This window comes from Hemitrygon akajei, chromosome 16 (genome assembly GCF_048418815.1).
Source record: "Hemitrygon akajei chromosome 16, sHemAka1.3, whole genome shotgun sequence".
NCBI lineage: Eukaryota > Metazoa > Chordata > Chondrichthyes > Myliobatiformes > Dasyatidae > Hemitrygon > Hemitrygon akajei.
Window position 1 is genome coordinate 82,908,865 of NC_133139.1, and position 72,089 is coordinate 82,980,953.

The window sequence follows — 72,089 nt, forward strand, 5'->3', positions numbered from 1 at the left end:
TTGGCATGTCCCTAGAGTGAGGGGTTTAGATGGGATGGAGTTTGTTGGGTGTGTTCAAGAAGGTTTCCTGACATAAGATGTAGATAAGCCTACAAGAGGAGAGGCTGTACTTGATCTGGTATTGGGAAACGAACCTGGTCAGGTGCCAGATCTCTCAATGGAAGAGCATTTTGGAGATAGTGATCACAATTCTATCTCCTTTATAATAGCATTGGTGAGGGATAGGAACAGACAAGATAGGAAAGCATTTTATTGGAGTAGGGGGAAATATGAGGCTATCAGACAGGAACTTGGAAGCATTAATTGGGAACAGAAGTGCACAGAAGAAATATGGCAAATGTTCAGGGGATATTTGTGTGGAGTTCTGCTTGGGTATATTCCAATGAAACCGGGAAAGGATGGTAGGGTACAGGAACTGTGGTGTACAAAGGCTGTTATAAATCTAGTCAAGAAGAAAAGAGCTTATGAAAGGTTAAAAAAAAACTAGGTAAGGATAGAGATCTAGAAAATTATAAGGCTAGCAGGAAGGAGCTTAAAAAAAGAGATTAGAGTCAAAATAGGCCATGAGAATGCCTTGGTGGACAGGATTAAGGAAAACCCCAAGGCATTCTACAAATACGTAAAGAGCAAGAGGATAAGATGTGAGAGAATAGGATCAATCAAGTGTGACAGTGGAAAAGTGTGTATGGAACAGAGGAAATAACAGATGTACTTAATCAGTATTTTGCTTCACTACAGTAAAGGATCTTGGCAATTGTAGGGATGACTTATAGCAGACTGAAAAGCTTGAGCATGTAGATATTAAGAAAGAGGATGTGCTGGAGGTTTTGGAAGGCATCAAGTTGAATAAGTCACCAGGACTGGACGGGATGTACCCCAGGCTACTGTGGGAGGAGAGGCAGGAGATTGCTGAGCCTCTGGCAATAATCTTAGCATCATCAATGGGGACAGGAGAGGTTTTGGAGGTTTGAGGGGTTGCGGATGTTGTTATATTATTCAAGAAAGGGAGTAGAGATGGCCCAGGAAATTATCGACCAGTGAGTCTTACCTCAGTGGTTGGTAAGTTGATGGAGAAGATCCTATATTTCTAACTCTTGACATTCAGGCTGTATCTGTGGGAAGGGAACTTGAGCTAACATTTATGTCAAAGACTCTGTCAGAAATAGGAAGGAATCAAAAGCAGTCATCAGAGAAATATATACAATATAGAAACATAGGAAACCTACAGCGCAATACAGGCCCTTTGGCCCACAACACTGTGCCGAACATGTCCTTACCTTAGAAATTACCTAGGGTCACCCATAGCCCTCTATTTTTCGGAGCTCCATGTACCTGTCCAGGAGTCTCTTATACGATAGGGTCTTTTCTGCCTCCACCACTGTCACCCGCAGCCCATTCCATGCACTCACCACTCTCTGTATAAAAAAAACTTACCCCTGACATCTCCTTTGTACCTACTCCCCAGCACCTTAAAATGGTGCCCTGTTGTGCTAGCCATATACATCCTGAAATTCTTTTTCTTCACAAACATCCCTGAAAACAGAGAAATGCCCTGAAGAATGAGTCATAATTAAATGTTAGAATCCCAAAGAACCCCTCCAACTTCCCTCTCCCGTGCATAAGCAGCAACAAAGCAACAGCCCCCCCACGTAAAAAGCATTGCCCCCCCCCCCCCACTGAGCACTCAAGCATGCAGCAAAGTATCAAACAAGACACCGACTTGCAGTACCCCAAAGACTACTCATTCACCTGGTAATTTGACATACCACAGGCTCTCCCTCTCTCTCACTGATAAGGGAAAAAGAGGTGCCCCCATTTCACAGAGAGAGGGCAGACATAACAAGACAACTTGCTTATTCACAGTGTTAGAAGTCTGTTGTGTCACATTTTCCGAGCTCTGTGCCCAAAGGACTCGGGTCTCTGGGCACACAGCCAGCAGCCAGCTGGCTACTTTCGATCTTTGAGGAACTTGGCGATGTACTGTAAGGGCAGAAATGGGGACCCTGAATCACACCTGGGGCTTAATAGAGAAGATGGTCAAGAACAGACAGAGGTGGAGAACCTGCATTACTGTACTAACTGCCAGTGGAGTAACAGGTAGTTAGTAAGTAAGTTGTGAGAGGGGATATAAAAACAGGATTACCAGGAGATACACCATAAATAAGATTATCTAGCCAATGAGTGAATGGAGCTATAAGGGGAGAAAGGTGGGGGTGGGGTGGAGCCCATCTAAGCCAATATCATAGATTCTCAAAGGCTTTAGAACTGGCATTCCCTTGGATATGATAGCAGAAACAATTTTACTGAACGTATTTTATCACTCTCAAATCTCACAAATACACTTGCCAGATCGGGAGCTGCGAGATGTTTGCTGCTGATACACTGTCTTGAGCAGTTGACAAGAAAGAAGAGATTGACCAAGAGGATAATGTAGATATACAGGCCTATATTGACATGATTGTTGCCTCCCTTTCAGTATCTCCTGATAGAACAGAGCAGATGTAAAAAATGAATATATTGATCAAAATTCTCAGAAAGACACAAATATTAATGCATCAAATGCAAGCAGTACACCCGTGGAAACAAATAGCAAACTAAAAAGGGCCATTACGCTACCTCAGAGACTGATTGAAAGTTTTCGGTGGATAAGGGACTGGAGATGTTCATAACAATTGAAGTGGAAAATTCAAAAGAAAAAGCACAGAAAGGGGACCAGCTACAGAATGTATATATCTTTGTTGGAAAGAATTATTGTTTCTTGTAAGTTTATGAGGACATAGCATTCTGTTCTGTTTTACTTTAAAGGGGGAGGGTGTGTTATTATGTGTATGTAATAAAGAACCAAGCATTGGCTGATTCAATGACTGCATCACACAAGTGTTCAAAAAATGGCCAGCACGTGATGTCCTGTGCTTTGGCCCCCTCCATGCCAGATGGTAATACACCCAGTCAGAATACTCCCCACGGTAGAGATTTGCTAGAGTCGTTGGTGGCAAACTAATTCTCCTCAAACTCCAAATGAAATACAACCACTGGTCTACCTTCTTCATAATTGCATCACTATTTTGGACCCAGGATAGATCTGAGATGTCAACACCCAGGAACTTGAAGCTACTCACCCTTTCCACTACTGTCCGCTCGATGAGGACCAGTGTAGTTCCTTCAACTTCCCCTTCCTGAAGTCCTTAATCAATTTTTTTGTCTTACCAGGGTTGAGAGCAAAGTTGTTGCGACACCATTTGACCAGTCAATCGATCTCATTCTGCAACTTACTTGCTTAAAAAGAATTCTCTTTCCCCTCTTCTCCGTACTCCTCAGTGTCTTAGTATGTATTTGACTCCAACATTATATCCCTATAGTTCTTCAAAATGTTAAAGCTTTTACAGTACTGTATACACTCAATGGGCACTTTATACGGTACCTCCTGTATCTAATAAAGTGGCCACTGAGTGCATATTCATGGTTTTTTGCTGCTATAGCCCATCCATTTCAAGGTTCGATGTATTTTGCATTCAGATGCTCTTGAGTTACTGTCACCTTCCTGTCAGCTTGAACCAGTCTGGCCATCCTCCTCTGATCTCTCTCATTAACAACGCATTTCCATCCACAGAACTGCCATTCACTGGACTTTTTTGCCTTTTGCACCATTCCCTTAAACTCTACAGACTGTTGTGCGTGAAAATCCCAGGTGATCAGCAGCTTTTGAGAAACTCAACCCACCCTGTCTGGCACCAACAATTATTCCATTTATTAATTATTCAATTATTCCAACAATTAGTCACTCAGATCACATTTCTTCCCTATTCTGATGTTTGGTCTGAACAACAACTGAACCTCTTGACCATGTCTGCTTGCTTGTATTCATTGAGTTGATGCCACTTGATTGGCTGATGAGCTATTTGCATGAACGAGCAGGTGTGCAGGTGACTATGTAACTTTCAGGACAGCCATAGATAAAGATAGCTATGGTCCTTGCAGGATAGTTTTGTAGGGCAAATTATAAGGGCATTTATTAGGCAGTAGCTAAGGAGAGTTAATTGGGAACATCCTTTTTTCTGGCAAGTGCACATCAGACATGTTGAGGGTATTTAAAGATCAATTACACAGAGCATAGGAAAGGTATGTTCCTGTTAGAAAGAAGAATGGAAATGGAAAGACGAGATAACCTTGGATGTCCAGAGAAGTGATGAATTAGGTTAAGAAGAAAAAGGAAAAGTATATAAAACTTCAGAAGTTAGGATCAAATAAAGCACATGAGGAGTATAAAGAAATCAGAAAAGAACTAAAGAGGGGAATTAGGAAGCCAGGAGGGGCTGTGAAAAGTCCTTGGTAAGTAGGATTAAGGTGAATCCCAAGGCATTCTATACATACATTAAGAGTAAAACGATAACTAGGGAGAGGGTGAGACCATTCAAGGATAAAGAAGGTAACATTTGCTTGGATGCGGAGAATGTGAGTGAGGTACTTAGTATTAACCATTCCATGTTTACCAAGGAAAAGGATATGGATGACCAGGAGGAGTGTTGAGTGTATAAATATATTAGGGCATTTAGAGGTCAAGGAGGAGGAAGTGTTGGGCCTCCTAAAGAGTATTAAGGTGGATAAACCCCAGGGCCTGATGGGATTTATCACAGGTTATTGAAGGAGGCAAGTGACAAGATTGCTGGAGCTTTGTCCTCTCTAGTCATTGGCGAGGTCCAAGAGGACTGGCGAGTGGTTAATGTTGTTCCTCGATTTATGAAGGGAACAGGGGAAAATCCTGGGAACGACAAATCAGTGAGTCTCATATCAGTTGTAAGGGAATTGCTGGAGATATTTCTTATGGATAGGATATATGAGCATTTCGAAACCCATGACCTAATTAGGGAGAACTAACATGGCTTTGTGCAGGGCAGATCGTGTCTTACCAACTTGATAAGAGTTTTTTTTGATAAGATGTTGAGAGAGATTAATGAATGTAGGGCAGTTGATGTTGTCTACATGGATTTTAGTAAGGCATTTGTGAAGTCCCTCGTGGAAGGCTAATCCAGAAGATTAAGATGCAAGGGGTTTATGACAAAATGGCTGTTTGGATTCAGAACTAGCTTGTGCATAGAAAACAGAGGGTAGTGGTTGAAGGGACTTATTCTAGATGAAGGTCTGTAATTAGTGGTGTTCTGCAGCAATCTGTACTGGGACCCTTGCTGTTTGTGATGTATATAAATGACCTGGATGAAAATGCAGATGGGTGAGTTAGTAAGTTTGCAGATGACATCAAGATTGGTGGAGTTGTAGGTAGTGTGGAAGACTGGCAAAGAATACAGCTCGATATAGACCAGTTGCAGATATGGGCAGAGAAATGGCAGATGGAGTTTAACCCAGATACACGTGAGATGTTGTACCTTGGTAGAGCAAATGCAAGGGGACAGTACACTGTTAGGGACAAGATCCATAACAGAGTTGCTGAGCAGAGAGATCTTGGGATCTAAGTTCATAGTTCCTTAAAAGTGGTTAGGAAGGCTTATGGAATGCTTGCTTTTATTTGTCAAGGCATTGAGTTCATAAGTCAAGAGGTTATGTTGCAACTTTATAAAACTCTGGTTATGCCAATCTGGAATATAGCATTCAATTCTGGTCACTCCACTATGGGAAGAATGTTGAGACTTTGGAGAGGATACGGAAAGGGTTTACCAGAATGCTGCCTGATTTAGAGGGCATGTGTTATCGTGAGAAGTGGATAAACTTGGGTTGTTTTCTTTGGAGCGGCAAAGGCTGAGGGAAGATCTGAACAATACACACAAAATGCTGGAGGTACTCAGCAGGTCAGACAGCACCTATGGAAAGGAATAAACAGTCTACATTCCAGGCCAGAATAAGAAGGTGGAGGAAGGGAAAGTAGACGGCTGGGAGATGAGAAATGAAGTGAGAAGCTGGGATGTGATAGGTGGAAAAGGTAAAGGGCTGAAGAAGAAGGAATCTGATTGGAGAGGGGAGTGTACCATAGGAGAAAGGGCAGGAGGAAGGGCAACAGAGGGAGGAGATGGGCAGGAGAGTAGAAGAAAAGGTGTAAAAGGAAATACAGAATGGGGAATGGAAAAAAGAGAAAAGCAGGAGGGGGAGAGTTTACTGGAAGTTAGAGAAATCAAGGCAGCATCTGCAGAGGAAAAGGGATAATTGTTGTTTCAGGCCAAGACTGTGCACTAGGACTGAGAGGTTAAAAGAGAGTAGCTACTACAATGAGGGGAGGGGTCAAGCTGGACCTGGTGGATCCAGGTGAGGAAGGTGGATGAAGTCAGGTGGGAGGGAGAGGTGGAGAAAATGAGTGACTCTGGGAGGCAACTGGTGGAGGCAATAGAGGATTGCAGATTATGGAGATCCCCCACCTGGTTCCATCTTCCCATGAACCCTCCTCTCCCTCCTCAAAGGAATTTGCTCTCCTCATGCAGGATTCCCTACAGATTAACTTGCAGGTTGAGTCAGTGGTGAGGAAGGCAAATGCAATATTAGCATTCATTTCGAGAGGACTAGAATATAAAAGCAAGGACGTAATGCTGATGCTTTAGAAGGCATTGCTCAGACCGCACAGAGTTTTGTGAGCAGTTTTGGACCTCATATCCAAGAAAGGATGTGTTGATATTGCAGAAGATCCAGAGGAGGTTCCCAAGAATAATCCTGCGAGTGAAAGGGTTAACGTGTGAGGAGCACTTGATGGCTTTGTGTCTGTACTCGCTGGAGTTTAGAAGAATGGAGGGGTTTCTCATTGAAACCTATTGAATATTGAAAGGTGTGGTAGCAGGGACGTGCAGAGGATGTTCCTATAGTGGAGGAATCTAGGACCAGAGGGCACAGCCTCAGAATAGAGGGAAGTCCCTTTAAAACAGAGATGAGGCGGGATTTTCCCCAGCAAGCACCTAAAATACACAGGGAATTGATGGAAGACTTCCACTTCTGGTGGGGCGATAGGTCCTGCTAATTCCAGACTAGTTTCAGGCATCTACACTCTGGTACACAAACTATTTTGAAGTCTGAAAATATCCTAGGCTTATTATCAGGTCTGTACATCTGCTTCCTGCTTCTGCACAGTAACAAAAGTTAATTATTTAACTAGTTAAACTCCCCTCAATACATGAAGCCTTTTTCCCCTCAAAAAATAATAAGCAATCAACGTTATTTTCTTATCTCACTAATTTCTACAGACGTACCATGGATTCTAACTGGCTGCATCACCACCTGGTATGGGGAGTGGGTGGGGTACTCGTGTACAGGATCAAAATAAGCTGCAGAAAGTTGTGAATTCAGTCAGCTCCATCATGGGCACTAGCCTGCTTGGCATCCAGGACATCTTCAAGGAGTGATATCATTCATCATTAAGGACCCCCATCTCCCAGGTCTTGCTTTGTTCTCATTGCTACCATCGGGGAGGAGTTACAGGAACCTAAAGCCACACACTGAATGATTAAGGAACAGCTTCTCCTCTGCCATCCGATTTCTGAATGGGCATTGAAACTATGGACACTACCTCACTAATTTTTTTTTTGCACTATTTATTTAATTTAATTCACAGTTTTTATTATTATGCACTGCTGCCGTAAAAACAACAAATTTCAGGACGTATGCTGGTGATATTAAACCTGATTCTGATTTTGATTCTTATAAAGTCCAGGAAATTAAAAAATCTAGATACTGAATTATTTGTGCATTATATTGCCCTGGTTCACAACTTTACTGGATTTCCTTTGGAATATGCCTAAACATGCCAACATTTCTCGTAATAGGACCCGTTCCTGATGAGTAACACATATCAAACTAGTTCAGACAAGATAACTCAGAATTTGACATATAGCAAACCACAGAACAAAAATGATTTTACTGATAATGACATCCCGCTACACTTCACGCCCTCACTTCCCCAGTCGTCCTTTCAGCGTTCATGGCCAGCTATGTAGTTACTCTCCTAAGGGACTCCAACAACAATGCCTGCAATATAACGAAAACACTATAAATTACAATAAGAAACATATATAAATTAAATCAGTGCAAAAAGAGTGTGGTAGTGTACATGGATTCATTGGCCATTCAAAAACCCAGTGGCAGACGTGAAGAAGCTGTTCCTGCAAAGTTGAGTGCGTGTCTTCAGGCTCCTGAACCTCCTCGTTGATGGTAGCGATGAGGGCACGTCCTGGGTGATGCAGATCCTAAATGATGGATGCCATTTTTTTGAGGGATTGCTTATAAAGGTGCCCTTGATGGTGGGGAGACTGGTGTCCATGATGGAGATGGCAACTTTCTGCAGCTTTTCCCGATTCCGCGCAGTAACCCCTCCATACCAGATGGTGATACAACCAGTTGGAATGCTCTCCGTGATACTTCTGTAGATTTGCAAGAGGCATACCAAATCTCCTCAAGATGGGGTGTATTAATTATAAAGAGAAGGTGGACAGAATTGGATTATTTTCTCTTGAGTGACAGAGGCCAAAGGATGGTCTTACAGTCAGATATATTTATGGGAGGCATAGATATCATAGATCAGCAGTCTTTCTTCTAGGAGGGAGATGCCAAATGCTAGAAGGCAGAGTTTTAAGGCAGAGGAGTGGAGTTTAAAGAAGATTTGCAAATAAAGCTACTGGAGAGGTGGTAAAAGTAGATATGAGAACAATATTTAAGAGATATTTAGTTAGATAGCTGGCTGGTGGTGTAATGGCATCCACACCGGACTTCGAGGTGAGTGGTCCCAAGTTCGAATCTGGCTGGTTCCTTGCACTCTTTCCTTCTGTGCTGGGTGGAGAGACGAGCTAGCAACTTGGCCTTGTAAAAAACAGGCAAATGCTAAAGAAATGGCAGGGCTGCTGCCCAATGCACCACAAGGTGCAGAGAGGAACAAAAATTTAGCTAGATTTACCCCCCAGGAGGTCCATAACCTTGTTGTAGGTTTTGCAGGCTTACGTGCCTCAATGACCCGGAGAGCTATGTTGGCTGGAGTAGGGGCCTTGTGCTTTGGCTATATGTAGGGTCACTCATGCCAAACAGGTCAAAGGGTAGAGGCCAGACTAACAGTGGTCCAGTTTTGGGGGTTCAGCTCAGAGCTAACAACCCTAAATGGTCAACAAAAACTAACACAAACGGCAATGAAGGTTCCTTCTATATCTGAGTGTGATGGTAGGGACAGAGGAGATGGAGGACCTTCATCGCCAGTGGCGTAACAGGCAGTAAGTAAGTAGTTAGATGTAGGAATAGACAAGAAACAAGGGGGTATTTATTATGCCTAGGCAGAAAGGACTAGTTTTGATTGGCATTATTGTCAGTACAAACATGATGGGCCGAAGGTCCTAAATCGGACCTGTTTCTGATTTTCTAATCGGAAATAAGATCAATGTGCTTAAATATTACTAGATAAGGATAATGAATTTTTAAAAAATTGCTGCAAAAAACACTCTTCCGGCTCACAGGCATAAAAGAGACTGAATAGAAAGGCAAAGGAATCAGTCAAAAAATTGAAAGAGCCAGTTATTGGCATAATATTGTCAGTCTTTTTTGGGAGAAAATGTGGAAGTGGGAAATTTAGAAAGGGCACCTAGTCCTGCTGACAATGAGAGCACAACAAAGACAAAATCTGACCCAAATTTGATGTTTTCAGCAAGAGTTTCGGGTTAGTACAGGAAAGTGACACCGTGTGAAAGTTCAGCCATGATGTTAGTTAATGGTTCTTATAAAGAGGAACTTCCACAAATTCATCTTCTAGCTTCTCATTAAATACTGTGCAATCATGTGAAGTACAATAAGTTTCTGGTTGCAAAATAACAGTAACTAGTCATCAGAAAGTGATTATATGGTGCACCTCGGGGATGTGCACTTAGCCAGCTACTCTAGTCTCTCCACGCCCATGACTGTGTGGCTAGACATAGCTCAAAAGCCCATCTATAAATTTGCTGTTGATATCATAATTTGCAGAATCTCAGATGGTGACAAGAGGATGTACAGGATATACCAGATGGTTGAGTGGTGTCCCAGCAACTGCCTTGCACTCAATGTCAGTAAGACCAACAAATTGATTATGGACTTCAGGAAGAGTAAGATGAACCAATCCCCACAGCAGGATCGGAAGTGAAAAGAATAAGCAATTTCAAGCTCCTGGGTGTCAATATCTTCAAGGACCTAACCTGGAACCAAAATATTGATACAGATATAAAGAAGGCAAGACAGCAGCTATATCTTATCAGAAGTTTGAGGAGATTTGATATGTCACTAAAAACACCTCCAAGGTCCTACAGATTTCTACTATGGAGAGCATTCTAACTGGCTGCATCACCATCTGGTATTGGGGGGGGGAAGGGGGGAGGGAGCAACTGCACAGGATCAAAGCAAGCTGCGAAGAGATGTAAACTTAGTCAGCTCCATCATGAGTTCTAGCCTTCTTAGCATCCAGACATTTTCAAGGAGCGATGCCTCAGAAAGGCGGCATTCATCATGAAGGACCCCCATCACCCGGGACATGCCTTGTTCTCATTGCTACCATCAGGAAGGAGGTACAGGAGCCTGAAGGCACATACTCAGTGATCAGGAACAGCTTCTTCCCCTCTGCCATCCAATTTCTGAATTTTGAACCCAAGAACGCTACCTTGCTACTTTTTTATTTCTTATTTTTGCTCTGCTTATTTAATTTAACTATTTGATATTTATATGCTTACTGTAATTCACAGTTTTTTTCTCCATTGTTATATATTGCAGGCAAAGTTTACAAATTCCATGACATATTCGGATGACATTAAACCTGATTCTAATTCCGATTCTGGTTCTCAAGAACAGGAACTTCCACAGGATTCAGCTTTTAGATTCTCATTAAGTTACTGTACAATCAGTTTCTGCTTACAAAACACCTGCAACTAGACATCAAAAAGTAATTGTTTGACGATCATGCGCATCAAAAGGAAAACCTCTATTTTCCATGCAGGAACTCTCTGCTGGTAGGTTCTGATTAATGATGCCAGTAACTCCTCTGATGTTTGGCACTCAAACACAGGACAGAGATCTTGCACCAAAGGGCCCTGCGTGACTCAAGTGGTTTTAAATAAAAGATGAGTACTTTTTATTTTTGCAGACTTATGAAGCGCAGATGCACTGAAGTAAATGATCTATTTGTTTTGGCAATAAGTCACTTATCCCATGAGAAATAAGCTTCTTGCTGATTTCATGATACATAACATTATCTTCATTGCTGAACTGTGTTGGCTGAAGCTGTTTGGCAATTTGGATGGACATAGCAAATTCTTCCTCACTGACTGAATAACACCAATGCTGCAAGTTTGTTGGTGAAGTCTTCTCCTTGGACAATCAGAATGAGGTTTATTATCACTGACGTATGGGAGTCCTTCATCCAGGCTACGCTTCCATTCTCAAGGGCTCCCATCATCCAGGCAAGTCTCTCCTCTCACTGTTACCATCAGGAAGGAGCAACAGGACCCTTCGGTCCCACACCACCAGGTTCAGCAACAATTATTCCCCTTCAAACATCAGGCTCCTGAACCTGTGTGGATAACTTCACTCACCTCAATGCTGAACTGATTCCATAACCTATGGACTCAATTTCAAGGACTCTACAACTCATATTCTCAGTATTATTTACTTAATTGTTGTTTTTTAAGTATTTACATAGTTTATCTTCTGTTGCACATTGCCTGTTTATCAGGCTTTGACGTTTCAATGATTCTATTGTATGTCTTTTGTTTTATTGCAAATGCCCGTAAGAAAATTAATCTCAGAGTAGTATATGGTGGCGTATACATACTTTGATAATAAATTTACTTTGAACTTTATCGTTTTGTGTCAGTGGGAGACATAGAAATTACTGTGAGGTACATAAGAAAACAAATAATGCTGAAGCCGAGTAATGAGATAGTGTTCAAGGGCTCATAGCAGAGAGGAGACAAGGTCAAGGGTAACACACACAAAATGCTGGAGGAACTCAGCAGGTCAAGAAGCATCCTTGGTAATGAATGTTTGTTGACACTCCAGGATGAAATCCTTTAGGATTGATGAATGATCTTGAAGATGGTGTATCGTGTGTGTGTGTGTGTGTGTGTGTGTGTGTGTGTGTGTGTGTGTGTGTGTGTGTGTGCGTGCGTGCGCGCGCGCGCGCGGTGGATAAGAGGTTGGGAAGGTGATTGTCTTGTATGTTCTGCTGTTGTGTTTTCTGTTACAGAGACATAGAGCACTACAGTACAGAAATAGGCCTTTCAGCCCATGTAATCCATCCCAACCTATTAGTTATCCTAGTCCCATCGACCTGCACCTAGACCACAGCCCAGCATATCTCTCTCATCCAAGTTTCTCTTAAATGTTGAAAATGGCCCTGCACCCGCCACTTGCACTGTGTGTGTGCGTGCGCATCAGGTTGTGTACAGTGTAGATAATACACAATAACAGAACCTTATCAAACTGTTGAAATCTAAGCATTAACTCTGAGCTGTTTTTCTTAGTGCGTTCTCCACCGGCCTGAAGAGAAAGCAAACCCCTCTCGGCGCACTGAAGGATATTGAAAGCCAATCATTTAGAAATAACTGTGAAGCATACCTGGTCCATTGCTGTGTCTACAGCAAATGAGGAAACTGCCCCCTCCAGCAAAAGTGTTCTCCTGGAGGGCAAAAAGCAAGAGAAGGTGACTGCATTAGGACAAAATACCGTAAGACATGAAAACCATGTGGTCTACCTTAATGCAACCAGCTGGGGCCTCCATGCTAGGGATACTGGCCCATGAAAGGGCACTGACACTGGTTTGCTTATGTCTTGCATAAGTTTTGTGGAGATAACATAGGTGATATTTTTCTAGCACCAAGTAGTGCCTGATGTAGGCAGTCCTGTTCTCAGATGCAGGTAGGATGGCAGGGATCTCAGATGCCCTAGCTGTAGTCTCCATCTTCAAACAAACTTTTCTTCAATTAACCAAAGGCAGAGAGGCATATTGAAGACAATAAGTTCAGTTATTGACTTCTGCCTTAATGAAAGATGGCCCCCAAGCTCGAGGAAGTGTTCCATATTTTCCAGAGTCAATCAGCCTTTACTGTAGAGGGCAGTGAATCTGAATCGAATTAATATCACTGGCATATGTTGTGAAATTTTGTTAACTTTGTTGCAGCAGTACAATGCCCTCCCCCATACCAGAGAGTGGTGCAGCCAGTTAGAATGTTCTCCAGAGTACATCTATAGAAATTTACAAGTGGTTTTGAAGACATACCAAACCTTCCCAAACTCCTAATGAAATATCGTCATTGTCTTACTTTCTTGAAAGCTGCATTGATATGTTGGGATCATGTTAGGTTCTCAGAGATATTAACACCCAAGAACTTGAAATTGGGACTCTCTACTTCTGATTCCTGGTGTGTGTCCCCTCATCTTACCCTTTCTGAAGTCCACAATCAGCTCTTTTGACTTACTGATGTTGAGTGCAGGTTTATTGTTGCAACACCACTCAACCAGCTGGTATATTTCACTCCTGTACGCCCTCTCATCTCCATCTGAGACTCTGCCAACAATTGTATCAACAGCAAATTTATAAATGGCATTCAAACTGAGTAAACAATCAACATTTTGGGCCAAGACTCTTCCAGTGTGTTGGTCCCTCCGGTACTACAAGTGATTTATTGGTAAAATTATTTAGAAACTTTTTCAAGCTGTCCCTGGTTAAAATCCCCCAAAATGACGGGGAAGGCAGCAGAATGTGCTGTTGATCACATCCAACAGTTCGTCTCGAGCTTGCTTGACATTAGCCTGTAGTAGGATGTACACCACAACCAAAATGATCACTGAAATCTCCCGGGGCAGATAAAATGGACAGCACGTGCCCATGAGGTGTTCCAGGTCTGGTGAACAGGACTGGGACAGCACCACCATGTTTGTACACCACGAGGAATTGATCATGAAGCAAACTCGACCCCCTTGGCTTTGAAAGACCCAGCAGCGTGGTGTATGTAAAGTAAGAATTAAATGTGTTTCCTTCTTGGTATATGCTAAAATAAAATGGAAGGCTGTCAGACAAAAAAGTGTTAGTCTAAAGTGAGATTTATTGAGAAAGTTAAAGGAGTAGAAGTTGACAGCCTTGAGAGTGGGTAATGATGAATACAGGTTTGTGTAGAGCAGATGAGGTCATTGTGGTGGAGCAGGTACCAAATGGTGCCATATCATGGGAAAGTGTGGGGCAAGAATTATGTCAGAGGTTTGAAGGGATCTTGAAGAATATAAAAAGCAGCAGTTTGTTTGTGCAAAGTGGAATTTTCTCAGACTGGGTCATGACTAGTGCTAGTTCTAAGAATTGGGGATAGATACAGGGACAGAGAGTAAGTGGGGGGAGAGGGAGAGTGAGAGGGAAGGGGATAGGGAGAGAGGGGCAGAGAGAGGAGGGAGGGGAGAGGGAAGGAGAGAGAGAGAGGAGAGAGCGAGGGAGAGAGAGAGGAGGGAGGGGAGAGGGAGAGAGAAGGAAGAGCAAGAGAGAGGTGGAGGGGAGATTGATTGATAGAAAATTATCAGATTTGTAGTTCGCTCAGGTATTCTGCAGCTCAGTGCATTTAGTGCATGATAAGTATCAGCTTGTTTTCTATGCTACATAACCATTTGCTTTTCTTTTTGTATTGCATTACAACTCTAATAAAGTGATCTCTTGTGATTTAACACGTAAATAGTGACTGCTTTGTTTGTGAATATCCCTTTCTGAACCAGAAAAGGACACAGGATGAATTTTAATTTTCTTTTCCCTTGCAGAGTAGTGGGGTAAGTTCATGAAAGACTTCTGTCTTGTGAGTGTTGTTTGTAACAGTTGCCCCTTGAGTTGGCTTAGGTGAAAATTTGACAGTGGCTCAGAGATTTGTTGCACTGAAAGTGATTCACACAATTCAGCTCCCCGACTGGGTGCAAAGACAACTCACCCGCTGTTTTGTAACACATTGAGAGTTCTGGGCCATGAAGAAACTTACAGTGTTTGACAGCGGCACAAAGAGGCCCGAAACGTGCATTCAACCTTTCTCTAACAAGAGAAAATCTGCAGATGCTGGGAATCCAGAGTAACACACACAAATGCTGGAGGAACTCAGCAAGCCAGGCAGCATCTATGGAAAAGAGTAAAGTGGATGTTTCGGGCCGAGACCCTTTCTCTGGCTGTTGAGCAGGAAGAGTATTTCACGTGAAACAGTTAGAATTTCAAACTTTAAGAAAAGCTGATGTCTCAGAAAGGCATGGGAAGTATTTTGCCCATTTGGTGCCAAGGCTGAGATTGTGTGGATAATTTAAATGTTAGCTATTGCCTGTTATGCTGCTGGTGTTTAGGGCAGCAAGGATAATTTAAAAGGTTGCAATTTAATATGGGTTTTGAAAATCACAAATAGTTTAGATAGAATAAATAAGGTGATGTTGGTTTCAGTTGAAGATCTTAGAACCATAGAACCATAGAACATTACAGCACAGTACAGGCCCTTCAGCCCTCCATATTGTGCTGACCCATATAATCCTTAAAAAAAAAGTACTAAACCCACACTACCCCAAACCCTCTATTTTTCTTTCATCCATGTGCTTGTCCAAGAGGCTCTTAAATACCCCTAATGTTTTAGCCTCCACCACCATCCCTGGCAAGTCATCCTGGCACTCACAACCCTCTGTGTAAAAAAACTTACCCCTGATGTCTCCCCTAAACTTCCCTCCCTTAATTTTGTACATATGCCCTCTGGCGTTTGCTATTGGTGCCTTGGGAAACAGATACTGACTATCCACCCTATCTATGCCTCTCATAATCTTGTAGACCTCCATCCAGTCCCCTCTCATTCTTCTATGCTCCAAAGAGAAAAGTCCCAGCTCTGCTAACCTTACTTCATATAACTTGTTCTCCAAATGAGAGACAACATCCTGGTAAATCTCCTCTGCACCCTCTCCATAGCTTCCACATCCTTCCTATAATGAGGTGACCAGAATTGAACACAATACTCTAAGTGCGGTCTCACCAGAGATTTGTAGAGTTGCAACATGACCTCTCTACTCTTGAACTCAATCCCCCTGTGTATGAAGCCTAGCATCCCATAGGCCTTCTTAACTAACCTATCAACCTGTGCAGCAACCTTGAGGGATGTATGGATTTGAACCCCAAGGTCCCTTTGTTCATCCACACTCTTAAGTAACTGACCATTAATCCTGTACTCAGTCTTTTGGTTTGTCCTTCCAAAATGCATCACCTCACACTTGTCCGGATTGAACTCCATCTGCCATTTTTCTGCCCAACTCTGCAGCCTGTCTATATCCTCTTGTAAACTTTGACCACCTACAGCTCCATCCACAACTCCTCCAATCTTCGTGTCATCCGCAAACTTACTCACCCATCCTTCTGCCTCTACATCCAGGTCATTTATAAAAATCACAAATAGCAGGGGTCCCAGAACAGATCCCTGCAGCACTCCACTAGTCACCAACCTCCAGGCAGAATACTTTCCTTCCACAACTACCCTCTGCTTTCTTCCTTTAAGCCAATTTTTTATCCTAGCAGCCAAGGTTCCACTTATCCCATGCCTCATGACTTTCTGGATGAGTCTCTCGTGAAGGACCTTGGAGAGGATGTTTCCTATAGTGGCAGAGTCTGGGACCAGAGCGCACAGCCTCAGAATAAAAAGAACAGAAACGGAGAGTTACGTCTTTAGCCAGGGGTTGGCAAATCTATGGAATTCATTGCTAAAGACGTGGAATGATTATTGGTGTCAGGAGGGTTGGTTTGAATATCTCAGAAACTGCCCTTCTCCTGGGATTTTCAAAAAAAAAAGTCTCCCATGTTTATGGAGAATGGTGCAAAAAATACAGTGAGCGACAGTTCTGTGGACAAAAACACTTTGTCAATGAGAGAGGTCAGAGGAGAATGGCCAGACTGGTTAAAGCTGACAGGAAGGTGATAGTATCTATCTCAAATAATCACTTGTTACGAACAGCATCTCTGAATGCACAACACGCTGGACCTTAAGGAGGATGGCCTACAACAGCAGAAGACCAAGAACACGCACTCAGTGAGGGTAAATCCATAAGCTTAGCTTTTACACGTAGACTGAGGAAAAGAAATGGCAGATGGAATATAGTGTAGGGAAGGTCATGCATTTTGGTAAAAAGGATAAAGGCATGATTTTCTAAATGGGGCAAAGATTCAGAAACCAGAGGTGCAAAGGGACTTGAGAATCCTTGGCACAATTCTCCGAAAGTCAACTTGCAGACTGAGTCTGTGGGGAGGAAGGCAAATGCAATGTTAGCATTCATCTCATGAGGACTAGAATATAAATTCAAGGAAGTAGTGCAGAGGCTTCATATGGCATTGGTCAGACACTTGGTGTATTGTGAGCAGTTTACAGCCCCTTATCTATGAAGAGATGTGTTGGCATTAGAGAAGGTCCAGAGGAGGTTCATAAGATTGATTCTGGAAATGAAAGGGTTGATGTATGAGGGGCATTTGATGGCTCGCTGGAGCTTAGATGATTGATTCTCATTCAAATCTATCCAATATTGAAAGGCCTAGATAGAGTGAATGTGGAGGGGATGTTTCCTATAGTTGGGGAGTTTAGGGCAGAGCCTCAGAAAAGAGGGAAGTCCATTTAGAAAAGAGAAGAGGAGGAATTTCTTTATCCAGAGGTTGGTGAATCCAAAGACTGTGAAGACAAAGTCATTGGGTATATGTAAAGCAGAGAATGATAAATTCTTGATTTGTTGGGGTTGCAAAACAAGAGTGAGAAGGCAACAGAATGGGCTTGAGTTGGGATAATAAATTAGCCATAATGAGGAGATTTGATGACCAAATAGCCTAATTCTACTATGTCCTGTGATCTTAAAACCATTCAGTCCCTTGCTTATGAAAGACCTGTCTCCTTCCGTGTTCTAGTCAATACTTCCAGGCTTAAAACATTAATTATGTTTCTCTTTCCACTGCTGACCAGTTGAATATTTCCAACGTTATCTATTTGTTTTTAAGATTTCCTGCATCTTGACTAACATTTGATGTTGTCCTTTTACACGTGCTAATTACGTCCAGCTGTTCTCGATTTTGGTGCAAGTGGGAAATGACACAGCAGATTATTGACAGCACCAAACAAGAAGCTGTCAGCGCAGGAATGGGGGGCATCTCAAACAGCTTTTTAAAAGACAGGCGGTGCTCACCTTCCCTTCCAGTCTCTCTGGAAGCTCGGATACTTGAATCTCAAATATCAAAGGGAGAGGAGACCGGGACACTTCTGGATCAGAAAACCGAAGAAGCATTTGTTTTCCGGAATTTTGTACCTGAACTCTTTGACTTATGGATTTCGGACTCAGCGCGTGGGCTGGATGTCTTTGCCTTTTTACCACGTTTTTTACTGTAGCAGGTATTTGCGGCGTTTTTTTTTTATACGATTGGGTTTAACCGCGGTGCCGAGTTTTCTGTCTAGTAACATTTGGAGGGAGGTGTTGACCGTACACAAACGGTTGGGTAGCCCGGTGAGCGGAGGTATCTCCGCGACATACCTGACCTAGTTTGTCAAATCCGAGCCCTGAGCTCAGCGTGGATTTGGAGCTCACAAGAGGGGATATAAAGACTGACTCGCTGAGGCTCAGTTCTAATTCGTCAGCCGAGCGATTATCGCTTATCTTTTATCGTCAGTAAGTGGGCTGCACGATTCGGCAAGGCGTAAAAGTCACAGCGTAGTAAATTGGAGTTTTGAATATCCCACCAACCACACCAGTAGGGAAATAATCTAAACGCAATCAATTAAGAACTGACAACATAAGTCAAATTGAACGGGGAGATTGGGGAATCGGGTGCGATATGTAGCACGTTGTCCTAAAGGGTGGTGAGCAGGGTTCAGCGACAAGGTTTAAAGGAATTTGGATCCACGTTGAAAGCGAAATGAGCAGCTAGCTGACGCGCCGAGAGAACGCGATTCTTGGCTTGTGTATAGCGTATGTAGGTACTGCTGATAAACTCGGGGAAATAATCACAAGCAGAGCCGAATCTTCAACCGTTTGTTGTATTCAATGTTTCTGGTAGTGAAATAAGCCCCCTTTTTAAAAAAAAATCTTTATTGACACTGAACTAAAGTTTTGTAACTATGAGGAATATTGAACAGCGACCTGGCCACCCCATCATTTGCCCCCGGTGACCCAAAGACTCCGTGCAGAATTTAAACAATCGTCTTAAATTACCGAATTGTGTACAGTTCTGGTCACCGAATTATAGGAAAGATATCAATAAATTAGAGAGAGTGCAGAGACGATTTACTAGGATGTTACCTGGGTTTCAGCACTTAAGTTACAAAGGTTGAACAAGTTAGGTCTCTATTCATTGGAGCGTAGAAGGTTGAGGGGGGATTTGATCGAGGTATTTAAAATTTTGAGAGGGATAGATAGAGTTGACGTGAATAGGCTGTTTCCATTGAGAGTAGGGGAGATTCAAACGAGAAGACATGATTTGAGAGTTAGGGGGCAAAAGTTTAAGGGAAACACGAGGGGGTATTTCTTTACTCGGAGAGTGATAGCTGTGTGGAATGAGCTTCCTGTAGAAGTAGTAGAGGCCAGTTCAGTTGTGTCATTTAAGGTAAAATTGGATAGGTATATGGACAGGAAAGGAGTGGAGGGTTATGGGCTGAGTGCGGGTAGATGGGACTAGGTGAGATTAAGAGTTCGGCACGGACTAGGAGGGCCGGAATGGCCTGTTTCCGTGCTGTGATTGTTATATGGTTAAATGTCAGAATGTCTTGTGTGGGAAGAATTTAAGGTCTTGGGACGTCTTTTTAGCTTTTCCCTCCATCAGCAGGTGTGTGACACACTATGGAGACATTCGCTTCCCGGGAACACGAGACAGCGAGCCTTGTGTCCACTGGCCGGTACCGGGTACGGGCTACGGTCCTAAGCCCACACTTGTCTGTAGTCAGTGGGCAGATATTACTGCCGGTTTAGCAGAAATTACACACAGCTGCTCTCTAAGCCGCACAGCACCTGACTTGGAATTATACCCAGTGGCCATTTTATTAGGTGCCTCCTACTTAATAAAGTGGCCACTGAGTGTATGTTCGCGGTCTCCGGCTGCTGTGGCCCATCCGCTTCAAGGTTCGGACGTGCTCTTCTGCACAGCTGCGCGAGGTTATTATTGTTACTGTCGCCTTGAACCAGTCCGGCCGGTCACCTCTGACCTCGCTCATTAACAGGGCGTTGTCACACACAGAAATGCCCATCACTGGATTTTTTGGTGACTATATTGAGTGCAGATCGCCATCCCTTCACCTTCCCCTGGAATTATCTCCCTCACGGCATCGTAGGTACACGGACACCTCATCGACTGCAGTGTTTCAGGACGGGAGCCCACCCCCACCACCTTCGGGGCAACGAGGGATGCACAATTAAACGCTGGCTCGGCCTTGGATGTGACTGGATGTTTGGTGACGGCCCCAGTGCAGACAGACGCAGCAAAAGAATGAACTTAGTTTTAAAAGAACTGTACAGAATAAAAGTGGGGGAAAAACACTAGGCCAACAGATTCACTAACCAAAACTCTCAAACTAAAGTAGGATACATACATTCGGATGCTGTTCATAGACTTCAGTTCAGCATTCAACACAATCATCCCTCAGAAACTGATTGGAAAACTGAGCCTACTGGGCCTGAACACCTCCCTCTGCAACTGGATCCTAGACTTCCTGACTGGGAGATCTGTCGGTCCGGATCGGGAGCAGCATCTCCAACACCATCACACTGAGCATGGGGGCTCCCCAGGGCTGTGTGCTCAGTCCACTGCTGTTCACTCTGCTGACCCACTACTGTGCTGCAACACACAGCTCGAACCACATCATCAAGTTCGCCGATGACACGATCGTGGTGGGTCTCATCAGCAAGAACGATGAGTCAGCATACAGAAAGGAGGTCTAGCGGCTAATGGACTGGTGCACAGCCAACAACCTGTCTCCGAATGTGAAGAAAACAAAAGAGATGGTCGTTGACTTCAGGAGGGCACGGAGCGACCACTCCCCGCTGAGCTTCGACGGCTCGGTGGAGGTAGTTAAGAGCACCAAATTTCTTGGTGTTCACCTGGCGGAGAATCTCACCTGGTCCCTCAACACTAGCTCCATAGCAAAGAAAGCCCAGCAGCGTCTCTACTTTTTGCGAAGGCTGAGGAAAGTCCATCTCCCACCCCCCATCCTCATCACATTCTACAGGGGTTGTATTGAGAGCATCCTGAGCAGCTGCATCACTGCCTGGTTCAGAAATTTCATCATCTCAGGTCACAAGACTCTGCAGCGGATAGTGAGGTCAGCTGAGAAGATCATCGGGGTCTCTCTTCCTACTATTACAGATATTTGCTTCACACGCTGCACCCGCAAAGCTAACAGCATTGTGAAGGATCCCACGCACCTCTCATACAAACTCTTCTCCCTCCTGTCATCTGGCAAAAGGTACCAAAGCATTCAAACTCTCACGACCAGACTGTGTAACAGTTTCTTCCCCCAAGCCATCAGACTCCTCAATACCCAGTCTAGACTGACATCTACATCATTTATTATTATATTGAAATTTGTCCTGTACTGTGCCCATTGTCTTGTTATTTATGTACTTATTTATTGAACTGCCCTGCACTGTTTTGTGCACTTTATGTAGTCCCTTGTAGGTCTGTAGTCTAGTTGTAGTTTTTGTGTTGTTTTACATAGTCTAGTGTAGTTTTGTGTTGTTTCATGTAGCACCAGGGTCCTGGAGGAGCGTTGTTTCATTTTTCATACGGTACTGTGTACCGTACCAGCAGTTTATGGTCAAAATGACAATAAAAAGCGACTTGACTTGGAGGTAGGAGGGATTAGTGTTTGGGTGTTTTTGATTTGCTTTTTAGCTGGTTCAGCACAACATTGTGGGCAGAATGGCCTTTTCCTGTGCTGTACTCTTCTGTGTTTAAAAATCTAATGTCAGCAGCTGAGAAACAGGAACTTAATTCTGAATTAATACTGCTCCTTTGCAGCAGCAGTCTAAGTTCTAACCTTCCTTCCTGGAACGTGGACCAAGGGAAGCAGGGAGCATTACCATCACTATGTTTTAGTTAACACCTAACAAGATTAAAACAAAAGGAAGGGAGTTAAATGCAACTACAAATGTATCCTGATGAACTGGAATGCACACTCACAAGCATGATTGGCAACCCCTTCTAGCTGCAGCCTGTGAGGACATCCAGACTCCGCAGCAAAGTCTATGGTTGTGACAAACATAAGACCACCTCTAATCCATGATATGAAGTTCTGAACCTGGAATATCAGGGATGGCTAAAGGCTAATCTCACCAGTGACTGAGTGAATCGTGATAGAGACGAGACAGCAAGGTGGTGTTACCTTGTTCTGTATGTGACCTTGTACAGCGAGTTACTCTGTGGAATATGTTCTAGCTTATGACCCTTTGGCTCAATTCAAATTGGAACCAGCACACTTGGGTCAACAGTACCGGCACCTCAACCCTGAACCTCGAGGGCTACGACTCTGACTGTGGAAAATCTCCTGGTTCACATTCCAATGGGAACAAAAGATGCTGATAAATGAGGGAAAGCTGGAAACACTCAGCAGGATAGGCAGCATCTGTGGAGAAACAGTTAACATTTCAGGTTTTGCACTCTTCACCAGAACAATTGTTATTTCTGAGCAGCATCAATGACAGGGTTAAGAAGGGACACAAGCCCCTCTTGCAAGGAGTGATGGTCAAGGAGCAGAGAAGTCTAATTCTAGCAGGATCCTTCCTTTTACAAAGTAATTGGAGCACAGTGACATTAAAATGGATACTTGTTTGTCAGAGAAACAAGGGCAAGGTGTCATGGTAACACCCATGGTCCAAGCATAGGTACCAGTTAGAGTGCATCTTCATCTGAGTGAGGGAGCACAAAGATGTCCACATCACCCGCCAACTCCCAGCTTGCAGGATTAGTAAATCCACCTTTAATTTCAGTAAAAGGTGTAATCTTGTGCAGGCATGTCATTATTGTCCAATTCTTAAATGCTGCTTCGCTATCTTTGCTCAACCAGAAAAAAATCTGTATTTAAATAATATTTTATGGCTGTGCACAGTAGAAATGGTCGTTTAGAATGAGTTGCCTCAACGCAGATTGACTTGCTATTCCAGTACACGTAGCGATAACTTTTAAATACTGTATTTACAAGTAAAATTTTGACCAATTAATCATTAACTGCCAGGCACCTTGGAGATACATTTGAAGCACAATATGAGGGAGATATCTCTCATTTTGTATTTGTAAGTTCACATTTCACTCATTAACTTGGAAAATTAGTTTGTCATAAAAGCTGCACTTGCCAAGATGCACTTCACCTTTTGAATTATGTACACGCATTCGCACTAAAGAATAACGGTACAATGGCTAATATTTTATTTATTGAGATACATCACTAAATAGGCCTTTCTGATGCTTTGAGCCACGTCACCCAGCATTCCCCCGATTATGCCTCGCCTAATCACAGGATAGTCTACAATGACCAATTAACATCTTTGGACTGCGGGAGGAAACCAGAGCACCGGGCGAAAACCCATGTGGTCGCGGGGAGAACGTACAACCTCCTCACAGGCAGGGGTGGGATTGAACCCAGGTCACAGGTACTGTAAAGCGGTGTGCTAACCACTAAGCTACCGTGCCACCTCATCTGGCTCTTGGGATGGACACAGGATCATATCTTCACAGGATACATTAGTTGGAGATTCCAGAGGGAAATCTGCCCAAGAAATTTGGGAATGTTCACATACAGTTAAATAAAAATAGCCAGAAACTTATTGATGCAAGCTTGCTCCTCCACCATTGAAGCTGATGGAAACTCCAACATTATATTCACTTTAAAAGCCATTTAAAACATTACCTCTGGTACTCTCAGTATGAATGTGCCTCTCATTCCTCACATATAATGGCCTAACTTGGCGAGTCAGTTTACAGACAGAAGAATAATATCATGATGTTTTTCACTACACCTCAGTACATGTGACAATAATAAACCTGCGGAAGAATTAATTGCTTCAGAGATGAGTGTAGAGGCAGGGAGATGACTCTGCTGTTGCAATGAGTTAAGGTTCTCTGGGGGCTGCTGTGGTTTCGTGCTGTGATCAGTTTCTTGAAACACCTCATGATGGTGGATGTCAGAGACAGTAGCCAGTCTTCATTAAGGCACGTTACCTTATTCTTTGTAGGCACCGGGATGAAAGCAGGTGAAGTAGGGAGGGTTTAAAAATGTCTGCAAATACCCACCAGTGATCTGCACAGGATCTAAGGACTCTATCTGGGCCAGATGCTATACATTGGTTCAAACTCTGGAAGACTGCTCTAACATCTGTAACTGTGGGTATAGCTGCATTGGAGGCTGCAGGGTGGGTGGTGAAAATCCATTCCTCTTTTGTTCAAAACATGCATTGGATGCACTGACTTCACAGGAAGAGATGCACTGTTGTTAGTGATGCTGCCTGACTTCCTTGTTATAACACAACTGACGGCTGGTCTAGGACTCAACTTTGGACTTTTACCATCCTTGATAGCTTTACGAAGCTCATATCTTGATTTCTTGAATAGGTCCAGGTCACCTGATTTGATCACCGCAGTCCTGTACTTCAGTAGGGAGTGGATCTCCCAGTTTATCCATGGTTTCTGATATGGGAATGCCAAGTTTGGCCTCCTTGGTACACTGCCGTCTACACACTTGCTGATAAAAGTCTGTGACAGTGGCACAGAGATTGGATCGAGTGTGTGGTGGTGATACAGACTGAAATGTGGAATGGATGTGCCCCTGAGCCAGGCATGGAGTGTGTGTGCTTTGAATGACTCTTTTCATCCTAACCTTGTGGAATTTGCTCATTCTCTTTGTGAATACTTGTGTTTTCCCAAAGTCCTTTAGACCTGCTGGTTGGTAGATTGATTGACAGCTGTAAATCGCCTCTAGAGGAGATTGCTAGAACTTTAGGATTAATGTAGAATTAGCTGAGGATTTATAAGGGATTGGTCAGGTCGCATTTGGAGTATTGAAAGCAGTTTTGGGCCCTATATCTAAGAAAGGATGTGCTGGCCCAGAGGAGGTTTATGAGAATAATCTTGGGAATGAAAGAGTTAACATATGAGTGTTTGATGGCTCTGGGTCTGGAGATTAGAAGAATGAGCAGGATCTCAGTGAAACGTACAGAATATTGAAAGGCTAACATAGAGTGAATATGAAAATGATGTTTCCAATAGTGGGGGAGTCTAGGACCAGAGGGTACAGCCTCAAAATGTAAGAACGTCCATTTATAACAAAGATGATGAGACATTTCTTTAGCCAGGCTGTGGTAAATTTGTGGAATTCATTGCCACAGACAATGGAGACTAAATCGCTGGGTATATTTAATATTGAGATTGATAGGTTCTTGGTTAGTCAGAGCATCAAAGGGAGAAGGCAGGAGAATGGTGTTGAGAGGGAAAATCAATCAGCCATAATCAAACAGCAGAGGAAAATTGATAGGCAGAGTGGCCCAATTCTGCTCCTATCTCTGATCGTCTTGTATTCAGTGGCTGATGGTCAGCATGTAGTGGACCCATGGTCTGTTTCCATTCTATGACACTCTTGAAAGTTACAAAGACGTTGTTATTTCAGATTGACTTTGGCAATTTTATTGCAGTTTTAGCGTCAATGCTTGTATCTTTACTTGTATCTGGGATTCTGTTACTTATGGGAAGTCTTTGCCCCGTTCCTTATGAATAATGATTAAAACCAGTTTGCCCTTAAGCAAAATGCTGCTTGATTATTCATTGTATCCAAATAAAATAAAATTCTTGAGGGTGGCAGTGGAGGGGCTTGCATCAAAGGCCCAGAGGGTATCGATGAGACAGGGCCCGGGACCCAGAATGATGAATGACCCAATGTTTGGGTGATTTAATGCCAGGCCAAGTGGGTTGAAAAGCCCGGGTGCCAGGTCCATAGGCAAGGGTCTGGCTGGTTCTGATCGTTGCCCTGTGGCGTTAATTCGGCTCTGCACTGAGCTGAGGCTGAGGCCTGCTCTAGCTGTACTGGGCTTTGTGTCTGTGGGCTCACTTTCGTTCTGAATGCCACTTGCTTGCTTTTATTCCTTGCCATGATTTCAGATGGTTCAAGTGGTCCAACTTAACATCAGAGAATGTATACAGGACACAACCCGAAATACTGACTCTTCGCAGACATCCATGGAGCAGAAAATACCTCAGAGAGATGACAGAAATATCGGAACCCCAGAGCCTCCCTCACCCTCCCATGCACAGGCAGAAGCAAAAGCATCAACCTCCCCCCCCCCCCTCCTCCTAGTTGCACCAACAAAAGCAACAATTGATTTTTTCTCTTTCTGCATATTGGGTTTTTGGCAGTCTTTTTAAAATGGGTTCCTTTGAGTTTCTTTGTTTTGTGGCTGCCTGTCAGGAGACGAATCTCAAGGTTGCATAATATATATGTACTTTGTACTTTGAATCAAGCTTGGTCAGATCTGACAAAAAGTTACCAATATGAAACGTTATAAGTCCCCACCTTAACTGCGTTTTGCAGGATCACCACTGAGAGCATCCTGACAAGTTACATCTCCATCTGGTACGGGAGCAGTGGAGCATCAGAACAGAAGTCCCGTGTGAGAACATCTGAAAGGATCATAGGGATCTCCCTTCCATCCATTGGGGACATACATCAGGAGCACTGCGTACACAGGGCCCTTAGTATTATTAAGGATCCCACCCATCCATTCAGCAACCTCTTTGACTTTCTACCATCTGGCAGGAGACCATGATGCATAAAAACAAGAACAGTCAGGATGGGAAACAGTTTCCTACCCCAGACGATTAGGCTTCTGAACTCCCTGCCACATTGTATTTGAAGTTTCATTGGTTAATCTGCTCTGTCCCTTACAAAATTTAATATTAATGCACTTTAGTTTGTTCTTCATGTGTGATTCATCTGTAGATTTTATCCTTGCCTTCTTAAGTTATTGTGTGTTTTGTGTGTTATGTGTACTACTGTGCTTTAACCCTCGTTCAGAGAAACATTATCGCGTTTCTACATACATGTATATAGTTAAATGACGATAAACTTGATTAACTGTTTCTCTCTCCACAGATGCTGCTTGTTATACTACATATTTCTCATATTCTGGTTTTATTTCTACTTTATCTGTTTTCAAAATCGGCTGGGGTTTTGGTTATTCATCATCTCAAAGCTTTGAATCTCTACACTCATTGTGATTTGTTCTCTTGTCAGAAGTGGGGGCTGAAGATTTAATATCGATACATGCAGAACCCCCAGCTGTGGAAATTGGACACCGTTTGGAAGTGACTTGCACTGCGATGTGTTCAGCAGCATCAATAGTAATGGAAGGAATAAGAGATCGAAATCCAACAATGCAAAACAACAAGCTGACCTACTCGGTGCCAAGTATTCAGTCATGGCTTGTTAAAGTGACATGTCAAGTGAAATGCATAGCTGGACGTGTATGGATCGCACGTGAAACGATAACTGTCTACAGTAAGTCAAAGAAGCTTTCTTTACACGAAGGAAAAATGTAATTAATGGATAAACAGTTTATCAATGTGCTAATAATGCCTCCTTTGAATCCGATAAGCTGGTGTTCAACATTTGCTGTCATATGGTAGAAGGGACTACTCCAAAGAAAGGACTACTGTTCTGGGTCTATGGACTCAATTTCATTCTGAATGCTATAGATTGCTTTTATCGTTTGCATAGTTTGATTTTTTTTCCCTCCGTCTATGCTTTGGGTGTTGGTCTTTTTTTTAAAAATTGGGCTCTTTTGGGTTTCTTGTTTTGTGGCTGCCCGTAAGGAGATGAATCTCACAGTTGTATAATTTACACAGTCTTTGATAATAATGTGCTTTGAATTTTGAAGAAAATAACTCAGCCAAAGGAGAAACAAAGTTTTCTAATGTGCAATTTTTTGCTCCAACATTGATGTATGATTTAGTATAGTGATGCATTTGTAACTGAGTTGCTTTTAAAATCCTTCTTGTTGAGGAATATGGTTGGCTTCAGTACAATCCAACAACTTGGTTTTTATTTATTTTTATTGAGATACAGCGTGGAATGGACCCTTCTGGCCCTTCGAGTCCCACTGCCCAGCAATCCCCCAATTTACAATGACCAATTAAACCTACCAACCAGTGCGTCTTCGGGCAGTGGGAGGAAACCGAAGCACCCGGCGGAAACCCTCGCGGTCACGGGGAGAACGTACAAATCTCCTTACAGGCAATGGCAGGAACTGAAACCAGGTCTCCTGTATTGTAAAGCGTTGTGCTGACCGCTACACTACTGTGCCACTGTAATACATCACAGAGTAGGCCGTACTGCATTTTTGAGTTATGCTGCCTGAGCAACCTCAGCCCCAATTCAGCCTAACTTAATTACGGGACAATTTACAACGATCAATTAACCTACCCGGTACGTCCTTGGACTGAAACTGGAGCACCCGGGAAAACCAGCGCCTTCCACTGGGAAGACGTACAACACTGGAACTGAACTCCGAACTCCAACACACCAAGCTGTAATACCGTGGCGCTTGCATAAAAGTACTAAGTATTCCATTCCAAGATACATTGAAAGTGTATCTGTCAGCCATCCCTCTGTTGGATTATAAAGCTTGTCGCCATCCTTCGTACTGCCTCAGAAGCTTTGATCAATGGATGGGTGGAAGAAAGAATCCATCTCTCCTTCAGATCTCCCTCGGGTATTACCGCCCTTGATTATGTGATCTACTTGGGCAACAATTTCAAATAACCCTTTTATAATGGCCCCAACTTAATGAATTCCATTGTTAAGCATCTAAAAATAATGACACAGCATCTTTTTTTTAATCTAATGGCCTAATGTGTTTACTCCTCCAGAGGAAATGGGACACAGACTTCTGCTTAAAGAGCTCTGCTAGTAAAATGTTGTGTGAGTTTAACATTGCAATCTAATCATCTTTCTATTCTTCCTTCTGTCATATATTTCCTTCCCTGGTTACAAAGTAGTGCGACTACTATTACTGTATGTAACATTTTTTTATGAATGGCCTCAACCATTCTAACTCTACTTCCACCAATTAATCTGTTATGTAATTTTAAACACATTCGTGATGTATCCAAAACACTTTACAGACAAGCTTCTTGATGTGATGATGAAGAGGCTTTCACCAGAGACATAGAAATGACATGTCTATTGATTACAGAGTCCCATGCCAGACCACACATCAATAACTATGAACACTTGGTTGTCCTACTCTTACCTACATACAGGCAGAGGTGAAAGGTCAAAGAGCCCGAGACTAGGACAACAAATGGATGGTCATGGCGAGTTGAGAGCAGCTATGGGATTGCTTGATTGCTTTGAGTTGGTGAACTGGGACATATTGAATGACTTGTCTGTGGATCTGAATGAATACATCATGATGGTCATGGACTTCATAAAAAGAATGTAGATGAGTGAGACCCCACAAAATCATTGTCTTCCCCAACCAGAAGCCTTGGATGAACCATGAGATCTGCAATCTGCTTAGGACCAGATCAGGGGCATTCAAGGCTTCTGACCAAGAGAATTAAGAGGTTCAGGTTCACTCTCTGGAAAGCCATCTCACGGGAGGAGTGTTCAATTCCAGATTAAACTTGAATCAACGAAGGATGCTCAACAGTTGTGACTGGCTTGCATACTATCCCCTCCGATAAAGTAAAATTAAGTGACGTAGGCAATAACAGGGCTTCATTTTTGGATGAACTCAATGTCTTCTATGCTCACTTTAACCATCAAAACTTCCCACATCACAAACTCCCACAGCCGCTGATGATCCCGAGATAACAGTCTCTGAGGCTGACATGCGAACAGAATTCAGGATGGTGAAGCCACAAAGAGCACCTGGCCCAGATGGGCTACCTGGCCAAGAACTAAAAATCTGTGCTGATCAACTGGCTGTAATGTTCACTGAGATCTTTAAGCTCTCGCTTCAGCCGTCTGAGGTACCCACCTGCTTCAAGCAGGCTCTCTAAGAAGATTGTGGCAACCTGCTTCAATGACTTTCATCCAGTAGCACCTACATCCACAATGATGAAGTCTTTTGAGAGGTTAGTGACTTAACAGATCCTCTCCTGCCTGATAAGTGTCTTGGATCTGCTCTAATTTGCCTACCAGAGCAACAGGTCCATAGCAGGTGCCATCTCATTGGCTCTTCACTCAACCCTAGAACATCCAGACAGCAAAGATACATACATCAGTATGCTCTTTACCAACTGCAGCTCTGCATTCAATACCATCATCCCCTGAACTAATCAATGGGCTCCAAGATCCTGGCCTCAATACCTCCTTGTGCAATTGGATCATTGATTTCTGCACTTGCAAGCCCCAGTCAACAACATCTCCTACACATTCTCCATCAATACGGGTTCACCACAAGGCTGTGTGCTTGGCCCTGCTCTACTTGCTTCACACTTATGACTGTGAGGCTAAGCACAGCTCCAGTGCCATATTCAAGTTTGCTGATGACACAACAGTTGTGGGCCAGCTAAATCAAAGGTGGTGACCAATCAGCATATAGGAGGGAGATTGAAAATCCGGCTGAGTGGTGCTATAACCTCTTACTCGCTATTGGCAAGAGCAAGGAGCAGACTATTGACTTCAGGAGGAGGAGACCGGAGGTCTATGAGCCAGTCCTCACTGGAGGATCAGTGGTAGCGAGTGTCAGCAAATTTAAATTCAGTTATTATTTCAGAGGATCTGTCCTGGGCCCAGCATGCAAGTGCAATTATGAAGGAAGCACAACAGTGACTCTACTTTCTTAGGAGTTTGCAAAGATTCGTCATGATAAACTGATAGATGGTTAGTGGAGAGTACATTGACTGGCTGTATCACAGCCTGGTATGGAAACACCAGTGCCCTTGGACAGAATATCCTACAAAAAGTACAGCTCAGTCCATCACAAGTAAAGCCCTCCCCACCACTGAGCACATCTACTTGGAGCATTGTTGCTGGAATGTGGCATCCATCATCGGGGACCCTCACCATCCAGGACATGCCCTCTTCTCACTGCTGCCATCAGGAAGAAAGGACAGGAGCCTCTGAACCCTCACCATCAGATTCAGGAACAATGATTACCCCTCAACCATCAGGCTCATAATCAAAGGGGATAACTTCATTCAACTTCACTTTCCCAATCACTGGAATGTTCCCACAACCAATGGACTCACTTTCAAAGACCCTTCATCTCATATGCTCAATATTTTTGCTTATTTATTATTATTTCTTCCTTTTTATATTTGCACAGTCTGTTTTTTTTCCCCCCCACACTGGTTCAACACCCAAGTTGGTGCAGTCTTTCATCGATTGTATAATGGTTATGATTCTATCACAGATTTATTGAGTCTGCCTGCAAGAAAATTAATCTCAGGATGTACATGGTGACATATGTGCAGTGATAATAAATTTACTTTGAACTTGGGGAACAAATACCCCACTGGTCACTTGCTCCCTTGTGCGTTGACCCCAAACAGTTGTCAGGAGAGAAACATGTAATGGTTTCTACAGTGAAGTCCATTGAAGTTTCTGTTTTGTCTTGACACCAAAGGACATGCCATGGTGACCTCTTGATGTGAGCCTAGTCAAGTCAGGTAAAAGTAAACAACTGCTTCAGATGTGCGGAACATCCCAACATTCTCTTTTTTTTTCACCAGGCTGAACTTGTTCTGACACCAAACATATTCTCTAACTCCACTCCTTTGACAGATTGTCCCTGCATTTTTTGAGCGATACTTTGAAAAGAATTTGCTTCACTCCCCTTCCAAGGTGCATCTCTTCATTCTGTGGTACAGAGGAGGAGGAGCGAAGGAAGATGGTGCCAACAGATTCTGCAGACGCAGGTGATTTCTTCCAGTTCGTCCGTGGAACAACTTATTTCTCATCTCTTATGCCCTATGGGAGCTGGTTGTGTATTGGCATCGACACTGGACTTTGAGGAATGGTCCTGAGTTCGAATCTGGGTGCTTTCCATCTTTGTGGGTTGAGCATTCAGCTAGCAACTCGACCTCGTAAAAACAGTCAATATGCTACAGAAACAGCAAAAGGGCTGCCCAATGCATCACAAGGTGCAAAACAGGATTCATCATCATTCTCAAGTCGAGTGGGGTTTCTCGTTTTGTGGGTGTCTGTAAAGAATGCAAATTTCAGGTTGTGTAGTGCACACATTCTAATATTAAATGAACCTTTCAAGATTGGATGGCAGCTTCCTGCACTCAGGCAGAGTTTCAAATCTCATTATGTTTGCTGCTTTTTTTATCCTCTTCTCATTTTCACATGCCCGACCCTTCCCTCCTTTTCTTGATCTTCCCCTTTTCCAACAACTAAACTCCATTAGATGCCTGTACTCTTCCACATCTACTCCCTGTATGGACTCCAATCTATCTCCCAGTGTTGCATACTGGCTGTTAGTCAGTATTTTTTGATTCAAAGGTTCAAAGTACACTTATTATCAGAGTATGGATGCGGTATACAACCCCGACATTCGTCTTCCGCACAGGCAACCAGGAAGCAAAGAAAACCATGGAACCCCTTCAAAGAAAAACTTCAACCCCCCACCCTTCACATGCAAAAAAAGCAAATCACACAAATGGCAAAATAAAAATGAGCGAAAACCACAGAATATTTAATACAGAATCAATAGACTCCAGGCATGTTCAGTTCAGTTCAATCCAGCGCTGTATCATTCGTTATCTGTAGGCTATAAAACTAGAAACTATTTTGTGTCTAGTTTTTCCATAAGTACAGTTGTACTACTTCATTTTCCTGTAAATGCCTGCAAGAAAATAAATCTCAATATACACTCAGTGGCCACCTTCTGTACCTTTTGTGCCAAAAAAAAAAGTGGGCACAGAGTGTATTTCAGTACGTTTGTGGTCTTCTACTGCCGTAGCCCATCCACTTCAGCGTCCAGCATGTTGTGCATTCAGAGATGTTCCTCTGTGCACCACTGTAGTAATGTGTGGCTATTTGAGTTACTGTCATCTTGAACCAGAATGGCCATTCTCCTCTGACCTCTCTCGTTAACAAGGCATTTTTGCTCACAGAACTGTTGCTCACTGCATATTTTTTTGTTTTGTTTTACATACCATTCTCTGTAAACTCTAGCGACTATTGTGCTTGGAAAAACCCAGGACATCAGCAATTTTTAAATACTCAAACCACACCATCTGACACCAACACTCATTCTACCATCAAAGTCACTGAGATCATATTTCTTCCCCTTTCTGACATTTGCTCTGAACAACTGAGCCTCTTGACCATGTCTGCATGCTTTTATGCATTGAGCTGCTGCCACATGATTGGCTGATCATATATTTGCATGAACGAGCAGGTGTACCTAATGATTCCATCACAAACCCCTAACATCACAATGATCCTTTTATTTCAATGTGAGCAACACATCTCAAGGTGTATAATTTGTACGTTCTTTGATAATAAATGTACTTGAATCTTGATGGCTAGAATTGCACCACTGTCGCCCTATCTCCTGAAAACCATTTTCCTTCAACTGCTCCCAGCCACCCTGTCGAACTTATACTCCTCTGTTGTCTTCATAATGGAATGAAGGGTCTGCTCTGCAATTATAAACTTTGAGTTGCCCACAGTCCGAGCTTCATTCACCACAACTAGCACAAAGCACGTGCAACCTTCACTGACCCTGCTCCTGTCTTGAGTAGCACCAGTTAATTAAATCCTGTGTGATAGTGAGGAGTTTCCAGTGCGCTTTTTGTGTCTCTGTTGTCAGTATCAATTTCAGCATTGTGGGGTGCCAGGTTGCTGCAAGGTCAATTTGTTATCAAAGTACATATAAGTCACCAAAGTTCATTTATTGTATATTTATACACAACCTCAAAGTTCATCTCCTTACAGGGAGTCACAAAACAAAAAACCCAAAAGAACCCAATTTTTTTTTTTTTTTTTAAAAAACAGGAAGACCATTGAACATCCGATGTGCAGAGAGAGGGAAAAAATCATGCAAACAATAAACGTAAGTGAATAGTGTTCAGAACTGAAGTCCACAGACCCCTCGTTCAGCACAGAGCTGGGTAAATGTTGTGGAGCAGCAAGCTGAACTGACCCATGCCTTGCCTCGAACCCTGACTCCCTGACCTTTTCAATCTGTATCCATAAATAGTACCACCCTGAGAGTCGTTTCCCGTACTGAGATTCAGTACAACTTGGAGAAAACTGAAATATAAACTTAGTAGGGCACATTTGTCAAGGACTTTTGAGGATGGAAATTCTGCTGCACACACGGACCATTTACTGAACATTATTTCGAAACAGCAATAAAGATAATTGCATTCAAATGAAGACTGTTCCAACAATAACTGTCAACTGTGCTTTTCTTTTAACAGATCGAGATTTAAATATTAGTTCCCCTCCTGAAGGGTTGGAAATTAATAAAACATATAGCCTGGAATGCATCGGTCCAAGGGTCAATCCTGAAAAGAAGCTCATACTCAAATGGCTGAGAGGAAGTGAGATTGTTCAGAATGATTCTGCAGAAGATGTTGGTTCTTTATATCTGAATGAACGATTAAGGAGTGTCTTTAATTTTACTGCCCAGTCTTCAGATGACGGACAGGTGTACACCTGCTTGGCAGAGGTGCTCTTGGGCTCCAACGACACGTTACCAATTGCAAACTCCTCTGTGACTTTGAAAACTTACTGTGAGTTCCGTTTGAACTATTATTTGTTGTGAATAACCTCTTCTCGGACTTCCAGCTGGGTACAGGTATCAATTATAACCGAGGTTTCAATGACCAACTCTGCCATCTTCAGGGATATAAATACTACTGGACTAGACATGCTCAGGCATCATCCCTGATGAAGATAGCAAAGTTGGTCATTGAAACATCAGTTATAATCAAAACCTGTACCCGGCTGGAAGCCCGAGAAGAGTTTATTCGTCATATTCACCGGGAGAGCACTAAATCCTTTTTCAAAATTATTTATTGGTTAATTTTCTATGTTATACCTTGATTAGTTACTTGCTTACTGCCTGTCATGCCGCTGATGTTTAGGATACCAATGAAGGTCTGTCTGTCTGTCCATACCATCTCACACTAATGTAGAAGGATTCTCCATTGCTGTTTCCGTACAATTGCTTTTTGACCAGTCTGGGTTGTTAGCCCTGAACTTTAGCCCCCAAACCTGGATGATCAGTGGACAACTCTTATTCTGGCCTCTACCCTTTGACCTGCTTGGCATGGGTGACCCTGCTGAGAGTCAAAGCACATGGCTCTGACTTCATCCAGCGTAGCACTCTGCCTAACTAAGTCAAGAGACCCTCCAAATCCTATGACAAAATTGTGGTCCTCTTGGAGGATACCTTGATTAGTAAAGGAATTTATTACAGAGGTCATAGGTGCAAGAAAAATATTCTCCACTGCAATAATTAGTAATTGCTACCATGTAGAGATAAACAATTAAAGCTCGCAATACACACACAATGCTGGAGGAACTCAGCACGTCAGGTAGGATGTGAATAAACAGTCTGTTTCAGGCCGAGACCCTTCATCAGGACTGGAAAGGAAGGGGGGGCAGAAGGTGGAGGGAGGGGAAGGAATACAAGTTGGCAGGTGAGGAGGAAGGTGGATGTGTGGAGGAAGGAGAGGCTGATGTAAGAAGCTGGGAGGGGATAGGTGGAAGAGCTAAGGTGCTGAAGAAATCTGATAGGACAGAACAATGGACCAAGGAAGAAAGGGAAAGGGGAAGGGCACCAGAGGGAGGTGAGGAGAAGAGGTGTGGGAGGGGAGCCAGAATGGGGAATGGAAAAAGGGAGAAGGTGGATGGAGAAGTAGTTAGCAGAAGTCAGAGAACTCGATGTTCATGCCATCAGCTTGGAAGTTATCGAGTATGAATACAAGGTTTTGTTCCTTATTTCCACTTCTTACAGGGCATTAGGAAAGTCACCGATGCTCTCCACTCAAGTGAACAATATGCACATTTTCTTTGGTAGGTGATATGAGGGCACGTGAACGTTACCACAGGCTTTCCCTGAGTTCAGGGAACAAGGCTCCACTTTTGGCTCCCAATGTAGCTTATTATCTTGTAGATCGGGCACTTCCACAATGGTTGGAAAATGGCTGTCATTATTTTCTAATTACTGTACGCCCACCCAGTCATTACAGTGGACTGCACCATAACGAAAAGAAAATGGCACCATCAAGAGCCTAGCGCTCTCCTCAAAGTGTGATTCCACTGTGTGCATTTGTCTGGGGCCACCCCTGGGGCTTGCCAAACGTGGCTTCATACTTATTATTAAATGCATCCCATGCAACAGGAGAGGTGAGTACAAGCCCCAGGACCTCCAGCACGAGGCAGAACAGGAGGGGCCAGAGGAGGGAGAACTATTTGAATGCAGTGAAGCAAAGAAAGGAATTTGCATGCTGCCAATATGAAAAAGGAGATAAATAATCTGCATTTAATGAAACCCTGTAGAATATTGGAAATAACTTGGAAGATGTGGGGAGGAAATCTCATCGTCGATTTGCTGTGTGGCCAATTTTGTCCATTGTGATCTGGAATTTTGCCCACATCGGCTCATAAATAGCATCAAGGTTGATGTGTTTGTTTACAGGACTGTTAGCCAAAAACCCTTGCAAGCCGTGTGTTTGTTTGCACCATGCCTTTCACTGATGCCCAGTCCAATTTTGTGCCCCTCTTGATCTCCATGGGTAGAGTTGGTTATGCCACTTTACAGCCAGTTGATGTTCATGGATCCCTGTTCTCCCAGATTGGCTGCATACAAATATTACAAACACGTAGCACAATTGAGTTTCTGAAATGATGTCCAATCAGCTGATTGAAAACTATATAATGACCAAGCACTCTGAGAACACACCACAATCGGTTCATTGATGATGTCTTCTCGTATGGTGATAAAATTTTTGCAAGTAAATTGCCAAGATCAGAGATCAACTCAACCCAACCACAGTAGAACACGAATAGGAGTACACTGTTCCCCCTCCCCTGGCTTGACCCTTCTCTGTAATTCCTCAGAGGATCATGGCTGCTCCTCCTAGATGCCATATTCCTACCCCCCCCCTCCCCATACCCCTTGATGGCTTTTGAGTGTAGAAGTCCAGCTATTCTCTTTTTAAATGGCGATGGCCTCATTACATACACTTCTGTAGCAGAGAATTCTACAGGTTCTCCAACTTCTGAGTGAGGAAAAAAATTTCTCATCTTGGTCCTAAATAACTCTCTTTTGTGAGTGTGACTCCTTATTTAGACCTACTACTCTGACCCCTCCCAGCTACAGGAAACATCCTCACAGTTCATCAAACTGTATATTTCAGTCAGATCTCCTTTCATTCTAACGTAGGCATGCAATGTTGGTGCTAGAGTGTGTGGTGACATTAACAGGCTGCCCCCAGCGCACCATTGGGTGTATTGGTAATGTAAATGACACATGTCACTGTACTTTCAATGTACATGTGATAAATAAACCTGAATCTTGAGTGCAGGTTCACTGATCCAACTTACTCTAGCACGATGGTCATGCCGTCAGCATGGTGAATCTTTGCTCCGTTCCCCATAGGGCAAGTATCTCTTTCATTTTATTGAGATAGTGTGGAATAGGCCCCTCCAGCCCTTCGAGCCATGCCACCAATTTAATCCTAGCATAATCACAGGACAATTTACGAAGACCATTTAACCTACCAGCCGGTATGGCTTTGGACTGTGGAAGGAAACCAGAACACCTGGAGGAAACCCATGTGGTCATGGGGAGAACGTACAAGCTCTTTACAGACAGTGGTGGGAATTGAACGCGAGTCACCTGCATTGTCCGAGCCCCTACGCTACTGAGCAGCCACCTTTCCTTGGGTAAGGAATGCAGAACTGTACGCATTCCCCCAAGTGTGGTCTCACCATTGCTTTGTGTAATTTTAGCATGGATTATTTCCTCCTGTACACAAAACAAAATAAAAGCCCAACGATCTATTTGGCTTTGTCACTACTTGACATTGTTGAATTTATGTAAATGAGAAACTCCTTTGCATGTGTGAATAATATTGTGATAACTTTCCTTTCACCTTAGAAAGTAAATAGTGCCTCAGTTTAACATTTTACTCGGTGGGTGATATCTTACCACAACCAGAGTGATTGTGGAACCAGTTATAGAACAGAAAGGACAAGCAGGTGATCTAAATAGTTCCTTGACAGACCTGCTCAAGCTACTGAATTTTCCAATGGTACTGCCCCATGGTCTTTGAAACTGGAATGATCATATTCAACATCAGTGCCGTCTTCCTACGCTTGCTATGAGTGATCTTTAGAGAATATAAAAACAAGGATGTAACATTAAGTCTTTATAAAGCACTGGGTGAGGCCTCACTTGGAGTATTGTGAGCAGTTTTCGCCCCATCTAAGAAAGGGTGTGCGGTCAAAGGAGATTCATGTAAATGATTCCAGGATTGAAAGGCTTGTTATATGAGGAGCATTTGAGGGCCCTGGGTCTCTCTTCACTGGAATTCAGAAGAAAGAGGGGTGACCTCATTGAAACCTGTCAAATGTTGAAAGACCTGATAGAGAGGATGTTTCCTTTGGTGGCGGAGTCTAAGACCGAGGACATAGCCTCAAAATAGAGGGGCGTCCTTTTAGAACAGAGATGAGGAGGAATTTCTTTAGCTAGGGAGTGGTGAATCAGTGGAATTTGTTGTTACAGACGGCTGTGGAGGTCACAGGGAGAATGTACAAACTCCTTGTAGATGTGCCAGAATTGAACTCTGAACTCTGATGCCCCGAGCTGTAACAGGATTGCACCAACCACGAGTGTGGTGCCCTATTATCCTCAATTCACTTTAATGCACATAATAAATTTGGATTATTTATTAAAAATAATCTGCTGCAAATAAGTTTGTTCATAGAGGAGGCATCTTTAAAAGTATACAGCTCTCAAGGTCCAGTAATGATTATATCAATATTCTGGCTTATTTGGATGAATGCAAAGCTCCCATTATGAGTGGCCATAATGGTGGTGGGGTGGAGATACATCTTATTGTCAGGTTACCCTTGGGCAAGGTGTAGCACCTCTCCATCCCGAATCAGGCTCACATGGAGTCATGGGAGCAGGTGGTGGATGGTCGAATGAGCAGACGGTGCATATCACAAGTCCTGGTTATGTCACTACCAACACCAGGCAGACAACTTCTGAAGAGTATTGATCATGGCTGGGGTCACCCGTCTTGCAAGAACTCTGCCCAGAAGGCAATGGCAAACCACTTCTGTGGAAAACTTTGCCAAGAACAATCACGGTCATAGACCGTGATTGCCCACGTCATACGACATGGCACATAATGATGTCTATGATAATGGTTCAGCTACTTTTCACCAAAAAAAACAATTTGCATAGTTACAATAGTGGCTCCAGGCATGGAATTTAAGTTAAAACCAAATATAATTATTTGATTACAAAATCAGTTGAAAGATTCTCTTTTCAATTCACTTAAATTCAATACATTTCCTTTTCTTTCACAGATAAACCTAGAAGCATGATTATCTTAGCAAACAACCGGACCATCTCAGAGTCTCCAATACATGTGGGTGACGGCGATAACATCACGTTAGTCTGCGATGTAGAAGGAAACCCGAAGCCGACGTTAACATGGGAATTCCCCCCAAAACATAACATTGCAAACAGTTCCTCCGCAGTCCTTCATATTTATGATGCAATGACAGAAAATAATGGAGTGTACAGATGTATTGCTACAAATAAATTTGGAACTGCTGAAAAGAAGGTGGACGTCAAAGTTACAGGTCAGTTTGCAAATGAGGTTTGTTGATTAAAGCATTTACCATCATCCCTACAATATAAATCTTTGCCAAGAAAATCAACCTAAGCTCTGGTTTCTATTTTGCTCCCTTTTAAATTCCCCACACAAGGGGACGCTGAACCTGAACTGAAAGATCAGGAATAAAATGGTCCCATGCCTCTCACCGTCCCTGCCTGCACACAAACACATGCAAATGTAGTTTATTGCCTCACCCAGGGGAACATTTTGGCTGTGTTACACAGACTCACCCTATTCATTGTACCAGGTCTAGAATTGCAATATATTGCAAAGATTTTGCAATATCTTTGTGCTCACTCTTTTAAAGTTCATATTCCCAGCTTCTGATTGATCATTTAAGTTAACTATTAACAACATAGCAAATTCACTTTTTAAAAAAAAAATGAACACTGGCCACTCATCCTACTGCCTGACATGTCACTGGTGTTTAAGGCAGCAATGACGTTCCTCCATCTCTGGTGTGTTCAGGGCTTCTTTCATCATGTCAGTAGCTTCCTCTTGGTTTTCACTACTGTCAGTCGTGCAAGTTCTGGGCAGAAACTCAGGAATACTGTCACATTCAGCTGTAGAAGGATACTTCATTGCTGTTTCCATAACAATTTTGTTTGACCATACAGGGTTGTTAGCCCTGAGCTGAACCCCCAAATCTGGAGGACTGGTGGGTCACTCTTGGTCTGGCCTCTACCCTTTGACCTGTTTGGCATGGTAACCTTACCAAGAGCCAAAGCATAAAGCCCTGATTCCAGCCAGCATCGCTCTCTGGGGAATTGAGTCACACAAGCCTCCAAACCCTACGACAAGGTTGTGGTCCTCTTGGAGGCTGACCACTCATAGGCTGTGTGGATCCAGTGACCAGTATCGCTCAACAGAAATTCACTCCTATTTTGTGCAATTTTCATTGGGGCGGCCTCCAGATAATAAACAACACAGTGCTAGATTTAACCGAACCGAGCTGAAACGGAATATACCCGGACTCTTCCGATGACTTTAGTGTGTTGGCATTTTATATTCTGCGTTTCTTTCTTTTTTTGCCATTTATGGGATTTTCCTTTTGTACTCTGGCGTGGGGTTCTGATGTTTTTCTTTGAACAGGGTCCACTTTTTTTTTGTTTAGTTTCTGTCTGCAGGAAGATGAATCTCAGGGTTGTATATTGCATACATACTTTGATAATAAATGTACTTTGAACTTTGAAATTCAATGTGAGATCTTGAATGGATCTTCAGCAGTGCTCTGACACAAATATCCACGTAGCTGGTCCCATTGTGCAAAAAATCAAAACGATAAAACACGGAGGTGAGGAGGGAATGCTGGATCTAGTATTACACAGATTTCAACTTAATAAAATTAATAGTGAAAATGGCTGTGATCCAAAAATAATCCCGAGTTATAATTAGTGTTTTAGTAGTATTGGGAGAGACTAAAGTAGAGATGGAATTCATTCTCAATTTGAAAGCATGTGGGCTTAGTAAGAACAAATTATGTTTTCTTAGCATTAAGTTATGCAAGATGATGCTGTTTACAGAGAGAAGGGAATGGAGTCAGGCCCAATCAAATGATATTTCTTGCTTTCTTATTATGTAACAAACTTTATTTTAAAAAAGTTTCAACTCGCCCTTAATTAAATAACAGAAATACAGGCAAAAGGTAAAAGGTACTCTACCTTGGTGAGATGTAGGGGAGAGGTAGAACAGGCTCTTAACCATACATAGAGGGTGATCCCTAGGGATATTACTGAACCAGAATCAAATCTCAAATCGGCTTTAATATCACCGGCATATGTCGTGAAATTTGTTAATTTTGAGGCAGCAGTACAATGCAGTACTTGTTAAAAAATGAATTATTGTATATGTATTTAAATTAAATAATTAGTGCAAAAAATGGAAATAAAAAAGTAGTGAGGTAGTGTTCATGGGTTCAATATCGATTCAGAAATCCGATATCTGAGGGGAAGAAGCTGTTCTTGAATTGTTGAGTGTGAACCGAGGAGAAACACATAAATTGGAAGATGGCTTTGTGATATTGCTAGAGAAAGGCCGAAATGGGCAGGAGAGGATCTTTATTAAAAACAATAAAGCTGGATTCAGCTGTACCGGTTCAGGGGTAAACTTAATTAAACGCCAAAGCGGCTGAGGAGGAGGAAGAGGAACAAAACATCATGGTCTTAATCCTTTCCGACTATGAAGAAGAATATCATTATTCTGAGGAGCATTTCACAACATATGCTGATGATATTAATTCTGATTGACTCTGAATATTTCAAAAACCCAAACCCCTCTCTTTGGTTGCCAACCTATATTCAGTGCCCTATTCAGTGTCACTGCTCCTATTCCTGACCCTGGCATCAGTCCGAAACTCGAACTGTTTGTGAACTACCTTCTCTAAGCCAAGAGGAGATTTGGATCACCAGTCTGTGCCACATGTTCTCCTACTTAATACTGCATGAATCTGCTACTGAATCCTCATCCCTTTGTTTTTTAAACTACCATTTTTGTCTATTGTTGGCTGGTGGTGTAGTGGCATCCGCACCGGACTTCGAGGCGAGTGGTCCTGGGTTCGAATCCCGCCAGCTCCCCGCAAGCTTTCATCCATGGTAGGTTGAGTGTCAAACTCGCAACTCAGTCTCATAAAAAAACAGAAAAATGCTAAAGAAATGGCCAGGCTGCTGCCCAATATGCCCCCAGGCACAGAAGGAAACTAAAAGAAAAAAGAATTGTGTATACCAATGGTCTCTTGGCCAGTCTCCCTCATTAATAAGGTGCTTTTGCCCACAGAACTGCTGCTTACTTTTTCTTTGTTTCTCATGCCATTTAAACTGTAGAGATTTATGTGTGGGAAAATCCCAGGAAAGCAGCATTTTCTGTGACACTCACGTCATCTGGCACCAACATCATTCCACAGTCAAAGTTATTTAGATCACATTTCTTCCCCATTCTGATGTTTGATCTGAACAGCAACTGAACCTCGTGATCATGCCTGCATGCTTTTATGCATTGAGCTGCTGCCAGATGATTGGCTAATTAGATATTTGGATGAACGAGCAGATGCGTAGTATCTAATAAAATGGCTGCTGAGCATAAATTTGCCAGTGAGCCTGGGAAAGGAGCCAGTCTAAATTAATTGAGGAAAACATGGGTTTGTTGGCAAGTCAAGTGTGAGTGTGAGAACCAAGATCGAGGAAGTGTTGGAATGGAGCATTGGTGAATGGAAAGGGAAGTGTGGGAATTGAGGGGTGGAGGAGGAAGTGTCCTGGTGAGGGAAGGGAGCAGAGAAAACAAACATTACCTACTGAGTCAGATGCCAAGACATTATGGTGTCTGAATGATTGGTTAGTGGATTGCTGGGATTTTACTCTATTTTGTTAAAACTGGATTGGTGCTTTATCTGATTAAGTAAAACTTGCTTAGTAGGAAAGCAACTTTCAGACAGTTGAGAGTTCGATGCATTTATTCAGTGTTTTTATCCTCAAAATGATAAATCAGGTATTTGAAATTGTTGTATTTATCATCAGGTTGGATTGTGTAGAGAAAAAATACGAGGGGTGATTGATAAGTTTGTGGCCTAAGGTAGAAGGAGTAAATTTTAGAAAACCTAGCACATTTATTTTTCAACATAGTTCCCCCCCCCCCCCCCCCCCACATTTACACACTTAGTCCAGCGGTCATGGAGCATACGGATCTTGGACCTCCAGAAAGTGTTCACAGCAGGAGTGATTGATAAATTCGTGGCCCCGGGTAGCAGGAGATGTTATCAACTTCAAACTTTCTGCATTATCACTCAAAGAGTTAATCTGCATGTGCATGTCATGAGAGCTGTATAACTCATCTCCTTAGGCCACGAACTTGTCTCGTTCCCCTCTTAGTATTTCCTGTCTCCCAGGACCTTGTCCTTTCTCACATGCCTTTGATTCTTTGTGACACGTGACTACACTATAGGGCTATCTACAGAAGCAAGTTGACCTACTGCTGTACCTTTGGGATATGACAGTGGTCCCCAACCAATGCGAGGAAATGATATGATTTGGCGATATGAAACGATATGAGTCAGCTGCACCTTTCCTCATTCCCTGCCACTCCCACTGTTGAACTTGAATGCACGCGAGGTCATTACCCACGTGAGGTCATCACCCGCCTAAACGCAGTGATACCCTAGCACCAGGGATCACTGGTTTGCCTCGGGTAACTGGCTGCCTCGCGCGGCCCGCGAGAAGTACCGTTGATACTGGCCTGTGAAGAAATTAAAGGGGTTAAAGAGTAATTTCGATGTTGCTGACACACCAGAGGATGCGGAGTTAATTGTACACTGTTTTCTGAACATGCTAGACATTGTTTTTGAAATTGCTAGGCCAAGGTTTAAATAAAGAACCACAATGTCCTAACGCAGGTACTTAGAAGTAAATGGGAACTATCCATGCTAAGCAGGTTCTTAGAATAATGGTCAATTACCTTATAAGTACCTTATGTTACTGTTGCTGGGCAAGTAAAGAAGAAATCGCACAATTGCTTAACAAGTGTACACGACTACATGTGTATAAAAGAGCCATGCTTGTACAAGTATTTGGAGACCCCGACGCAGACTCCAAGAGAGTGCTGAAGGAAGGTTCTGCCCAGTTGCGAGCTACTAGTAAAACAAACTGTTGCTTTATCTTCCATAGTACTGTGTGTTCTTGCATCGGGTAATGAGTAATAAGATTTAACACCTGGAGCGCGGACAGATGGGTGCCGCCTCTAGATCTGTTTAGCACACCGAATGTTTGTGGGGAACTCGGTGCTAAAATATTCACAGGCTCAGGGTTTCGTAAGTAGCAGAGCAGCTACCTCGCTGCGATCTACGGAAAGTCATCCCTCGAGCCAAACTTTTGTTGGCTGATAGATCCTACCTACCTACAAAGGGGGGCGGGCACCCGCCCTGTCGCACTCCTCACTCGGTCAGTCACTCTCTCCGGACTGTGATTGCCGCGGACCCGGTACGGGACCTCTGGCCCTTACTTTGCCCTCTTACTGGTGTGTTGCAAAGATTTTAGATGTTCTTATGTGCTGTGTGTTTAATAACCAAACATTACTTAAAATGCTATGATGCTATTGACTTATAAGTGAGTTATTATTGACTTATCACTATGTTCATGCGAGGAAAATATGCGCTGTGTGTTTAATATTAAATTCGTTAGATACACTCAATTTCATTTTTAAAAGGGTTTATTAGCCACTTATAAATATAGGTGATAATTGACTTATTACCTATATTCCGGTCCCCCTCCCCCATCAGCCGGTCTGCAAGAATATTGTCAATATTAAACCGGTCCACGGTGCAAAAAAGGTTGGTGACCCCTGTGGTAGGTGACCAAGCACCATATATCACCATACAAAGTCCACACAGAAGCACCTGAGGTCAAGATGAAATTCAGATCCTTGGATTTGTGAGACCATACAAGACTAAAAGACAAAGGAGCAGAATTAAGGCCATTCAATCCATCAATTGTGCTCCACCATTCCATCATGGCTGATTTATTATCCCTCTCAACCCCAGTCCTGTCTTCTCCCTGTAACCTTTCACAAACAAGAGAAAATCTACAGGTGCTGGAAATCCGAGCAACACACACAAAATACTGGAGGAAATCAGCAGGCCAGGCAGCATCTAGGAAAAGACTACAGTTGATATTTCGGCCCAAACCTTTCATGCCCTTGTCATGGGATGGCTGTGTAAATACGCTATACTATATCTGCTCTATGATATGCTGTGCTGCTTTTTAAAATAAGAATAAATAATAATAAAAATTTGAATTACAGAAAAATCTATCAACCTTCACTTTAAGTACATCCAGTGACTTGGCCTCCACAGCTGTCTATGGAAATGAATTCCACAGATTCAGCATCTTCTGGCTGAGGACATTCCTCATGGGAGTCTGATAGGAGAGGAGAATGGACAATAGGAGAAAGGAAAGGAGGAGGGGACCCAAGGGAAGTAATAGGCAAGTGAGAAGAAGTAGGTTAGAGTAGGGAATAAAGGGGGGGGGGGGAATCGTTCAACAGGAGGAGGAATCGATGTTCATGCCATCTGATTGGTGGGTACCCAGACGGAATACAAGCAGTGGCTCCTCCACCTTGAGGGTGGTCTCATCTTGGAACAAGAGGGGGCCATGGGTCAACATGTCGGAACGGGAATTAAAGTGTTTGGCCACCAGGAGGTTCCGTTTGTGGCGGATGGAGAGGAGGTTCTCGATAGAATGGTCCCTAAATTTACGATGGGTCTCACCATTGTAAAGGCCACATAGGGACCATCAGACACAATAGACAACCCAGCAGATTTGCAGGTGAAGTGTTGCCTCACCTGGAAGGACTGTTTGAGGTCCTGAATGGAGGTGAGCGAGAAGGTGTGTGGGCAGGTGTAACACTTAGGCCGCTTGCAGCACTAAGTGCCAGGAGGGAGATTAGTGGGGTGGGACGAATGGAGAAGGGAATCGTGGAGGGAGCAGAGAGGGAGGGAGTTAAACTTTTAAAATGTTGTTCTGCTGGCAGAGTATGGAAGAGAACATTTACCCAATATGAAATTAACACTTTTGTAATGAAAATCACATTATTGTTGAAATGGACTATTATACATTACCATTAACTTTGTTCCAACTTTCTCCACAGGTAAAACTTCTGTAATAGTGGCAGCAAGTATATCAGCCGCAGCCATAGCAACCCTTGCAACAGGTGCTGTTATCTATTATTTCTACCAAAAAGCTCAGAAAATACAAAAATACAAATTACAGGAGGCAAGGCCTAACAATAATCCACAAGTGCCGAGTGGATAGTAAAATCAGAAAATGATCAAAAATCAGAACCAAACAAAAGAGCAATAAAGGAAACTATTTTGCATCAACTTAAAAACAGTCATTGCTGATCCTGCGGGAAAAAAAATGATGGATTTGCCCAGTAATTCTTTTCCCTGCGAGACCTCCACCCCCCCCCCCCCCACCTGATGCCTGTTACGCCGCTGGTGTTTGGGGCAGCAATGAAGGTCCTCCATCTCTGGCGATGTTCAGGACTTCCTTCATCGTGTCAGTGGCTTCCTCTCGGTTTTAACTACTGTCAGGCACACAAATCCTGCGTGGAGACTCAGGAATACCATCACACTCAGATGTAGAAGGATTCTTCATTGCTGTTTCCATTACAATTTGGTTTGACCAGTCAGGGTTGTTAGCCCTGAGCTGAAACCCGGAACCTGGAGGACTGGTGGACCACTCTTAGTCTGTCCTCTACACTTTGACCTGTTTGGCGTGAGTGACCCTACCAAGGCCCAAAGCATAAAGCCCTGACTCCAGCCGACATAGCTCTCCACATCATTGAGGCACACAAGCCTCCAAACCTCACGGCAAAGTTGTGGTCTGAGTTAACATCCATAGAGACACATGAACTATTTCTTCTGCAGTTTAATATGTTTTGGAGCCTGTTGCTTTGTTGCCTCCCCTCAGTCATTATTGGTGTGTGTTAAAAGATGATTGGAGCAAGTAATTTCTTTTAAAAAAAAAAAAAAAAAAAATTGTTTTCAGCTATAGGAACATGTTCCTGTGGACCTAATTCTGGCATACGGCATTTTGGGAGCTTGCTAACAATTGGAATGGGAAAGAGGTAGCTTACAGTCACTGGAAGTGTTATCAGCTATGCATCTACTTCTGAAGACGTTCTTCGTCATATGGGAATTAAAGGTTACTTCCATTTTGTGCATATGGTTATGGCTAATGACACAAATGTGGGAAGTGTCAACATTTCCACTGATGGGGTGGGCGGTTTGGGACTTTCTGCGCTTACAGTACGTAGGCCTGTACAGTATGTGCAGCTGATTCCAGATTTGCAGTCTGTCTCAAATACTCTTCCAATTTGAGACACAAGCAAATCAAGAGGCATCAAGGAGTCTCCGCGATTATGCACTTCAAGGGGATTTTGAGTTTTCTCTCTGTCCAGCTGGTAAACACTTCATGTGTCAGAGTAAGAAAGTGACCGTTACAGAATGCTGGCCAATCGGATGAGACTGTCAGGTCAATATTGCCAAATGAATGTGACCAGGTACCCAATACCAGGGAACAACAGCCTGGGAGAGAACTTTGATCTTGGTTCACTTGGAGGCTCATTTTTTAATTCACAAGTTACTGGAATAAGTATCCTCATTGACAACACTATAATGTTTTCCCTCACTTGTCAGCAATTGACAGGGGATTTGTACATGTTTAGAAGCAGCATGTAAAATCTCCAATTTTCTGAATGACGTATTTCTTCCCCAAATGTGTAACTCTTTCCAGCCTTGCAATACCACAATAACCCTTCCCATTCATTGCCTTTTGAACTTCCCTAATTTTAATCTATTGCTGGCTTTGCCTTCAGCCATTCAGGCTGCACTCGATGGCCACGTTATTACGTACCTCCTGTACCTAATGACTGTGTGTTCATGGACTGCTGCTGCTGTAGCCCATCTGCTACAAGGTTCAATGTCCTTCTGCACACCGCTGCTGTAACCTGTGGTTTTTTTAGTTACTCTCTCCTTCCTGTCAGCTTGAACCAGTCTAACCAATTCACCTCTGGGTTCTCTCATTAATAAGATGTTTTCGCCTACAGAAACGCCACTCACTGCTTTTTTTTCTGTTTTTCCACACCATTCTCTGTAAACTCTAGAGACTTGTGTGTGCAAATCCCAAGAGATCAGCATCTTCTGAGATACTCACACCACCCTGTCTAGCACCAAAATCATTTCACGGTCAAAGTCACTTATATCACATTTCTGCCACATTTTGATGTTTGGTCAGAACAACAACTGAACCGCTTGACCATGTCTGCATGCTTTTATGCATTGAGTTGCTGCTACGTGATTGGCTGACTAGATATCTGCATCAATGAGTAGGCGTAGATGTGTAACTAATAAAGTGCATGTTCTTAAAGCTGTGTACTTTTGCATTACTCATTTGTTCCGTTTGATATCAGGGAATGTACACTGCCTATAAAAAGCATTCATCCCCATTTGCCATCTTTTATTCTACAACATTGACTCACAGTGGAGTTAATTTGGCTTTTTTAAAACACATCAACAGAAAAATACTCCATGTCAAAGTGAAAACAAATTTCTACAAACTGGTATAAATTTATTACAATTATTAAACAGAAGATAATTGATTGCTAATTACTCACCCCCCTTCAAGTCAGGATTTAGTAGATGCACCTTTGGCAGCAATTACAGCCTTGAGTCTGTGTGGATAGGTCTCTATCAGCTTTGCACATCTGGACACTGCAATCTTTTCCCCATTCTTCTTTACAAAATTGCTCAAGCTCTGTCAGATTGCATGGGGATTGTGAGTGAACAGCCCTTTTCAAGATCAGCCACAAATTCTCAATTGGATTGAGGTCTGGACTATGACTTGGCCACTCCAGGACATTAACTTTGTTGTTTTTAAGCCATTCCTGTGTATGCTTTATGCTTGGGGTTATTGTCTTGCTGGAAAAACAAATCTTCTCCCAAGTCACAGTTCTCTTGCAGACTGCATCATGTTTTGTTCCAGGATTTCCCTGTATTTTGCTGCATTCATTTTTCCCTGTATCTTAACAAGCCTTCCAGGGCCTGCGGCAGTGAAGCGTCCCCACCGCATGATGCAGCCACCACCGTGCTTCACGGTAGGGATTGTGTGTTTTTGAGGATGTGCAGTGTTTAGTCTGGCCATAAAGCTCAATTTTGGTTTCATCAGACCATAGAAACATCTTCCTGCTGACTTCAGAGTCTCCCACATCCCTTCTGGCAAATGCTAGCCAAGATTTCATGTGAGTTTTTTCCCCCCAGAAGTGACTTTCTCTTTGCCTCTCTCCATAAAGCTGTGACTGGTGAAGCACCTGGGCAACAGTTATTATATGTGCAGTCTCTCCCATCTCAGCCACTGAAGCTTCTAACTCCTCTGGAGTTGTCATGGGTCTGTTGGCGGCCTCCCTCACGAGTCCCTTTCTTGCACAGTCACTCAGTTTTTGAGGATGGTCTGCTCTAGGCAGATTTATAGCTATGCTATATTCTTTCCATTTCTTGATGATTGACAACTGTACTCCAAGGGATAGTCAGTGACTTGGAGATTTTCATGTATCCATCTCCTGACTTCTGCTTTTCTATAACTTTTTTGCCGATTTGTCTCAAAATAATCTTTTGTCTCATGGTGTCGTTTTTGCCACGATGCTGACTCTCCAGCAGCTGATTATTATTCTTCCTCTTTTTTCCTACTTGAATGTGCATTATCACTATCAACTGGACTGGAGTGTGGTGAAGAGAGCTGGAAATAAAATTCCTACTAATTCCTTATCCAGTGAAAACTAAATTACTCCAAAAAAGCCCTATAGATAGTAAATAATGAAAAGCAATATTGTGAATTAAAGTCACTTCCATAACTTAAGTTTTAAAATGAAAACTATCAACCCCAAAGATTGTAGTGCAGCCTGCGTTTGCTTTCTTTCAACCTTACTGTATATGCTTCACATTGTGAAAGAATGTGTTCCACTGTTTCATAATGATGACAAAACCTACACACCCCAGAGTGATGTTTTCCAAGAAGGTAAAAGTAGTAATTAACCGTCGTATGCCCAATTCAAACTAAAGTCAATTCCTTCTCTTCTTGTCTTACCCCCTTACACCAACAATCCGACAGTTCCATGTACTTTGTAAAGGTGTCTGCTCTTACGATCATTGTCCCACAAGTCTTGCCATAATCCCCTAATTCTTAGCCCCACCAACCCACCCCTTAGCTTCTGATTTGTTCAGTGGAAGGTCTGTATCCACAGACAAACTTTTAACAGTGTTTTTGGCCGAACAATCAACCTTCTCATTCCCCTCAACACCTCTATATGTAGAGACCCATAAGAGGTAGACATGTAGACCAATAATCTGAATATGAAATAAAGTTTGAAGAGTTTCCTTTGCAAGGACTTATTTCCTCCACCCATTATAAGCCCAAAATGAAGGCAACTAGCACTACAGTATATGCTGATAAATGGTTAGCAAGACGTTCTTTATTGTTACCTGTAATTCAGGCACAAGAACACCCACGCCAACATTCCCTGTTAAATTATCTTTTGATCCATCAGTAAAAATGGTTAGCATATCACAATAATTTTCCTTGACAGATTGATGAACCAACAGACTCTCAGGCATTTCAGGATCCTTGGACTTCATTAAATCACGCAACCTAAAATCAACTAAAGTCATTGGAAAAAAACAAGGTGGGGTTACCAAAAAAGCTGCAGTGGGACACATCCACCAAACCCATATCCCAAGCATGATAAGAACCCAGCTACCCAAAACTAAAAACTCCCTTCTTGTGATGTTTCCAACAGTCTTCCAACCCACTTTTAACAGGGTGATCATTTCTCTACCCCCTCAAATTTATCCAATATGTTAACAACATCTTCAGCCTCTGCAACTGTAAGGGTAATTGTATCATTTCAGCTAGTAAAGCTGAAACAGTGGGCAACCTTGCTGCATCACAACACAGTCTTAAAGCCTGTGCTTGTATCACATCCATACTTTTTAAATTTGAAGATGAAGCGGATCCATCAGCCACACAGCCAGAATCAAGTACAGATCAAAATAAAACAAATATAAACGGTCAACAGAGATTTTCATGCAGCATCCCAAGAATACCCATATAGACACTTAGCAGTTGGGCCTTCCCCATACAGGTGTATTTTTACTACAATCAATTGACACACCTTGACTGCACACAGGTGATTCCCATTTAACTAATTACGTGACTTCTGAAGCCAATTGGCTGCACAGTGATGATTTAGTGTTTCATTTCAGGGGGGGAGGGGTGTGAATACATGCAATCAATTATTTTGTGTTTTATATTTGTAATTAATTTCAATCACTTTGTAGAGATGTGTTCACTTTGACACTAAAGAGTCTTTTTATGTGGATCAGTGTAAAAAAAGAGCCAAATTTAATCCACCGTGATTCAATGTTGTAAAACAATTAAACATGTAAACTTCCAAGGTGGGGGGGGGGAGGTATGAATACTTTTTATAGGCATCGTAAGCGATATACAACCTGAAATTCTCGTGTTCTCATTTGACTCGATTCATTAGTCTTCCTTTTGTACGGGGGTGGGGGGTCCATTGGGTTTGATGCTCTTACCATTTGCACAATGTTTTTTTGTGTGTGGGGAAGGGGCTGTTTGATATTTTTCTTTGATTGACTACCGTGCTTTGTTTTGTGGCTATCTGGAGAAGACAAATCTCAGAGTTGTATACTGCATACATACAGGTACCTTGATAATCAATGAACTTTTGAACAGCCACAAAACACAATAAAAGCCCCAGAGACTGAAGGACAGGAAAACATGGGACGCCAAAGCCCCCTTCCCCCTCCCATGCACAAGCAGCAGCAAAAGCATCAACCCTCCCCCCAGCGTCACAAAAACATCAGTTCCCCACCCCCTCCATGCAAGCAACAGCAAAGCCCTGTAGAGACCATGACCTGACGTCCATCAACAAAAAACACTCTTCATCCCAACCCTTCAACGTCCACAGGCTCTCTTTCTCACTAACAATGGAGAGAGATATCGCTCCTGCCACAGCGAGAGAGGAGACCAGCAACTCGATGTCTCGATGTTACAGGCTGCAGTGTCGCCTATTTCAACAGCAGCGTACACTGATATCTCAATATTCTGAACTCCCACGATGCTTCAGTTGGTGACACCGGCGAGGATTCAGGTCCTCCGCAGGACCACACCCTTTGGGCGCACGTCTTCCAGGCCACTCCTGGAGATATCGAAAACACTTATTTATAATTATTTGTCCTTTCAAAACCAAAGATAGATTTAGTTTAACAATACAGGCCTGAGCTTCCAGTAACATTCCCCTTCAATTCCTCAGCATAGTCCCTCTCTGAAGCAATTGTTTAATTTGTTCCTGCATAATGCAACGTAAAGTTGGGGAGTAGCAACTTGTATTTTAATGAGGCACATACAGCAATCTGGAATAAGAATTGAATAATTTTGGACCATCATTCCAGTGTTTTGGCTTTACACCTCGTGACCCAGCTTGTTTATTTGTGCATCAGTCATTCCTTTACACCTCAGACTTTCATCCTTTTTGTCCGGGTTTGCCCAACTCCAAGCGTGGAGAGCTAGTTTCTGGTCGGAGTGAGAAGCCGCATAACAAAATTGTTGCCAGCATTTCCATTCGTGCTAAGAACCAACACAAAGACTGACAGGATACCAAACACACACAGCATTTGAATGAAATTATTTACACAAAGGAACATTGGGTGAGAGATGAAACAGAAGGTCATTTAAGAGGACCTTCAGTTAGGCAGATCTTAACTCTCTCATCAATTAAGTGTTCTGCCAGATACAAAGTTTCCATCTTCTTCCACTTGGGCATTCTAACTTTCCTCTGATGCTATTGACTGTAACCCCATTGTCATAATCTATTCATCCACATCCGTCATCTGCCTCCTTGTCCTGCTCCAGGGTGACCTTCTGTTTGATCCCTTGCCTAACATTCCAAGTGGTGCTTTTTCCAACTTGCTCAACGCACAATGGCCAAAGACCTTCTATTTTGGGGTCCTGATGGAGAGTCGACTGTTTAGTCTTTTCCAAGCTGCTGCCTGGCCTGCTGAGTTCCTCCAGCATTTTGGGGTGTGTGCTGCTCCAATTTCCAGCATCTGCAGATTTTCTCTTGCTTGTGATTGGACCTTCCATTTTAATCTGCTCTCTCCTACCTATTTTCTTTTCTCCTATATTGGTTGCAATCTGTCACATCTCAAACTTGTTGAAAAATCATTGACCTGAAAAGTGAACTCTGTTTCTCTCTTTCACAGATCCTGCTTGAACTGTTGTGTATTTCCAATGTTTTCTGGTTTATTTCTAGCATTTGTTTGATTTTGATCTGACTTAAAGCTGTCTTAATTCATTAAAGGCACCTCTTAAATTCAAATTGTTAATGAGTTTTGGCTGACAACCATTAAAATTACAAGACAATTAAAATGAAGTGCAAGCATCAGCTATTCAAAATGACTCCACCAGTCATAAAAATCAAAGTTGGTCTTCTACTCCAATGCCGCTCTGATACTTTATCACCATAATCACTTGTTATCCAGAAACCTGTCGATTTCTTGAATGAGTTCAGAAACAGATCAGGGTGAAGAATTCCAAAGAATGCTCAAAGCTTCCTAATCACTTGCCTTGCCTGCATGTTGGGATTCAGTGATTCTCGGCTTTTCTGTTTTCTGCATCAAAGTATGTAACTTTATGTGGACTTGGGTCATGTTCTTACCCAATCATCATGTCCCTTATCTTTGTTAAGCTTATTTACTACCTGCTCCTTACCTAGAATCTCACTGAGTTCTGTATCACCAGTATATTTTTTTAAGTCTGATACTTGGGCCCTCAGACCAGTTATTGATATGGACCACGAATAGTTGATTCCTGAGAACCAAACTTTACAACCCCCCAGGAGTCACAGCTGGAGAAAAATCTGTTTACTCATACACTTTGCCTTGTGTCCAACTACTAAATTAATCATTATTCAACTCAGTCATTAATTTGGCTGTGTTCCCAGTGCTCTAATCTTGCTGACCAGCTTCCTGTTGAGTAGCAAATTATTTCTGTATCCTTTTCTGTTTATCTTTAAGAGGAATGCAATTACTGCTGGAATATTTAATTGCTTAAAAAACTGTATGTCAGAGATCATCTTTAGTTTCCCAGTAATAAACGGGATGGAATTTGGGGCCTTAGCAACGATCTGTGTGGTTGCCAACGAAGAGTCATCTTTTATAATGTTGACATGATCCATGATCCATACTGTATCCTTTTCCCTTCCAGCTTGGTTTTAAATGAATTCATGGAAGTTTGTTTAATTTTTGCATACATATGAACAGATTTTGCAAAACAAATGTGAAAATGCATTCTTTGTAGATACAGAACTCAGAATAAACTTTTATTAATGAAAATCAGAGCAAAACCAAAAGTGTGCGTAATTGTAAGTTTTGTTGTTAGTACAGTTAATGGTGACTTGGCGAAACAACTTTTACTTTGAGAAAAGAGTTAGTTCAACATTTTAAAGGTAATTTGGCAACATTTTCCAAAGAGACTGATATCCGGAGGATCTGATCACAATGTCCTCAATCATGACCCATGTTGTGGTGAGGTCCAGTCATAAAATAGCAGCAGTGTAGAAATGAAAGTTCTCTGCTGGTGAAAGAGTAATGCTTCTCATTAACAATAACATCAGGGAAAAACTTAGTCTGCTGATCACAACACTGGTGTTAGCTGAGTACTCTGAGCTAACTTACTGCCCAGTGGCCTTTATCCCACCGCTTTAAAATTTCCCAGTGAATGAGGCCAAATGTCTGCCATCTCACAAGCATGATGAGTCTGGGACACCCGCCTGTTCCTCTCATCTCTCCCTTTGGCCTTTTTACTGCACAGCGCTCAACCTATTAAACCCAAACAGTACCGCCTTCCTCAGCACCTTCACCTCATTCTCAACTTCCAGACCACATTCTAATGCCACTTCCTGTCCCCTCACCCAGCCGACCCTTAAATAACCAAGTATTCCCATTCCTGATACCACAACGCAAACATCACTTCCTGTCAACAACATTCAAATCTATCAACAGATTTGTGCTGAAAACCCAGAGAAACATCATCTCAATCCGCTGCGGCGAGAGTCTGCTGGGCGAGCAGATTTGAAGAACCGGCTGTTGCTCATACAGCAGGCTCCCCCGCTCCACGTCACGTCCAAGGGAAGGGGCAAGCGTTGATACAGCTTGGCACCAGTGTCGTCGCAGAGGTTGCCAGAGTGAAGTTGTAAACAACATTAAGCTGCCTGAGGGACCCTGGCTCCAGATTTCTTCCTCGCGGTTTACCCCCGAACCCTTTCCCATGGGTGGGTATGGCCACAAGGCAGCGAAGGTTTAAAATGAGAGTTTTCCTTCTCCAACACCACTCAACTAGCTGCTATATCTCACTTCTGTATAACCTCTCATCGCCATCTGGAATACTGCCAACGGCAAATTTTTTACCTGGCATTTCAGCTTGGTCTATCCACACAGTCATGGGGGTAGAAAGAGAGGGAGTAGAGCAGTGAGAAACAGTATCTTAATGTAGTATATGGTGATATACACTTACATTGATAATGAGTTTGTTTGAACTTTGAGCTTTGAAATTCTCCACATGTTGTGGTCTCAATTATCCTGCTTCTTCAACTGAGTAGAGTTTAGAAATTGATTAGAGGGCAATTGGGAGCAGTTGAAAGAGGAGATTTCACCTTTTGCCTTTAATATTTTGAGGAAATTATATAAATGTGAGGAAGAAAGAAGTTGTTAGTCTGTTTAGTTAAGGAAGGGAGTTTATAAATAAAATATTATTGTTGTACACTAAGTTACAAAAGAATGGTTTGTGTATCTATCGTCCAGCAAGCCTTCTCACCACTGAGAATATTCTGCGTAAGTTAATCTGTAATTGATGACTCAGTCCTGAATTCTTTTTGTTGCAGAGTGACGGCAGTATGAGAGAATGATTTCTTGACTATGAGGAAGGAAGCAGTATCTGGGTGGCATCTGGTTAGAAAGATGACATTTTAGAGCAGCAGGCTTTCAGGGGGGAAAAGAGAAACGTCTGGGCAATCTTATTTTCCCCTGGACAGAGGGAATGAAGTTATGAGGATGGTGGTATTTTGAAAATGATGAGGTTTTAAATGAAAACCTCTTGACCATTGAGAAGGACACTGTACCTGGAAAATTTAGTAAAGAGAATACTGGTATTTGGAAGAAATTTCCAATTAAAAGGAGGAGATATTGGCATGCCTTTGCAGGTTTATAACATGTAAATTCCCAGGGTATATGCCCGAGGCTGCTTATAGGAGGGAAAGGAAGAGATTGCTGTTACTCTTGTCAAAAACCTTCATATCTTCTCTTGCTGCAGAAGAGATGCAAGGTAATTGTAGTATCTTTACTCAAGGGTAGCAGAGATAAGCAATGTAATTACAGACCGTTACGTTTATCGTTAGTGGTAGGGAAATTATTGGAGAAAAATCCGTGGGACAGGATTAAACTGCTCCTGGAGAAACAATGTGGTTTTGATAAAGGAATTGAGTTTTTTTTTAGAAATATTTAGGTAAGGATGTCAGTACAAGAAGTTCAATCGTTTAATTGGTGTTAAGTCTACATAAGTGTAAGCAAGATCTTTGACAAGGCCCCACGTGAGAGATTGGTTCATTTTTAATATCGCATGACATCCAGGGGAATTTGGCAGATTTGCTCGGTAACAGGAAGCAGAGGGCAATGGCAGAGAATTGAAAGTCTGTGTGCAGTGACATACCACAGGATCACTCCTGGGATGGGAAGCTTGCTGCTTTTTTATAATACAATAATAACAATAAAGGGCTGTAAGAGAGAGTGAGTGTGTGTGGTGTGTGTGTGTGTGTAAGGAATGGGTCTCATTTTGCTGTTGTTATTTTGTAGTAGTGAATGGGGATTCCATCATTAGAGGAGGAGACAGGAGATTCTGTGGGTATGATCGAGACACCCGGATGGTATGTTGCCTCCCAAGTGCCAGGGTCAGGGGTATTTCAGATCAGGTTCACAACATTCTAAAGGGGGAGAATGAGCAGAGAGAAGTCTTGGTTCATAGTGGCACCAATATCATAGTCAGGAGGTCCTGAGAGATTTTAGGGAGCTATGTAGACAGCTGAAAAGCAGGATTGCCAAGGTAGTAATCTCTAGGTTGCTCTCCATGCCATGCACCAGTGAGGGTAAGAATAGGATGATTTGGCAGTTTCTCAGTGGCTGAGAAACTGGTTGTGGAGAAGGACTTCAGATTTCTGGATCATTGGGATCTCTTCTGGGGAAAGTATGATCTCTGTATAAAAGGGAGACGTTACACCTGAACCTGAGGGGGACCAATAGCCTTTCAGGCAAGTTTTCTAGAGCTGTTGGGGAGGTATTAAACTAATTTGGCAGGGGTTGGGAACCAGACTGAATGGGCTATGGACAGGGCTGTTGGTTTATGAGCAGAGGCAGTAGGTAGTGAGACTGTTGGAAAGGACAGACAGATGATTGGGCAAAATTGTAGTCAGTCAGATGAGTTACAATGTAAAAGGAGGACAAAATCAAAAAGGGTGACGAATACAGAACAGAAGGTAATATATTTGAATGTATACAGTATATGGAACAATAACCATACAATTACAGCACAGAAACAGGCCATCTCAGCCCTTCTAGTCTATGCCAAACGCTTACTTTCACCTAATCCCACTGACCTGCACACAGCCCATAACCCTCCATTCCTTTCCTGTCCATATACCTATCCAATTTTACTTTAAATGACAATACTGAACCTGCCTCTACCACTTCTATTGGAAGCTTGTTCCACACAGCTACCACTGTCTGAGTAAAGAAATTCCCCCTCATGTTACCCTTAAACTTTTGCCCCCTAAGTCTCAACACATGTCCTCTTGTTTGAATCTCCTGTACTCTCAATGGAAAAAGCCTATTCACGTCAACTCTATCTATCCCCCTCATAATTTTAAATAGCCCTATCAAGTCCCCCCTCAACCTTCTATGCTCCAAAGAATAAAGACCTAACTTGTTCAGCCTTTCCCTGTAACTTAGGTGCTGAAACCCAGGTAACATTCTAGTAAATCAAGCTGGATGATCTTGTAGCACACCTAGAGACTGGCAGCTATGACATTGTGGGCATCACTGAGTCATGGCTGAAAGATTATAGTTGGGAGCTTAACATCCATGGATACATATTGTATTGAAAAGACAGGCAGGTCGCCAGAGGGGCGTAGGGTGGCTCTGAAATCATTAGAAAGAGGTGACATGGGATAAGAAGATGCAGAATCATTGTGGGTGAAGGAAATGCAAGGGTAGAAAGACCTCGATGGCAGTTACATACAAGCCTCTGAACAGTACTAGGATGTGCGCTACAAATTACAATGGGAGATTGAAAAGGTATTTCAAAAAGGCAATGTTACAGTTATCTTGGGGAATTACAATATGCAGATAGTTTGGGAAAATCAGGTCAGTGTTGGATCTCTTGAGAGAGAATTTATAGACTGCCAATGAGGTGGCTTTTTATAGCAGCTTGTGGTTGAGCCCACTAGGGGATCAGTGTTGTGTAATAAACCTGTTTTGATTTGGGAGCTTGAAGTAAAGGGACCCTTAGGAGACAGTAATCATAATGTGACAGAATTTGCCCTGCGATTTGAGAGAGAGGAGCTAAAGTCAGATTTATCAGTATTATAATGAAGTAAAGGGATTTGCAGAGGCATGAGAGAAGAGCTGGCCAAAGTTGATTGGAAGGGGACACCAGCAGGGATGGCAGCAGAACAATGATGACTGGAGTTTCTAGGAGCGATTTGGGAGAACAGGTAGATACATCCCAAAGAGGAGGAAGCATTCTAAAGTCAGGATGACGCCGTGTGGCTGACAAGCGATGTCAAAGCCAACATAAAAGCAAAAGAGAGGTCATATAATATGCATAAATTAGTGGGAAATTAGAGGATTAGAAACCTTTTAAAAACCAAAAGAAGGCAACTAAAAAGGGCATCAGGGGAATAACATTCAAATATGAAGGTAAGCTAGCCAACAATATCCAAGAGGATACCAAAGGCTTTTCCAAATATATAAAGAGTAAAAGAGAGGTGGGAGTAGATATTGGACCACTGTAAACTGACATTGGAAAGGTAGTAATGGAGGACAAGGAAATGATGGGCAAATCGAATAAGTAGGTTGCATCCATCTTCACTGCAGGAAATACTAGCAGTAAGCTGGAAGATTGCGATTGTCAGGGGGCAGAAGTGAGTGTAGATACCATCATTCGGCAGAAGGTGGTCGAGAAACTGAAAGGTCTGAAGGACCAGATGGACTACATCCCATGGTCCTGAAAAAGGTATGAAAGCATTAGTAATGATCTTTCTAGAATAGTTCCAGAGCACTGAAAATTTGCAAATGCCACTCCGCTCTTCAAGTTGGGAGGGAGGCAGAAGAAAGGTAATTATAAGTCAGTTCAGACCTCAGTGCTTAGGAAGACTGAGTCGATTGTTAAGGATGTGGTTTCAGATTACTTGGAGGCACAAGATAAAATAGGCTGTAGTCAGCATGACAAACAAAAGAAAATCTGCCAGTGCTGGAAATCCGAGCAACACACCCAAAATGCTGGAGGAACTCGGCAGGCCAGGCAGATCTATGGAAGGAAGTACAGTCAGCGTTTTAGGCCAAAACCCTTCTGCAGGACTGGAGAAAAAAAAGCTGAGGAGTAGATTTAAAAGCTGGGGGAAGGGGAGAGAGAACCCACCAGGAGATAGGAGAGACCTGGGGGGTAGACAGATAAAGTAAAGAGCTGGGAAGTTGATTGGTGAAAGAGACAGAGGCCATGAAAGAAAGAAAAATGGGGAAGGAGCACCAGAGGGAGGCAATGGGTGGGCAAGGAGATGAGGTGAGAGAGGGAAAAGGGGATGAGAAAAGGGACGGGGGTGGTTGGGGGGCATTGCCAGAAGTTTGAGAAAATCGATGTTTATGCCATCAGGTTGGAGGCTACCCAAACAAAATATAAAGTGTTGTTCCTCCGACCTAAGTGTGGCCTCATCATGACAGTGGAGGAGACCATGGATGGACATATTGGAATGGGAATGGGAAGTGGAATTAAAATGGGTGGCCACTGGGAGATCCCGCTTGTCCTGGCGGATGGAGCGTAGATGCTCGGCGGTGGTCTCCCAATTTAAGTTGGGTCTCACTGATGTACAGGAGGCCACACTGGGAGCACTGAATGGAGTGAAGTGTTACATCACCTGGAAGGACTGTTTGGGTCCCTGGATGACAGTGAGGGAGGAGGTGTAGGGACAGGTGTAGCAATTGTTCTGGTTTCAAGGATAAGTGCCAGGAAAGGAGATCGGCGGGGGGGGGGGTGGGCGGGGTGTGGGGGTGGGACAAATGGACAAGTGAGATGCTTAGGGAGTGATCCCTGCGGAAAGCAGAAAGTGGGGGGAAGGGAAAGATATGGTATCCCGCTGGAGGTGGCGGAGGCTGGTGGGGTGGTAGGTGAGGACAAGAGGAATCCTAGGAATCCCATCCCTGGTAGGGCGGTGGGAGGATGGGGTAAGAGCAGACGTGCATGAAATGGAAGAGATGCTGTTGAGGACAGTGTTGATGTTGGAGGAAGGGAAGCCCCTTTCTTTGAAAAAGGAGAACATCTTTTCTATGGAAGGAAGTACAGTCAGCGTTTTAGGCCAAAACCCTTCTGCATGACTGGAGAAAAAAAGCTGAGGAGTAGATTTAAAAGCTGGGGGAGGGGAGAGAGAACCACCAGGAGATAGGAGAGACCTAGCGGGGCGGGGGGGGGGGGGGGAGACGGATAAAGTAAAGAGCTGGGAAGTTGATTGGTGCAAGAGGCAGAGGCCATGAAAGAAAGAAAAATGGGGAAGAAGCACCAGAGGGAGGCAGTGGGTGGGCAAGTAGGCAGCATCTATGGAAGGAAGTACAGTCAATGTTTTAGGCCAAAACCTAAAACGAAGTGTAGTCCAGGTAGCCTCCGTGTCCAGCATACAATTCTCTGAAACTTTCGCCACCTCCAACGGGATCCCACCACCAAGCACACCTTTCCCTCCCCTCCCACCACCGCTTTCATTGAAACCTATTGAATATTGAAAGGCCTAGATGGAGTGGGTGTGGAGCGGATGTTTTCTGTAGTAGGGGAGTCTCGAACCAGAAGGTGCAGCCTTGGAATAGAGGAATGTCTATTTAGAAAGGAGATGAGAAGGAATTTTTTTAGCCAGAGGGTGGTGACACAGTAGAATCCATTGCCATAAGTGACTTGGGAGGCCTGGTCATTGGATGCATTTAAAGTGGAGGTTGGTGGGTCTTGATTAGTCAGGCATGAAATTTTATGGGGAGAAGGCAGGAGAGAATGGTTTTGACAAGAAAATGGTTCAGTCATGATGAAATGGTGGAGCGGACTCGATAGGCCAAATGGCCTAACTCTGCTCCTCTGCCTCATGGTGATCCAGGGTATTGCTTGTGGGGGGAATGTATTTAGGATGCTAATACAGATGAAAGTCAAAGTGTTTCTAGTAGGCAATCGTTATACTGCTTGATATTCTTGTAGTGAGATTGTTACTTGCCACTTGTCAGCCCAAGCCAGAATTTTGTCCATTTCTTTTAGTGTTGTGAACAAGAACATTTAAACATCAATATTTGGCATCCAGTCACCATTAAAAACATAATATTCTTTAATTTTTTTGTGCACCAAATTGGATGACCTTGCATCCTATTCCATTTGGGAATAGTCCTCCCAACTGCTGCATTTTATCTGTGTGAAAAGGGAAGAATGAAAGCTTCTTCTTCCCAGCAGTCTGAAATCCAGTCAGAACAACATGAAATGGAATGGCCACTTGCTCGGATGCAAGATAATTTAAGTTGTTAATTGTTCCTGTTTACAGTCAATTTCATTGTCACTGTTCTGCTCCTGCAGTTGCATCTAACTTCAAGGATTCTTGAGTCAGATGCTAATATTTGTGAACGAGGTCAGGGCCAGCCTCTGACAGGAAATACATAATAAATTCTTTGCAGCGAGTTAATCTTCATGCCAAACAAGGACTAAGCATTCAAATCACAAACAAGAGAAAATTTGGAGATGCCAGAAATCTGAGTAACACACACAAACTGCTGAAAAAAGTACACTTGACTTTTCAGGCTGAAACCCTTCAACAGGACTGGAGAAAAAAAGCTGAGAAGATTTAAAGGGTGGGGGGAGGGGGAGAGAGAAGCACAAGGCGATAGGAGAAACTGGGAGGGGGAGGGATGAAGTAAAGAGCAGGGAAATTAACTGGTGAAAGAGATACAGGGCTGGAGAAGGGGGACTCTGATAGGAGAAGACAGAAGGCCATGGAAGAAAGAAAAGTGGGGGAGGAGCACCAGAGGGAGGCAATGGGCAGGCAAGGAGATAAGGTGAGAGAGGGAAAAGGGGTTGGCAGTGGTAAAGGGGGATCCGTTACCCAAATTTCGAGAAATTGATGCTCATGCCATCAAGTTGGAGGTTATCCAGGTATAGTATAAGGCGCTGTTCCTCCAACTCGAGCATCATTGTGACAGTAGAGGAGGCTGTGGATAGACATATAGAAAAGGCATTAACCATTTCCTATCATTTAATTGGAAAATGATTGATCTGTTTTTGTTCCACATGGCTTACCCTGCATAAGTTCAGGAGGAATTGATTTGCCCACCAAGGATGATACTCTACAATGGTTGAGTTGAATATTATTGGTATTTTTAGGGGGATAATGGATAAGCATGATGGAAACAGGGTTGAAAGAACACACTGATGAAATGTGGGAGAAAGCTTGTGCTTTTCTCCTCCATTCACCATTCCCTCATTCCTATTTCACTCTCTCACCTTATCTCCCTACCTGCCCATCACATCCTCTGAGGCTCTTCCCCCAAAACACCTTGTGTGGATATGGTAGAGTGAAGAGTCGCCATCTGTGATGTACAGTTCCATATCTCCATGATTTTACCTCATATTTTACCAAATTAGCATTTCAAATATAGGTTCTTAACCTGTGATGTTAACTAATTTCTATTTCCACAGACGCTGCCTGACGTGCTGAGCGCTGCCTTTACTTTCTGTTTTTGTTTTAGCTTTTCAGACTTTGGGATGAGCTGTGATGAGGGAGCAAGATACCCATAAATACAAGTTTGAAGAATAGTAGATCAGCAAGTCCGGACGGTAATATTGTCGAGCTAGGCGTAAAGTTAAATGGAGAAGTAAAAATAATTTTATGTGCATGGAAAAAAGATAAGCAGTCAAATATTAGGGATCAAGTTAGCAACCTATCTCTAACAACTGATGTAGGTGAGGTGTGTAAGTGAATACTTCTCATCTGTGTTCAAAATCCAGAAGGCCTTAGTAGCCAGAGTACATGGTGGAAATGGAAAACTAATTACTAACTAAAATGAAGAAGTATTAATGGGCTTAAACATGAAGGAATTCCCAGGGCCCACTCAGATGAATTTCAGGCTATCAGGGTGTGGTGAACTAGATATACCTGTCTGACTGCTCCTGTGGCTCCTCCCACAGACCCTGCTGACTGCCCCTGTGGCTCCTCCCACAGACCCCTGTATAAAGGCGACTGTGGCCTGCTGCTCTCCCTCATTTTCCCAGGATGTAGTGTTGTTCTTCAGTCAATAAAAGCCGATATCTCACTTCCTAAGTCTCAGCGTGAGTTATTGATGGTGCATCACAGGGGAGGAATGGAAGAAGTTTCCCAGGCTCTGACAGAAATATTCCAGTTCTTCTCTGGCCATGGAAGAGATGCTAGATCTCTGCAAGTCAGTGAATGCGGCATCTTTATTCAGGAAGGGAGGCAGGGTTACCCAGCGTGTCTATTGTCTACTGTTAAGTTTGTTGTCAGAGGGATGTATTCTCAAGGGTATAACTGCCATGAAAATCAGCTTTTTGTAGCAGCAGCTCAGACAACAGACGTAAGTTAACATGAACACAAATTAACATTAATTACACATAACTTGCACAACAAAGTAAGGCAGCACGATGTTGTAGGGTTGCGCAATGCTTTATAAAACCAGCAATCACCAATCAGGATTCAACTCCCGCCATTGTCCGTAAGTAGTTTGTATGTTCTCCCCATAACCTCCACAATGTCTTCAGCTGCCTCTTTCAGCATCCCGGGGTGTAGTCCGTTTGGTCCAGGTGACTTATCCATCTTCAGACCCTTCAGTTTCCCAAGCACCTTCTCCTTAGTAACGGCAACTACACTCACTTCTGCCCCCTGACACTTTTGAATATCTGGTATACTGCTAGTGTCTTCCACAGCAAAGGCTGATACAAATTACTTATTAAGTTCCTCTGCCTTTGTCACCCATTACTACTTCTCCAGCATCATTTTCCATCAGTCCGATATCCACTTTCATCTCCCTTCTATTCTTTATATATGAAAAACTTCTGGTATCCTCTTTTATATTATTGGTGATATTACCTTTGTATTTCATCTTTTCTCTCCTTATGGCTTTTTTAGTTGTCTTCCCCTGGTTTTTAAAAGCTTCCCAATTCTCTAACTTTCTACAAATTTTTACCTTCCTTTTAAGCCATGGTTGTGTCTTCTTTCTTTTAGAATACTTCTTCATCATTGGGATATATCTATCCTGTGTCTTCTGAAGTGCTCCTGGAAGCTCAAGCCATTGCTGTTCCTCTGTCATCCCTGCTAGTGTCCCCTTCAAATCAACTTTGGCCAGCTCCTCTCTCATGCTTCTGTAATTCCCTTTTGACCATAAGAACCTTAAGGCATAGGAACAGAATCAGGCTATTTGGCCCATCGGGTCTACTGCGCCATTCGATTATGACTGATCCACTTCCTCTCAACTCCAATCTCCTGTATTCTCATGAACTTTCACACACTAACTCATCAAGAACCTATCAACCTCTGCCTTAAATACACCCAATGACGTGGCGTCCACAGCCACGTGTGGCAACAAATTCCACAGATTCACTAGCCTCTAGATAAAGAAATTCATCCTCATCTCCATTCTAAATAGACACACCTATTCTGAGGTTGTTCCCTCTGGTCCTAGATTCTCCTAATAGACTTCTCCGCATCCACACTATCATGGGCCTTCAACATTTGAGAGGTTTCAATGAGATCCTCCACCCCTTTCATTCTTCTAAGTTCAAGTGAATACAGGTCTTGAGTCATCAACACTCCTCGTACGATAAACCTTTCATACCTGGAATAATTTCTGTGAACCTCCTCTGAACCCTCTCCAATGTCAGCCCCTTCTTTCTCACAAACTTCTCAAAACTTCTCACAATATTCCAAGTGTGGCCTCACCCGTGCCTTATAAAGCCTCAGCATTACATCCTTGTTTTTATATTCTAGACCTCTCGAAATGAATGCTCACATTGCATTTGCCTTCCTCACCCCTAATTCAACCTGCAAGTTAACCTTTGAGGAATGCTTCACGAGGACCCTTAAGTCCCTTTGCACCTCAGTTTTTTGTATTTTCTCTATGTCTTGAAAATAGCCTGCACTTTTATTTTTCTACCAAAGTGCATGGCCATACAATTCCTGCTACTGGATTCCATCTGCCACTTCTTTGCCCATTCTTCTAATCTGTCTAAGTCCTTCTCAGCCCCCTGCTTCCTCAAATCCACCTATCTGTTCTTTGGCCACAAACGTTGCCAGAAAGCTATTAATTTTACCATTGAACTCACTGACATCCAACGTAAAAAGAAGCAGTCCCTACACCAACCCCTGCGAAACACCACGTCACCATCAGCCAATCAGTAAAGGCTCTCTTTATTCCCACTCTTTGCCTCCTGCCAATCAATTTATGTTCTGTGCTTGCTAGTATCTTTCCTGTAATACCATGGGCTGCTATCTTGTTAAGCGGCCTCATGTGTGGCACCTTGTCAAAGGCCTTCTGAAGATCCAAGTACACAGCATCCACTGATTTTCTTTTGTCTATCCTGCTTGTTATTTCCTCAAATAATTCAAATACATTTGTCAGGCAAGATGCTCCCCTAAGGAAACCATGCTGACTCTGCCCTATTTTAACATGTGCTTCCAAGTAGCCCAAAGCTACATCCTTAATAATTGACTTAACACCTTCCCAACCACTGAGACCAGGCTAACTGGCCGATTACTTCCTTTATTTTGCTCCCTCCCTTCTTGAAGAGTGGAGTGGCTCTCTTCACTTTACTGTAATGCTGACACACCTGTCTCTTTCTCTCAAACTGCTGGGTGAATGCTATCATATTATATCACTGACTCCCAAGGGTTCCTTTACCTTAAGCTTCCAAATCACATCTGGTTCATTTCCTGACACCCAGTTCAAAATTGCCTTTCCCCTAGTGGGTTCAAATATAAGCTGTTCTGAAAAGCAATCTCGTAGGTATTCTACAAACTCCCTCTTCTGGAATATGGCAACCACCTGATTTTTCCAATCTAACAGCTTATTGTCACATTGCCCGTTTTACATGCCTTTTCTATTTCCCAATGTAATTTGTAGCCCATGTCATGGCTGCATTTCAGAGGTCTGTAAATAACTCACATCAGAATTTTTTTACCCTTGCAGTTTCTTAACTCTACCCACATCTTCCGATTCTACATCTTCCGATTCTATGTCACCTCTTTCTAAGGATTTGATTTAAATTTTTACCAACAGAGCCACTCCATCCCCTCTGCCTACCTGCCTGCCCTCTTGATACAATGTGTATCCTTAGATATTAAGCTCTCAGCTATGACCTTTTTCTGCCACAACTCAGTGATGCCCACAATGTTATACCTGCCAATCTCTAACTGCGCTACAAGAGCATTTACCTTATTCCGTATACAGCATGCATTCAAATATAACACCTTCGGTCAGTCCTGTTTTCATCGCCCTTTTTAATTTTGGCCCCCTGTTACACTTTAACATCCCACTGACCGCAAATTATTCCCTATCAGCTGCCTGTCCTTCCCCACTGTCACACTACACACTGCAACTACAACCCCATTCTCAGCCCTATCACTCCAGTTTCCATCCCCCTGCCGGATGGGTTTAAACCCTCCCAACAGCTCAAGCAAACCTGACCACAAGGATATTGATCCCCCTTGAGTTCGGCTGTAACCCATTCTTTTCGTACAGGTCGTACTTTCCCCACAAGAGATCCCAATGATCCAGAAATCTGAAAGCCTGCCTCCTGCACCAGTCTCTCAGCCACACATTCATCTACCAAATCATCCTATTCTTATCCTCGCTGGTGCATGGCATTGGCAGCAATCCAGAGATTGCTACCTTGGAGTTCCTGCTTTTCAGCTTTCTACCCAGCTCCCCGAAATCTCTCTTCAGGACCTCCTCCCTTTTCCTACTATGCCCTTGGCGCCAATACGTACTACAACCTGTGTCTGCTCACGCTTCCCCTTGCAGTGGACCCAATCCGAGACATTCCTGACACTGACACCTAGGAGACAACATACCATCTGGTGGTCTCTTTCAGGTACACTGAATTTGCTGTCTGCTCCTCTAACTGTGAAATCCTGTATCACTACTGCACTCCTCTTCTCCCCCTGAGATGAGCTCAGTGTCAGACACCCAGCTGCTGCAGCTAATACCAACAGATCCAACAGATCCATATTATTGAGGCGAATGACCTCAGGGCTACTCTGCACTGGCTGCCTGTTTCCTTTCCCTCATCTGATAATCACCCAAATACTTGCTTCCTGCAACCTGGGGTCGACTACCTCCTTGTAAACTGTTATCTATAAATTCCTCATTCTCATAAATGAGCTGAGGTCATCCCACCATGGCTCCAGTTCCTTAACATGGTTTCTAAGGAACTGCAGTTTGACGTACTTCATGCAGATGTAGTTATCAGGGAGACCAGAGTTCCCACATCTCACCCAGACAGCACACAACTAATTCTGGACCCATTCTCACCACACTACCTACGTACGAATAGATGGAGAATGAGATGACAAAATGTACTAGAAACTTGCTCAGGTGTCTGCTCCAGCCTAACCCTGTTGAGCCAAAGCCTGACCACTCTAAGACTGGCCCACTCTCACAATGGCCACTCTGCTTACACTTCACTCCTTTTATTGGCCTTTTCCAAATGCCTAATAGATCATTATCATTACAGCACACTGAAAAGTCCCAGAAAGTCCCAAACTCCTTTTAAACCTCGTGCTGTCACAACCAAGCAAGCAACTGCTTGCAGTGATTGGGAACCTATAATTCAGCGATGTACCATGGCAATTGATGCTGAGATCTTGCTGTTCATTCTGTGCATTAGCAGTCTGGACTTGAATGACTCAGGTAAGTCTGCAGATTGTGGTGTTGCTGAAAATGAACAGAATGGTAGTAGTTATTAGTTGACAAATAGAATTTAAGTCTAAAATTTTGGAGGACTTATGCACCTAAAATATACAGATTGAATGGGGGGACCCCGGGAAGTATTGGGAAACAGAGGAATATTGGCATATAAGTCCAAAGATCTCTGAAGGCAGCAACATAAATAGAAAAGATGGTTGAGAAGATATGCAGGATAATTCATCAGATGGATGTTGAGTATGTATGAAAGAACAGGGAGAAAATGTGTAATTTTCTAAAGTATTGGTCAAAATAGCAATGTACAGCACAGGAACAGTGAACATGGCTCACCAAGTCTGCGCTGACCATGATCTCATGTTAAACTAATTCCATCTGTATGCATGAGGCCTGAACCCCCTATTATTTGTCCATCCGAGCTTTAGTCTAAATGTTGCTATCATATCCAGTTATACCATCTTCCCTGGCAATGTGCTCCAGGCACCCACCACTCTCAGAGTGAAGATAAATCTTGCCTTGCATCTCCTTTAAACTTTCCCCTTTGCACTTTAAACTTCTGTCTCCTGGTATTTGTAATTTCCATCCCGGGAGTTCCAATGACCTGCCTTGTCTGTACCTCATAATTTTATACATCTATCAGGTCACCCCATCAACCTTTGACGCTTCAGAAAAATAATCCATGTTTGTCCAATCTCTTCTGATAGCTAATATACGCCAATCCAGGCCACATCTTGGTGAGTCTCTTCTGTACCCCCTCCAAAGACACCATATCTTTTTCTATAGTGTTCTGACCATGCTCCAAACGTGTCCCAACAAAAGCTTTCATACAGCTACAGCAGAACTTCCCAATTTTTATATTAAATGCTCTGCCCTATAAAAGTAAATGTGTCAAACACCTTCCTTAGCATTTGTGAGGCCACTGTCATGCAGCAGGGGACTAATACCGTAAGTTCCCTCTGCATCTCAATGCTTCCGAGTCTCTGCATTTATTATATCTTGCTTTTGGCCTTCCAAAAGTACAACACCTCACATTTGTCCAGATTAAACTCCACCATTTCTCTGTTGAAATTTTCCACTGACCTTTATTCTGTGACAACTTTTTCTCAGAATTCTAAACTCCACCAATTTCATGTCACAACCAGAATTACTAATCAGATCACTTGTTTTCATGCATGTTATTTTTCTGTATTATAAATCACAGAGACCAAATCACTGATCCTTGTACTGGAAAAACAACCCCTCTGCCACTACCCTTTTTTCTATGTCCAAACTAATTTCAGAATCTGATTCAGGTTTAATAACATTGACAGATGTTGTGAAATTTATATCCAACTTATCAATTCTCCATAGATGTAATGAGCACTGCAGGCCTGTGGGGGGTGCCAGAGAGCATTTGGCTCTGAGGTTTTGAGGGCAACTGAATTGGTTAAATGTTGTTTACTAAGTGTTTTTAATAGTTTAGAGTTTCTTGGAACTTTTTCAGGATACTTGCTCTTTGTAATGTAGTCTCTTTATGCTTAGGCTTGTTAAGTTTATTTTAATAGGCTTGGGAATTCTGAGTCACATGTATTATTTAAGCAGATGTCTGATTGGTACTAACCGTGGGATCCTAATTTTGAGAATGTTGCTGGACCAAACCTTTGATGTTCTTTTGGAATTCAGATGAATAAACTCTGGTTGGCATCTCTACATCTGAGTCTGTCTCTCCTCCACACTTGGGTTCTGATACTGGCAGTGCACAACGGATCTCATGTGACTTAATCTTCAGTCTATCACAAGAACCCTATCAAATGCTTTACTAAAGTCTATGCAGAAAACATCAACTACCCCAGCCCCCTCAGAAATCTCATTCAGATTTATGAGAGAGCATCTCACCTGCACAAAGCCATGCTGACTATTCCCTCATAGGTTCCTGCTTTTTTTCAAATGTGGGTAAACCCTGGATCTTAAAATCTTCTTCAATAAAGTACATACCAAAGATGCAAGAGTTATCAGCCTATCATTCCCTGATGTGTCCTTGTTGTCCTCCTGAAATTAAGGGGAAACATTGCATGTTTTCCAGTCCTTTAGCACACAAAGATCTCTGAAAAGATCCCAGCAGTCTTTTCCTTCAATATCCTGGGATTAAACACAGCCAGTTCTATCAACCTACCTACCTTTATATTTTTGAAGGCACCCAAGATTACCTTCTTCTAAAAAGTAAACAAATCTTAATCTTCCTTAATTGTAATTATCCATGCCCTTTTCCTTGATGAAATATTGATGCAAAATGCTCAGAAGAGACCTCACCCACTTCCCCTGCCTCCACACATAAATTCCTTCTTTTGTCGTTGAGTGGACTGACTCTTTCACGAGCTACCCTCTTGCTCATAAAACACATAAAATATATTTAGATTCTGCTTGTCCCACAAGATTTGTTGGTCTTCTTTAACCCTGCTAACTTCATGTTTGTTTTTTTTCCTGTTTCTTTTATCCATCTGAAGAGCCTTGTAGATTGCAGCTTCCTGACCATTACTTATATTTCTTTTTTGTTTTTGACTAAACTTGCACTATCTCTTGTAAGTCAAGGTCCCGGAAGCTTATGATAGTGGAGTACGATGTTAAGTTCTGGTTACCATATTCTGACACATTGGCCTTCATAAATCAAAGTACTGAGGACAGGAGATGGGATGTTATGTTGAAGTTTTGAAGGAAGTTGTATAAATCTTAAAGGAAGAATGAGATTGCACTGGACTGACTACGGTGGAAATACACCTGGATGATGCATGATGGAGCATTTCAACTCAGAGGAGGGGTTTTACGGGCTGGGTTTGTTTTCTCTGGAGTGGAGGAAAATAAGACAGAACTTGATTGAGGTATATAAAATTACCAGGGGCATAAATAAGCTACATATTCAGAAGATACACAAAATGGTGGAGGAACTCGGCAGGCCAGGCGGCATCTATAGGAAGAAGAATTGTTGATGTTTCGGGCCGAGACCGTCCCTACAAAGGGTCTTGGTCCGAAACATCGACAGTGCTTCTTCCTATAGATGCTGCCTGACCTGCTGCGTTCCAGCAGCATTTTGTGTGAGTTGCTTGAATTTCCAGCATCTGCAGATTTCCTTGTGTTTGCGCTTCCTGACCAACATGCCTTTCTTCCATCCACTTTCCTGGTAACTTCCTTGAACAACTCTATTTCATTGGTTAGAGGTAACCAGTATCCACAAAGCCATGCTGACTATTCTGACCATCCTTAATCAGTCTATGTCTGTCCAAATGTTTAAATATCTAGTCCTTTAGAATACCTTCCAATAACTTTCCCACTACTGATGTCAGCCTCACCAACCTAATATCAGGAACCTTGGTCAGGAAGGTTCAGTTGATCAGCATTCAAGATGAGGTAGTCAATTAGACTAGACAGTGGTTTTTTGGAGAAGCCAGGGAGTGGCAGTAGATTGTTATCCCCATGACTGGA

The 72,089-nt window shown here is 42.8% G+C and overlaps 1 protein-coding gene across 3 annotated transcripts; it reads left to right on the forward strand.

Annotated features, from left to right (window-relative positions):
• The first annotated feature begins 18,077 nt into the window (after positions 1-18,077).
• LOC140740239 (sialic acid-binding Ig-like lectin 10) lies at positions 18,078-48,971 on the forward strand. Of its 3 annotated transcripts, XM_073069340.1 has the most exons (6): positions 18,078-18,338; positions 27,210-27,473; positions 34,361-34,675; positions 39,492-39,770; positions 42,321-42,396; positions 46,436-48,971. In XM_073069340.1, the coding sequence occupies exons 1-6, from the start codon at positions 18,272-18,274 to the stop codon at positions 46,437-46,439; spliced, it is 1,005 nt and encodes a 334-aa protein (XP_072925441.1). In that variant the 5' UTR covers positions 18,078-18,271; the 3' UTR covers positions 46,440-48,971. The 3 variants fall into 3 exon arrangements, with proteins under 3 accessions (XP_072925441.1, XP_072925438.1, XP_072925439.1); XM_073069337.1 differs by lacking the exon at positions 42,321-42,396 and having other exon boundaries at positions 46,436-48,970; XM_073069338.1 differs by lacking the exon at positions 42,321-42,396 and having other exon boundaries at positions 27,213-27,473; positions 46,436-48,970.
• The last annotated feature ends 23,118 nt before the right edge of the window (positions 48,972-72,089 follow it).

Excerpts from the sequence above, each read along its gene's own strand:
- LOC140740239 (XM_073069337.1), top strand. The coding sequence starts at position 18,272 with ATGGATTTCGGACTCAGCGCGTGGGCTGGATGTCTTTGCCTTTTTACC. Across the intron at positions 27,474-34,360 it reads TGAAACGATAACTGTCTACA|ATCGAGATTTAAATATTAGT; the intron begins GTAAGTCAAAGA and ends TTCTTTTAACAG. Across the intron at positions 34,676-39,491 it reads TGTGACTTTGAAAACTTACT|ATAAACCTAGAAGCATGATT; the intron begins GTGAGTTCCGTT and ends TTTCTTTCACAG.